Below are 72,089 nucleotides of genomic sequence, written 5' to 3' on the forward strand. Positions count from 1 at the left end.
GTTCTACATGTTCACTCTATGCCTAAGGTATGTGTAGCTAAAACTAAACCTTAATGAAGTACAGTTCCCTCCATATCTTAATATTTTCTTTATTATGCTAAAGGGAGAAGGCTATAATAAATAAGTTTCTGTTCTTGACAATCAACAGAAAAGTGATGTCAAATAATATTCATAAAACTGGTTTTAACTATTTTATATTCTATGGAAAATCCACAGTGATTCATTAAAATGTGGACTGAATTTTAGGTTCTCTACTTTATGGAACAGAAAACGTCTTTCTTGATTCTGTGCTCCAAGAGGAGATTCCTTTTGTAGCCTGGGTAATTTTGGATTCAGGAGATTAAGAGTGACCTCTGGTGGCAATGGTATTTCTCCTTTACCTTTACTCAAAGAAGGGGAAAGTGCTTCTTCCACATCCTAAGAATGATAAGAGTTAAAGAGGATTGATTATGATCAGTCATGTGCAAATTAAAACAAGAATCTTTTGGAGGCTAGTCGGGTTGGGCAGTAGACACAGATTTGATGCCTAGTGTTGCTATATATCTTTGGTTTAAATGCCAGTCGTGGTCTGTCTCAAGCTATGACTGAAACCTTGCTGAGTACAGCGTGGAGAGAAGATGCTTACAGTCAGTTCTAGCCAGCTGGTGGGATCTGGCTTCAGTATACCACTGGTTGAAACCCTTTCTTGGGTTTTCCATACCTTCCCCCAAAACACTTTCTGGGTTGGTCCGGCACTGAGAGCAGTATTTTATGCTGTCATTGTGAGAATGATGCCTCCAGGACAAAGGTTGCCAGATAAACATAGGATGCCCAGTTAAATTAGAACTTCAACAACCCCAAATATATATATATTTTTATTATGAGTGTGTCACAATTATTGCATGGAACATATTTACACTAAAATATATACATTGTTCATAAAACTTAAATTTAACTGAATACCTTATATTTTTATTTGCTAAATGTGGCACTCTTAGAAGGGCCACAGAATTAAAAGTTTATTTAAGAGAAGATAACATATATGTGACAGTAGGAAACTTGCAAATCCTCGCAGCCATCCCTTCACAATCAGTGGAGCATCCCAACCAGGGCCTTTGAATGGCTTAAAGGGGAGACAAGACATGGATTCCCAGGGTGCTTGGGGCACTGGGCAAGGCTGCACAGAAACTCAAGCCCGAGAGCAACATCACTGTGGGGCTTAGTCTATATGTCCTGTGGTCCTGTTTTATGATCCCTGCGATGTCACCATGTTAGGAAGCTTGGGAGGCTCTCTTGCACGGTTCTTGCTCTTTCTTTCACACCTATACCAAGATGGGATTGTTGGGCACTAGTGTGATTCTAGGAAGAATGTCCACAGAACTCTCTGGGCTGGCAACATAATGGGTCTCAGCTCTGGCCTCTGAGGCCATGGAGAGTCAGCTGATGGCTGTGATGCTCTGTAGTGGCAGCAGCTCCAAGAGACCTTAGACCAGCCCCAGACCTGTGCATATTACTGTAGTAGAGGATACTAGCTTTAGTAATCGTAGGATTCCATAATCATTAGACATGTACACATTTAGAGATAAAGAACTGGTCACTGGAGTGGCTGTCTTTCTGAAGGAAAGAGAGTATATCTTTGAGATCATTATAAAGAGGAATTTGCAGGAATTAAATTAACTTTAATGGAAGTCAAAATGGAGAACACTTTAATAGAAATACAAAAGTTGGAGGCCATTAAAAAGAATATAGAATCTCTCTTTCCATAAGTTTTCTTTTTTTTTTTTACATTAAATATGTACATGTTTTTAATATATCAATTACACCTCCATGAAGTTGGGGGAGAGGGGAAAGGAATAGCAATAGCACCATTTCACCGGATGGAAAAAAGCCTAATATATTTTAATACCCCCATGTTCTTCTACAGGAAAAGTGAAGACCACAAAGAAATAAACATAGTCCTTCTCAACTTCACTCCTTACATTTTTCATTCTTTTGCAAAACTTAAAAAATTAAATAGAGTTATTTATCTTTGCATTTTTTTTAAGCTTTCCAGATGATACATGAATATCCCTCTGGCTCCCGGGTACTGCGTTATGTTCTTGGGATACTTTCATCACATTTTAAAAGTCTCTGTCTGAGTTTGTTATGCCAAAGCACACTGATTTCCAAAAGTAAAACAAGTTGTAACCAGCTAGATGCTGCTCAGTCAGCCATGCTGATAACCTCTGAGGTCATCAAAATCCTTTGTATCTCTTTGAGTGAGTGAGTGAAGTCGCTCAGTCATGTCCGACTCTTTGGGACCCCATGGATGGTAACTTACCAGGCTCCTCCGTCCATGGGATTCTCCAGCAAGAATACTGGAGTGGGTTGCCATTTCCTTCTCCATCCATAAGTTTTCATTATCTTTAAATGATAAATGGTACATAAAAACACTGAAAATTTCAAGTAGCTGCAACTCAAACCACCTTCATTATACTTCAGGGTTAAAAAAAAAAAAAAGAAGCACAACTTTAGACAACATTTAAAAATAAAACAACCATACAACCCAGCAGTTCCACTATCGGGCATATACCTTGAGGAAACCAGAATTGAAAAAGACCCATATACCTCAATGTTCAATGCAGCATTATTTACAATAGCTATAACTTGGAAGGAACCTAGATGTCCATCAGCAAATGAATGGATAAAGAAGTTGTGGTACACATATACAATGGAATATTACTCAGCTATAGAAGGGAATGCATTTGACTCAGTTCTCATGAGCTAGATGAACCTAGTACTTATTATACAGAGTGAAGTCAGAAAGAGAAATATAAATATCATATACTAACACATATACATGGAATCTAGAAAGATGGTACTGATAATCCTACAGGCAGGGCAGCAGAGGAGCTGCTGCTGCTGCTAAGTTGCATCAGTCGTGTCTGACTCTGTGCGACCCCATGGACGACAGCCCACCAGGCAGAGGAGACACAGATATAAAGAACAGACTTTTGGACTCAGTCAGAGAAGGAAAGGGTATGATGAGTTGAGAGAATAGCCTTGAAACATATTCATTAACATATGTAAAATAGATAGCCAGTGGGAGTTTGATGTATGATTCAGAGCACCCAAAGCCTCTGTGACAACCTGGAGGGATAGGGTGGGAGGTACATGGGAGAGGCATTCAGGAGGGAGGGGACACATGTATGCCTGTGGCCATTCATATTGATGTATGGCAAAAATAATATAAAGTAATTATCTTCCAATTAAAATAAATAAGTTTAATAAAATAAAATAAAAGTGTTGTGAATGAAAATTCCAAACTTAAGAAGAGCATAAAATTGCCTTCACAGGTAGAAGGATGAAAAAGAAGAGTAATTGAACATTAAACATACAATGCTACAAAACTCTAAAGTGCCATGTATGTGGCAAGTTATTATAAAGTAAAAAGTCATATTACTGGGTGAATTTCTCTAAGGCTGTGTGTGATCCTCTTCTTAGAAAAGACAGCATGGATTGTGGAAACTGGGAATCCCATAAAACAAATATATCAGAAAATGGAAACCTCTTAGTAGAATTTTAGAAGAAACCAATTGATGTGGCTAAATAAAACTCTGTAATAGATTGCCCCTCCCAAAGATATTCATGTTATAATCCCCAGAAACTTACCAGGCAAAAGAGACTTGATAGATTTGATTAAGGATCTTGAGATGGGCAGTGTTTCCTGGATGATCTGGGTAGGTCCACTGCAATCACAAGGGTCTCTTATAAGAGGGAGGCAGAAGGATCAGAGTCAGAAAGGAAAACAATGTGATAGAAGCAGATGTTGAAGTGATGTGGCCATGAGCCAAGGAATGCAGGAAGCTATGAAGCACCAGAAATGTATTTCCCTTGGCCTCTAGAGGAAACACCACCCTGCTGATACCTTGAATTTAGCCCTGTGAAACTAATTTCAGCCTTCTGTGGTCAGATAATAAGTTTGTGCTGTTTTTAAGCCACTCTGTTCAGTTCAGTTGCTTAGTCATGTCCGACTCTTTGCAGCACAACAGGATTCCCTGTCCATCACCAACTCCTAGAGGTTGCTCAAACTCATGTCCATCAAGTCAGTGATGCCATCCAACCATTTCATCCTCTATTGTCCCCTTCTTTTCCTGCCTTCAGTCTTTCCCAGAATTAGGGTCTTTTCTAATGAGTCAGTTTTTTGCATCAGGTGGCCAAAGTATTGGAGCTTCAGCTTCAGCATCAGTCCTTCCAATGAATATTCAGGATTGATTTCCTTTAGGATTGACTGCAGTCTCCTTGCAGTCCAAAGGACTCTCAAGAGTCTTCTCCAACACCATAGTTAAAAAGCATCAATTCTTCAGTGCTCAGCTTTCTTTATGGTCTAACTCTCACATCCATACATGACTACTAGAAAAACTACAACTTTAAGTATATAGACCTTTGTCAGCCCTAAGACACTAAGTTTGTTTTAATCTTTTATAGCAGCCATAGGAAATTAGTGTCCTTCAAAAACTTTTGAATAAAAAAGAAACCAAATGCACACTAAGTTAGCTGAAGAAAACAGGATAATTAATGCATTTAAAGATCATAATAAAAGTATCCAAACTGAGCGGTTTTGCTGCAATCAGAAAACCTGTTAGAAACTAAAAAGCAAAGACTTCAGTAGAGACTTTGTGTCCTTTCTGAACTTCATTAAGGATAAAATAAAATTCATCTCCATGAAATACTAAATTTAGAGTGAAAAAAGGAGAATCTTTCCAAAGCAGTAGATCAGCCATGCATGTGAAGAGCTGAACACATATGAAATAGAATTCAAAATCTTTCAGAAAAGTTGGAAATACTCACCGGTAAGTATCAGTATCAGAGTATATTTCCCATGACGGAAAAGCCCATGATTACAGGTAGGAAATATTGATGATTAAGAATAACTTTGATGGATTAAGGAGAAAAAATAAAAACTTCAGACAAATATTTGAGTTAGAATTTAATTTGAACATTTTAAAAAGTATTTTTATGTCCCTGATGTTCTAAATTGGGCAGTTGGCATAGGCCCTAGAAGACAACTAGGGAATTCTCTGTTTGACAGATCTTGAAGAAAGAGGTATAAGATGCTGTGACGGGGCCAGGACTGATGGTCTCATGACTAGTAGGGGGATGCCATCCCTATGACCTTAGAAAAAGATACAACAGCTCCTCCACAAGACAAAGAAAGAGCTTGTCTTGATGCTCTTACAAGGCAGAAACTCAAGACCTTTCTTGGATCTAACCCTCCAAATCTGAATGGACATTCTGGTCCTGCACCCTACTCTCCTATCAGAAGCCACATGTTACCGAAAGGGCCAAGGGTAAATTTCTGAGAAGAGGGATTGTTGGCCTGCCCCTCTCCTAGAAAGCAAGAACAAGCCTCTCCAGAAATCTCCTTCAAGAGATATCCATGACCTACAGCATCCTCCAAGGACAATAATGTTTCTGCACCAGGGCTGAATTGATTCTTCCCCACAATTCAACCTGAAAACAGAAGTATTTCTGCTTATGAGTTGATTCTGTCTTCCAATAAGCCTAGTTCTGAAGATCCAGAACCTCAGTTTAAGACATGTTCTTCTGTCTCTGCTGAAGTTATTTTGATTTTTCTCTCTCATTTTTATTGTTATTAGTTAAGTGACTATGCACTGAATCAAATGAAAGCTTGATAGAATCATAAATCTTTAAGATAATGCTGAATTATGTAAGTTAATTGCTTCATTTTACTCTACTTGCAAATACTACAATTATAATATTTTTGGTATTGTCAACAACTCTACTAAACTAATCCAGAAAAACAACAGGGTTTTTTTTTTGTCTTCTAAAAATAATTTTGACCTTTTTCTGTTTCAACATCAGTTCAATTTAGTCACTGAGTCATGTACGACTCTTTGAGAACTCATGGACTGCAGCATGCCAGGCTTCCCTGTCCATCACCAACTCCTGGAGCTTGCTCAAACTCATGTCCATTGATTGGCAATGCCATCCAACCATCTCATCCTCTGTTGTCCCCTTCTCCTCCTGCCTTCAATCTTTCCCAGCATCAGGGTCTTTTCCAAAGAGTCAGTTTTTCACATCAGGCTGCCAAAGTATTGAAACTTCAGCTTCTGCATCAGTCCTTCCAGTGAATATTCAGGACTGATTTCCTTTAGGATGGACTGGTTGGATCTCCTTGCAGTGCAAGGGACTCTCAAGAGTTTTCTCCAACACCACAGTTCAAAAGCATCAATTCTTCAGTGCTCAGCTTTCTTTATAGTCCAACTCTCATATCCATACATGACTACTGGAAAAACCATAGCTTTGACTAGATGGAGCTTTGTCGGCAAAGTAATGTCTCTGCTTTTTAATATGCTGTTTAGGTTGGTCATAACTTTTCTTCCAAGGAGCAAGTGTCTTTTAGTTTCATGGCTGCAGTCATCATCTGCAGTGATTTTGGAGCCCAAGAAAATAAAGTCTGTCACTGTTTCCATTGTTTCCCCCTCTATTTGCCATGAAGTGATGGGCCCAGATTCCATGATCTTTGCTTTCTGAATGTTGAGTTTTAAGTCAGCTTTTTGACTCTCCTCTTTTACTTTCATCAAGAGGCTTTTTAGTTCCTCTTCACTTTCTGCTATAAGGGTGGTGTCATCTGCATATCTGAGGTTATTAATATTTCTCCCAGAAATCTTGATTCCAGCTTGTGCTTCATCCAGCCTGGCATTTCTAAATTTCGACTTTACTGATATTATTTAAGTGATTATATAACAATTCAAATGGAAATTTCATAGATTATAATTCTTTCAATAGTGATTTATAAATGTATTATAAATGTATATTTATAAATGAGAATCTTATGAGTCAATGTTTCTATTTTACTTGATTTTTTAGATAGTACTATTACAGGATTTTTGCTGTTGCCGTTTAGCAAGGCTCTTCTGTTGAGCCAGAAACATAGCAATTTTTTGTCTCTTCTAAAGGAGGAATTTTTCTCTTGCTTAGTTTCACTATTATAGTTAAGTGATAAGTCCACAAATGAAAAAATATAATTTTCAAAGATTACAATTAAATTTTCAAAAATTAAAACATAAAATTATAATTCTTAGGATAATATTTCATAGCTGTCATTTATTTAAAAGTGAATTTCATGAGTAAATTCTTTCCTTTTCTCCTTTTTCTAGATAGGATATGGGCTGTACTCTAATGGAATTTTGAAAGTCTCCTCTAATACAGACTCTGGCAAGAGTTTTACAGGAACATTTCACATCTGGAGACATTCAAAATTTCAAGTTTGTGTATACTGAAGGCTGAATTTATTCTAGTTATGAGACTAATATGTTTACATAAATAAATATAAGTTTAAAGGAATACTAGTTCACGAGTTGCTCTGCGTTTAGTATAAAAGCCATTAAACCCCTCCTTTGGCTCCAGCTAGTGCCTTAAGAATCCCAAAGTCCTGCATCTCTTTTGTTCACTCTGTTCCTATAGACAAAAATGCTTACTTTATTTTTTGTTTGTTTGTTTGTTTTCTCTGACTCTTCATGTTTTAAATAAGAAGTACTTGAAGAAACTTTCACTGATTTCCCAGTTGAAATTAACTCCTCCTGTATCTCTTTATTTTCACACCCTATGCTGTTCCATTTTTTCTTGGCTAACACATGTGACAATGTGTAGTTATATATGTATGTGATTGTTTGCTGACTGTACATATCACATATGTCCATGTCTTCAGAGAGAAGATCCATTTTTCATCACTTACTATTTCCAGTGCTTTTAGGACAGGAGTTGGAGGGTATTTAGATGGATCAGTTCTTCCCTGTGTATATGGGTATATTAGGCAGGTTTTTCTGCAATAACAATGCTGCATAATATACATAATGAACAACCTTCAAATCCCTGTAGCTTATGACCATAAGCATTTACTTCTTCAATTTTAGTTCTTTTGATTAGTACCCTAGACACAGCTGGGCTTGAGTTTCAAGTCTGCTCCATTCAGATCTGTTTCTTATGCAAAGATCCACAACTAAAGAACTATATAGACTTCTTCTAGTGGGGGATGTTCCAAGCGCAATAGGGTAAGCAGAGCACAGCACACTTTTTTTTTAAATTGAAGTAGAGTTAATTTATACCTTTGTGTCAGTTTCAAGTATATAGCAGTGATTCAGTAACACAGTTTTTCAGATTATTTTTCATTACATTATCACAAGATACTGAATATAGTTTCCTGTGTTATAAAGTAAATCCACATTGCTTGTCTATTTTATGTATACTAGTTTATATCTATTAATTCCATATCCCTAATTTATACTTTTTCCTCCCCCTTTAGTAACCATTAGCTTGCTTTATATACCTGTGAGTCTGTTTCTCATTTGTATACAGATTCATTTGTATTATTTTTTAGATTCACATACAACTGATATAACATTTAGCTTTTTCTGTCTGACTTCACTTAGTATGATATTCTCTAGGCCTATCCATGTTGCTATACGTGGCAATATCACATCCCTTTTTATGGGTGAGTAATATGTGTGTGTGTGTGTGTGTATAACATCTTAAACCAATCATCTGTTGATGGCCATTTGGGTTATTTCCATGTCTTGGCTATCATAATGCTATGAACACTGGGGTTCATGTATCTTTTTGAATTACAGTTTTTATCTTTTCTAGATATATGCCCAAGAGAGGTATTGCTGGATCATATGGCAACTCTGTTTTTAATTTTTTAAGGCACCCTCACAATGGTTTCCAAGATGGATGTACCAATTTACAGTGCCACCAATAGTATAGAAAGGTTGCCTTTGCACCACATCCTCTTCAGCATTTGTTATTTGCAGACCTTATGATGATCACCATTCTAAGAGGTATGAGCATTACTATGGCTTTGATTTATATTTCTCTAATAACTAGCAATATTGGTTATCTTTTCATGCAAAGCACACTTATTAAATCCTCAGTGTGACTTGAAGTACAGTATTCTCATGAAGTACAGTACGACTAGACCATTCAGGTATGACCTAAATCAAATCCCTTATGATTTTATAGTGGAAGTGACAAATCGATTCAAGGGATTAGGTCTGATAGAGTGCCTGAAGAACTATGGACAGAGGTTTGTACATTGTATAGGAGGCAGGGATGAAGCCCATCCCCAAGAAAAAGAAATGCAAAAAGATTGTTTGAAGAGTCCTTAAAAATAGCTGAAAAAGAAGAGAAGCTAAAGGCAAAGGAGAAAAGGAAAGATACACCCATTTGAATGTAGAGTTCCAAAGAATAGCAAGGAGAGATAAGAAAGCCTTCCTCAGTGATCAATGGAAAGAAATAGAGGAAAATAAAAGAATGGGAAAGACAAGAGATCTCTTCAAGAAAATTAGAGATACCAAGGGAACATTTCATGCAAAGATGGGCACAATAAAGGGCAGAAATGGTATGGACCTAACAGAAGCAAAAGATATTAAAAAGAGGTGGCAAGAATACACAGAAGAACTATACAAAAAAGATTTTTATGACTCAGATAGTCTCCATGGTGTGATCACTACCTACAGCCAGACATCCTGGAATGTGAAGTCAAGTGGGCCTTAGGAAGCATCACTATGAACAAAGCTAGTGATGTGATGGAATTCCAGTTAAGCTATTTCAAATCCTAAAAGATGATGCTGTGAAAGTGCTGCACTCAATATGCCAGCAAATTTGGAAAGCTCAGTAGTGGCCACAGGACTGGAAAAGGTCAGTTTTCACTCCAATCCCAAAGAAAGGCAATGCTAAAGAATGCTCAAACTACCACACAATTGCACTCATCTCACATGCTAGCAAAGTAATGCTCAAAATTCTCCAAGCCAGGCTTCAACAGTACGAGAACAGTGAATTTCCAGATGTTCAAGCTGGATTTAGAAAAGGCTGAGGAACCAGAGATCAAATTGACAACATGCACTGGATCATTGAAAAAGATAAAGAGTTCCAGAAAAATATCTACTTCTGCTTTATTGATTATGACAAAGCTTTTGACTGTGTGGATCACAACAAACTGTGGAAAATTAATCTGAAAGAGATGGGAATATCAGACCACCTGACCTGCCTCCTGACAAATCTATATGTAGGTCAAGAAGCAACTGTTAGAACTGGACATGGAACAACAGACTGGTTCCAAATAGGAAAAGGAATATGTCAAGGCTATATATTGTCACCCTGCTGGTTTTAACTTACATGCAAAGTACATCATGCGGAATGCCAGGCTGGATAAATCACAAATTGGAATCAAGATTGCTGGGAGGAATATCAATAACCTCAGATATGCAGATGACACCACCCTTATGGCAGAAAGCGAAGAACTAAAGAGCCACTTGATGAAAGTGAAAGAGGAGAGTGAAAAAGTTGGCTTAAAACTCAACATTCAGAAAACAAAGATCATGGCATCCAGTCCCATCACTTCATGGCAAATAGAATGGGAAGCAATGGAAAGAGTGAAAGACTTTATTTTGGGGGCTCCAAAATCACTGCAGATGGTGACTAAAGCCATGAAATTAAAAGACACTTGCTCCTTGGAAAAGTTATGACCAACCTAGACAGCATATTAAAAAGCAGAGACATTACTTTGCCAACAAAGGTCTATCTAGTCAAAACTATGGTTTTTCCAATAGTCATGTGTGGATGTGAGAATTGGACTATAAAAAAGCTGAGCACTGAAGAATTGATGCTTTTAAACTGTGGTGTTGGAGAAGACTCTTGAGAGTCCCTTGGACTGCAAGGAGATCCAACCAGTCCATCCAAAAGAAATCAGCCTTCAATATTCATTAGAAGGACTGATGCTGAAGCTGAAACTCCAATACTTTGGCAATCTGATGTGAAGAACTGACTCATTTGAAAAGACCCTGATGCGGGGAAAGGTTGAAGGCAGGAGGAGAAGGGGACAACAGAGGATGTGATAGTTGGATGGCACTACCGACTCCATAGACATGAGTTTGAGTAGACTCCAGTAGTTGGTGATGGACAGAGAAGGCTGGCGTGCTGCAGTTTATGGGGTTGCAAACAGTCAACATGACTGAGCAACTGAACTGAACTTTCTTGCTCCATCCCTATAAAGATACATTACTTTATAGGGTTCTATAAAGAAACCTTATCAGCCTGGCAAGCTGAACACTAAGCAGCCTAGGGGGAGGCGGGGAATGGTTGGATGTTCCAAGACCAGCAGGTTCTCTGACCCTTGCTGTCCATCCTGCCCAGCCCCTGTAGAGCCCATAAGGCTTGCCAGGGAGACCCTAGGGGTCAAAAGCAGGACTCTGGTCAGACTTTGTCTGTCTCAAGGCAGGACATGACAGAAGGGACAGCCATTCTGAGCAGTAGATTTCCCTCCAGGGGAATCTTCCCAACCCAGGGGTCAAACCCAGGTCTCCCACATTGCATATACATTGCATTACATATACAGCTACTTAAAAAGATGAAAGTGAAAATAAACAATGTTGCTTGAAATAAAATATTAATTGATGTAAAGACTATTATTATTAATGACATATATTACTGTATGCTTCTGTGTCATGTAGAAATACTCTGTAAAAGCAATTTGTATCATTGCAGCTCATGATCTTCTAATTAGAGTTTAATATACATTACTATGCATCAGTAGTCTGTGTACCAAAATGCAGTTTTCCGTCCAAATCACTGCACTGAGATAAGTTGCCTTCATGTTCTTTGTAAAACTGTCATCAAGATATATTCTTCTAACAAAGCTGCTTTGAAAAGTTAACTCCTGCCCAGAAGAAAACGATTGATGTGTTCATAGGGGAAAAAAAAAAAAAAACAACCCTACTCTGCATTCAAGAGCTATTGATATTAAAGGATTTAATAAGTAGATTTATGTTATTGTCTTTTTAGCAAACTAATCCATATATCCCAGAGACTAGCATATACATACATGTTACAACTGGTATTTCCTTTGTCAATCATTCACTTGTTGTACTCAAGAGGACAGGAAAAAAATTTTTTTTCCCGTAGAAATTTACTTCCTTTGTCTCCATTTGATATTGAGTTTATTATATAGCCAAATTTTCTGAAAAAAATTCTAAAATTTTCAACTTTGCAATGTATATGTTTTCTTAAATAATTTACTGAATATAAACATAGAACTTCTATCCATAAAGTACAACATGGACTGAAAACACCCACTGAGTCTCTGGTAATAGAAATAAATTTCTTCCCTACTTTGTCAATTCCACATTTTAAATATTGTATAGTTATGAATTTCTCATGAGTAAGGATATCTATGTGTTCATCTTAAATCCCTACACTTTGGAAGTTCTCTGGTCCCAGAGACTAATACTTCTTGCTTCTACTCCAGGGAATGATCTCCTCCAGGAGTAGAGATCTACTCCTAATCTCTGGTCCCAGGAACTAAGATCTCCCCCATGCCTGAGGCATGGAACAATTAAGTCCTTAAAGCCCTTTTGAATTGCAGGTTATTTACATAATTTGCATATGTACACACATGCAGAAATACTATCAAAGAAGTGAGAAACTCAAAAACTCAGCTGCCTTTTTATTCATTCACTCATTAAGCGTATATTTCCTAAATACCTTTTAAGTGCAGGTGTCACTCGTGGTAAAGAATCCACCTGCCAATGCAGAAGACAGAAGAGATGTGAATTCTATCCCTGGGTCTGGAAGATCCCTTGGGGATGGCATGGCAACCCCCTCCAGTGTTCTTGCCTGGAGAATCCCTTGGACAGAGGAGCCTGGTGGCTGTAGCCCACAAGGTCACAAAGAGTCAGACATGACTGAGCAACTCAGCATTCATGCATAGTAAGTGCCCAACATTCCACAAGATACTTAATTCAGCCAAATATTTACCACACTACCTCATTTTTGTTCAGTACTCTAATGCACTGATTTTTTAAGTTTCATTAAATAGAACCAAAGTGGTTATCATTCTCTTAATAAGTGCTTCCAATACCATATATTTCAAATATTTTAATATTGTTTTATTTCCCTTAACATAGAATAATTATGCTATAGGAGGACAGCATTGTTTATCTCTCTTCCTCCAGTTTTACTTTTAGTCATCTTTCAAAATGAGCACGTAAAGTCAAATTTTATTCTAAAGACTGATTTGTTGAACTGGCCTTTGCTTTAGCTTGGATATTTTCTTATCCCAGGAAGATGAATATATTTAATATACTTTAAATTGCAACATATTTTATAAGCTCTCAAGGGATCCACTGTTACACGAACCAAGCATTATAATTATTGCTTCAAATATTGCAAATGATTATGACTACTTAAATATGCATATAATACATTTATCAGTGAAAGCATCGCAATGACTTAATTTATAGTCTCTCTTGAAAGTGCCTGTTTCCTCTGAAGAAGTTTTAAGAAAGATCAACAATCACAGCAATTGAGAACATGATTTAGCATTAATGTTTCATAGTGCAGTTGAGGGACATGCCAGCATCCCCCAACCCTCCAAGTGAGTGGGGCTGTTGGTTACAATAAGAAGGCGATGTATAAGTTTCCATGGGAGGTGTTCTTCTGTCTTTGTATGTATATCCTGTTGTGGTAAAATGTTATTTTATTATTAATTTAGAATAGTTTCATAAAGAGACCATAATTTTTAAAAGAAGAATTTAAGCTGCCACTCCTCTCCTCATGAAAGCCACAATCTATTAACAAATTCTAAATTTTAATTCATTAGATTTCCATAAGTTTAATTCTAATTGAACCAGTAATCTTAGTTCTTTGGCCACTTTACCAAGGGAAAAATTCCCAGTTATGTTATTCTTGAACCATGATTTGAAATTGTGAGGTAGTTAGAATAGGAAAAAGCAGTCCAGAATAGCGGTGGCTAAAAGACAAAGAAGGGGAAAGCCCTCAAAAATAGAACAAAGGAAGGTCCAAGGATCCGGAGTCAGGATCTCAGGTGAAACAAATAGCCCTCCTGGTTAGTACAATTTACATAGGGTAAGCTCAAGGGGGAGGAAGAAAAACCTATAAAAAGAGAAGCCAAAACTGAGCTTTGGACTTTTTTTCTCTTTATGTCTTTTGGGTTGTCCCACCTTCACATGTAGAGGATGTATTTTCCTTTACTTTTTAAATAAAACTGAGCTGTGGTTTTGGAGAAGACTCTTGCGAGTCCCTTGGACTGCAAGGAGATCCAACCAGTCCATTCTGAAGGAGATCAGCCCCGGAATTTCTTTGGAAGGAATGATGCTAAAGCTGAAACTCCAGTACTTTGGCCACCTCATGCAAAGAGTTGACTCATTGGAAAAGACTCTGATGCTGGAAGGGATTGGGGGCAGGAGGAGAAGGGGATGACAGAGGATGAGATGGCTGGATGGCATCACTGACTCGATGGACGTGAGTCTGAGTGAACTCCGGGAGTTGGTGATGGACAGGGAGGCCTGGAGTGCTGCAATTCAAGGGGTCACAAAGAGTCAGACAAGACTGAGCAACTGAACTGAACTGACTGAACACAAAAACAAACACACACATGAAAAAGACAAAGAGAAAATTTACGTCACTTCCATGGTCTGAGAATGAGAGCAGTTTACTGACAGCTGAGAGATCCTATACTAGTCTGTCAGTTCAGTCACTCAGTCGTGTCCGACTCTTTGCGACCCCATGAATCGCAGCACGCCAGGCCTCCCTGTCCATCACCAACTCCTGGAGTTCACTCAGACTCACGTCCATCGAGTCAGTGATGCCAATCAGCCATCTCATCCTCTGTCGTCCCCTTCTCCTCTTGCCCCCAATCCCTCCCAGCATCAGAGTCTTTTCCAATGAGTCAACTCTTCGCATGAGGTGGCAAAACTACTGGAGTTTCAGCTTTAGCATCATTCCTTCCAAAGAAATCCCAGGGCTGATCTTCAGAATGGACTGGTTGGATCTCCTTGCAGTCCAAGGGACTCTCAAGAGTCTTCTCCAACACCACAGTTCAAAAGCATCAATTCTTCGGCGCTCAGCCTTCTTCACAGTCCAACTCTCACATCCATACATGATCACAGGAAAAACCATAGCCTTGACTAGATGGACCTTTGTTGGTAAAGTAATGTCTCTGCTTTTGAATATGTTATCTTGGTTGGTCATAACTTTCCTTCCAAGGAGTAAGCGTCTTTTAATTTCATGGCTGCAGTCACCATCTGCAGTGATTTTGGAGCCCCAAAAAATAAAGTCTGACACTGTTTCCACTGTTTCCCCATCTATTTCCCATGAAGTGATGGGACCGGATGCCATGATCTTCGTTTTCTAAATGTTGAGCTTTAAGCCAACTTTTTCACTCTCCACTTTCACTTTCATCAAGAGGCTCTTTAGTTCCTCTTCACTTTCTGCCATAAGGGTGGTGTCATCTGCATATCTGAGGTTATTGATATTTCTCCTGGCAATCTTGATTCCAGCTTGTGCTTCTTCCAGTCCAGCGTTTCTGATTGCATAGAAGTTAAATAAGCAGGGTGACAATATACAGCCTTGACGTACTCCTTTTGATATTTGGAACCAGTCTGTTGTTCCATGTCCAGTTCTAACTGTTGCTCCCTGACCTGCATACAGGTTTCTCAAGAGGCAGGTCAGGTGGTCTGGTATCCCCATCTCTTTCAGAATTTTCCACAGTTGATTGTGATCCACACAGTCAAAGGCTTTGGCATAGTCAATAAAGCAGAAATAGATATTTTTCTGGAACTCTCTTGCTTTTTCCATGATCCAGAGGATGTTGGCAATCTGTAGTACTGAATGTATCCAGGCTTAAAATCCTACCATACATGCATATTCAGTTACTTAGTTGTGTCCGATTCTTTGTGACACTTTGGCCTGTAGCCTGCCAGGCTCCTCTGTCCTTGGGATTCTCCAGGCAAGAATACTGGAGTGGGTTGCCATCCCCTCCTCTAGGGTATCTTCCCCACCCAAGGATCAAATCCATATCTCCTGTGTCTACTGCATTGCCAGTGGATTCTTTACCCACTAAGCAAGTGCTAACAATTCCCACCAAATAAAATATAACTCTCAATTTCTAGGTTCTGACTATTTGTTTAGTCAACATGTGTCATGTTAGAGATTTTCCCTATTTACATTTCTGTGTTAACATGCTATTTCTTTTTAGGATGATAGTAATCACAGAGTCATTTCTTTATAGAAATAATAGTGATAATAACTGATTTATTTGAAGCATGTATTTTGGTTAAATTAGTAGTTTACACCATGTCTTTTTTTTTTTTTTTGCTTTGTTATTTATTCATCTTTGAAATACAAAGGCCCAAGGACCATTGGTTGTGTTGGAGGCAAGTACATTGTCCCTCACAAATCTTTTAACAAAGACTTCTCAGCAGGATGGACCTTGCATTCTCACCTCATAAAAGATGAATTTAGCATCCAAAGCACATTAGGATATCTTTGCCATAGGTGATGACTTTGTGATGTTCCTGTAGCTTTACAGAATTTGCAAAGTATTGTTAATTAGTTTTCCTTCAAAGTATTCCTGCAGGGAAAGGGGGAGCAACAAATTTCTCTGCTTTCTTGAGAGTAATTTATGCATCAATCTCATGCAAAACAAAGCCTGTTGTTAAACTTGCTTTTGTGTTTACAAGTACAAGAACCTCTGAGTTCCTGATGGTCTAAAATGTTTGGATGATTCAAACTTCTTTGAGTTTGGCTCCTTTCAATAATTCTTTTTAGAAATTTATAGAAGCCAGTGCCTAACGCAAAGGCTTTGTAACATATTGATGTCTACAATTTAAAAATAATTTCCTATCATTTCCAGACAACTGCCCACAAATAACAAGCTATTCTGGGAAAACAAAGCAAAATGGAAAAGCAATAGAAATATAAGAAATGCCTTAAACATGGTAATAGCATTAGGAGCTTTCAAATGTCTTGCTTTATTTTTCTTTCTTTAGAGGTCAGGGAAGTCTATTCCCTCACCTTTTATGTTACATTTCCATATTCCCTCTGTATGTTTGTTTTCTTCACTTAAAAAGATGTAACAAGGAAATCCAGATCTAGCTGTTATTGAAAGAATTAAGCAACCATTCTTACCTTAACTGGGTACTACCTACATAACTTAGGAATCCATACAGGACTAGAAGTGGTATTAGGATGTTTATGGATCAAACTGTTAAAAGCCAATAAAATATTCTGCTAAAAATTAACAACTTCTATATTCCTTTAAACAGTCAAAATTACACAAGTGAAAATACCAAATACTTTTTATGCTTTTTTGTAAGTATCCTTTTCAGCCTTTGAGAATCATGACCCTTGGAGTTGTAGTGATCCCAGAATCTGCCCAGCAATGAAATGGCCACTTTAAGCCCCACTCAGGGAGCTCCACTGACAGCTTGTGACAGGCAGCACCTACCCATAATGAACTAGAAAAGTTCCATCCAAATGGGTCTGAACATTGCTGGCATCTGGTACAAAGATAGGCTTGGATCTTTACACCTCTTCCCTTCTCAATGTCTGACATCAATGCCAAGGCCAAAACAAAAAGTTTACAAAGTTTGCACATCAAAAGGAAAAAGGAAAAAAAAAATAGAGATCATTGGTAATAGAGTACCCTGTTTATTACCAGATGGCCTTGACTTCACATAAGAAATTGCCAAATATTGGAGCGTAATCACAGTACTGTTGAAATAAATTTCTAAGTCCAGGATGGATATGTTCCTGCCTGGGGTTTCATGACAATACACCAAAACTCAGATAACACTTGTATCACTATGAATGCTCTGTTTGACAATACATGTAATACATCCAATAGCCAATTCTGGAATGCCAAGCCAACTCTGTACTTGTTTTCTTGTTCATTCCCATGCCAAGAAAGTTTTAACTATATGGCCCTAGCCAATCACATATTTCCTATATTTCCTTTGTTGATTATTTTTTATCCTATAAACATTTCCTGTCTTCTGCCCCATTTTGCAGTTCTCCAAACAGAGAAAGCAATGGCCACCTACTGAGTACTCTTGTGTGGAAAATCCCATGGACAGAGGAGCCTGGTAGGCTACAGTCCATGGCGTCTCAAAGAGTCAAGACACAACTGAACGCCTTCACTTTCACTTTTCACTTTCATGCATTGGAGAAGGAAATGGCAACCCACTCCAATAATCTTGCCTGGAGAATCCCAGGGATAGAGGAGCCTGGTGGGCTGCCGTCTATGTGGTTGTACAGAGTCAGACATGACTGAAGCGGCTTAGCAGCAGCAGCAAATAAAGACCATCCACTTCATGAAATGTTAAATAAACCTTGTTTGTATTTTCTAAATTGTCTTCTTAAATAATTTTTTTTAACAGTGCCCAGTCTAGACAAGGAAAGTACCAGTATTACCTAGGAGCCATTAGAAAAGCAGGATTTCAGGTCCCACCCCAAATATATTGAATCACAATCTGCCTTTTAGCGAGATTCTCTAGGTATTCTAGACTGAATGTTTATGTTCTCCCAAAAAAATATGTGTTGAAACTGTTGGGGGAGTGTGTAATTTCCTCTGTTCTGTCTCACCGCAGCAAAAATTTGAAGCAACTGACAGACCAGTGTCATAGCTCAGTTTTATCAGGAAAAACAAAAGATACTACACCCTCAAGGAGTGAGGGTAGGACAACGATGACCCAAAAGACAAAGAGAGGCCTCAGTCCTTCTAGGCTTCCTCTTTTTATACACTTGTCTCCTCCCCTTGAGCCTGCTCTAAGTAAACTGGGCTATCTTGGAGGGCTGTTTTTTTTATCTGAGGTCCTCACTCCGGTCCTCAGACCTTCCTTTGTTCTATTTTTGAGGGCTTTTCCCTTCTTTGTCTTTTAGCTGCCATTTTGGACCCCTTTTTCCTATTCTAACTACCTAACAAAACCATAATCCATCTCCAAAAGTGATGGCAATTAGAGATGGAGACTTTTGAAAGGTATTTAGGTCATGAGAGTGGAATCCATGAATGGGACTGCTGTCATTATAAATGAGACTCTAGAGAGCTCTCTGGCCATGTGAGGACACAATAAGCCTAAGGGCAATGAGCCAAGAAGAGGTTCTCAATAGAAACCTATTATATCAGTGCCTTGATTTTGGATTTCCCAGCCTTCAGAACCATAATAAGTAAATGTGTGTTGCTTAAGCCATCCAGTCTATGGTATTTTTGTTAGAGCTGCCCAGATTGACTAAAAAACTAGGTAATCAGTACATACAGTAAATTTTGAGATGAAAAGATAGAGGACTACAGGAGATTTGACCTGAGATTCTCCCCTTTCTAGATGAAATACTTTGCACAACTAGTTTCAAATTAATGTTATTTACTTGAGTTTCCTTTATCTAAGGGAGTTGATAAATTGTGAGAAAAAATTAATATTGTAGTTCATCAACTTTAATGTGTGGACTTGTGGGCTGTGCTTAGTCACTTAGTCATGTCCCACCAGGCTCCTCTGTCCATGGGGATTCCCCAGGCAAGAATACTGTAGTGGGTTGCCATGCCCTCCTCTAGGGGATCTACCCAGGAACTGAACCCAGGTCTCCTGAATTGCAGGCAGATTCTTTCCCATCTGACCAACAGGGAACCCCAAGAATACTGGCATGAGTAGCCTATCTCTTCAGGGTAATTTCACAATCCAGGAATCAAAGTTGCATCTCCTGCATTGCAGGTGGATTCTTTACCAGCTGGGCTACCAGGCCAAGCCCTAAATAAAGCCATATTATGTTATCACCAATTGATGTGGTAATGCAATCCATTGGCTTCATCTCCTTTGTATTGTTTGAATGTTTTACAAAACAACAATAACAACAACAACAAAAATAAACAAGTGCATTTGCATTGAAATAACAAATTATATTTTACTGTGAAAATTTTGAAACCAACATTAAAACTAATTAAATTAAAATTTGAATATTTCAAAATCACTCAGAGGTGACATCCTATATAATAAAGATTCTTATGCACCTTTAAAAAATAAACCAAACATATTAAAAACCATTTTAAAATAAATATATGCCAGATATTTACAGGAAAAAATAAGATTTTAACCACCCTACCACCACACACACACAGATGCATAGTCCACATGCCCATGAAACTTGTTTCAAAATAACTGTTCCATCTTTAGTGGATGAAGAGAAATAAGAACATTGAGCAATTTTCTATTGTGTGTTCAAGTATAAAATCAAGATATTACCAAGGAACATTATTATAATTAGCCATAAACCCACAAACATATTATTTTCTAGGAATGCTTGGTATGATGATTCTAATGGATTCCTTTTACGTGATCCACTTCTTTGCTTTTGCCAAAAGAAACAGTCCTAAGAGGAGCTATTTTCAGTTAAATTTGATTAATAGCCTTTGCTTCTTTGTAAAACTGGAATTATAAGAGCACAGGTGAATACTTAAAGATAAAAAAGGGAAAGACAATGTGGTTTATACAAGAAATTCTCAACAGAATTATCTAGACAATGGAGTCTATGGAAGAAAATAGGCAAAACAAAAATCCTCCAGTGTATGCATATGCCATCCTACAGAGAATAAATCACCAAACTCCTAAGATGATAGATAATGCAGAATGTTTTAAAGAATTACACAGAAAAAAGGCACCCAGGAATATCTTGGGACCTGAATTATATGCAAAAATTTATGTAATAATTTGTTACAAGTAACTGATTTTAAGAAAGAAAAGATAACTAAGCATAAGCTTTTTGTTAATTAGCACTCAAAGTTTTGATTGAACTCTTTCATGATTCTCTTCTCTGTCAGTTAAAATACATTCATAATGTAGAGTTCCCACTGAGTTGGTTAAACTCTACAAATCTGGTTTATGTAGACGTTCTCTGCAGGAAAGCAAAGAGAAAACTTACCCAACATATGTAAAAGGCACATTAACGCCATATATTCTACATCTAGACATTCACAATTAAAAGGAAAAATCTGTTCAAAGCTCCACAAAATTTATAGGTCACCAATGTCAATAACTCATGCTGAATGAACTGTCATATCTTTAAAATGTATATTCAAATGAATTAGAGAAATACTGCAAAAGAAAAAAAATCAGATTACCTACTAATTGTTTTCTGTATTTCAGTTACTTTAGTAAATGCTTTACACTCATAATCTCATATAATATATACAAAACTTCTTTGGGTTTACACTCATAATCTCATACAATATTTACAAAACTTTTTTGGGTTAGCTACTATTTTTATCTCCATTTTATGAATCAGAAAAACAAAGCATTGAAAGATTACATCAGTAAACCAAATTCACATACTTCAATCTGGAAGAACAAGTTCAAATGAAACAAGATATCATGAACACAAATGCCTTTCACATATAAATATACCCAGTTAAATTTTATGTGGATGCTAAATTCTGAGCATTTCTGCATTTTTTATCCACATGAATTTTTCTATAAAACTTTTTTTTTCAGAAAGCATAAGATTCTGTTTCCAAAAATATTAACTTTACTCTTTCTCTGTAACTATAATGATTGATTTCTCTGTGATATTTTCATTATCTAGAGAGAAGTGGTGGGCAAAAGTGTCATCTAAAAATGAACATAAAGAGGCCATCAAAATGATTATTTAAGATCATTTTTAAAATGATAATGAAAGCAGAGTTTGAGTTGCATAAATACTATAAAGTTGTATAAAGTACTACAAAGTTGTACTATACTTTGGCAGAAAGTATAGTACATTTTTCAAGAAGCCTAGTGGCAATGAGAGAGAGGCAGTGACTTAGAGAGGAGTCATAAGTTATTTCTATATTCAATATAAAGATTTTAACATTAAAAGAAAGAATGGACCATGCAAAATATTTTGGAACTATCAAAAAGAATGTAATGGAAGGAGCATAAGAGAGAGAGCATAAATAGAGGAATACAGATGATGAACATAGGTACTGATTTTAGGCTTAGCAAATAGAAAGGGTAGTTCTTTTGAGCTTGTATTTTTTAAAAAGCAGTAATGGGAGAAAATATCAGAATAAACTGCCCTTTAGAGATTAATCTTCAGAAAATATTGTTGATGAGACAAATTTTTTATATCTGAAGAACTCTGAAAACTTATAAAAGCAAACAAACCAGTTTGAAAGTAGGCTAAAGACTTGAAAAGATACTTCATCAGAGTGGATATAGGATGGACAATGAGCATATGAAAAATGCTCAATATTGTTAGCTATTAGGGAAATATAAAATAAAAGCATGATGAGATACCACTATATACTTAACTGCTGCTGCTGCTGCTGCTGCTAAGTCACTTCAGTCATGTCCAACTCTGTGCGACCGGCAGCCCACCAGGCTCCCCTGTCCCTGGGATTCTCCAGGCAAGAACACTGGAGTGGGTTGCCATTTCCTTCTCCAATGCATGAAAGTGAAAAGTGAAAGTGAAGTGGCTCAGTCGTATCCGACTCTTCGCGACCCCATGGACTGCAGCCTACCAGGCTCCTCTGTCCATGGGATTTTCCAGGCAAGAGTACTACTGGAGTGGGGTGCCATTGCCTTCTCCGATATACCTACTAGAATAGCTAAAAATTATCTGACAATACAAGTGTGATTGATGCTATAGAATAACTGAAACTTTCATACATTACAGGCAGGAATGCAAAAAAAAAAAAAAAATGATACACCTACTTTGGATAAGTTTGGCAGGTTTTTGTTTTAAGTTAAACATGCACTTACCGTATGTCCTACCTGTTCCAATACTGGATATTTTCCTCAGAGGAATTAAAACAAAACAAAACAAAACTCATGCTTATTCAGAAATCTCTATGCAGAATTTTACAGCAGTCCTATTTATAATCACCTAAACCAGAAACAACTCAAAAATTCTTTAGCATATGAGACATAAGCAGTGGTACGTCCACACAATGGAACATTATTCAGCAATAAAAAGGCTGAAGTGATTACTACATCCAATAACTTGGATGAATTTCAAGGCATTGTGCTGAATGAAAGAAAACACCCTCAAAAGGTTACATAATCTATGATTCCATTTATGTGATATTCTCAAAAAGCTATGGTGATAAAGAATTGATGAAAGGTTGTCAAGGCTTAGGGATGGGGGAGGGCTTTCTATAAGGCATAGAACAAGTGAATTTTGAGTGATGGAACTGCTCTATAATCTGATTAGTGAATATGTATTAAAGATCTTAAGACAGTAGAGTAAAAATGCAATTTTACTGAATAATAATTTGAAATATATGTTCCAGTGTTGGTCTGATGAAAGACCATAAAACAAAATGAGAGATAATTTGCTTTGTAAAATGAAATAATAGGGATTATGCAGTTGCCTTATGGTCGCATAAGTTAAACATTGGGAAAACTGAAAACTCCCTTCCCAAGAACAAGAAAGGACTGGCAAAAAACCCCAGTAATGTGAGCAAGCTAGAGAAAATTCCCTGCTACAAGAGCAACAAACAGGAAAATAGCAGTTTTTATGTTTTCCTCTTTTGTTGGGGATATATTTCCTCTGTTACTTCTAAATTTTCAGTAAAAGTTCTGTTCAGCACAGAAGTTTCATGTTAGATTTACTTTGGTGAATACAGAAGAAATGGTCTCTGCCGGTTTAAGGCAGTAGAAGGAGCCACAACAAAGAACAGCAGCTGAAGGAAACGAGAAGGCAGGAGAGAACTGAAGATCCAAAGTAGTAGAGAAACCACAGAAAAACACTCCTTCTGTTAAGCAATCATCCACAGTACTGTGATGGCTGTTGCATCTTCCATGAAAAGAGATTTATGTCTGATCATGGGAAAGGCTCAGGGGTTGGGAGACATTTAGGCTACACACATATAACTAGGAAATAGAAGGTTGAGGTACCCTCTGAATAATGCCAATGGGAACTTCACAAACATAATCTCATTATTTCAGTTATCTGATGTCTCCTTTATAAGAAGAAATTTTCATATGAAGTCAAATATACCTTATTGAGATAGCATATTATTAGATCTGATTCTAGCAATCATATTACCTACTTTTGCACAGCTTTGCAACTATCACACTCACTATATTATCGTGTTGTATTAATTTAATAAAAATCCACTCAGGCATCTGATAAGACATTGAAGACAGCCCTGTTCCAAGTAACATCATGAACTGACCATGTATCTACTGCCTTTGGATGGATTGTGACCTCTCAGGCACAGGCCTTCTCTAAACCAGTAACAGCCGCACAATGTATTATGAGCTTTGATGCCTTCTTTATGCTGTTCATTGCAGCATCTCAAAGTCCACTATCAATAAGGATGGTGTCATACATAGGTCGTTAAAAGACAACACGGAAGTATGCTGGATTCTGAGAAGCTCTGTGACACGTGACTACTACAGTCCTTTGATTCTACTGCATATTCGAATGAAAACAGACAGTGATCTATAGCATTTTGTTCTTATGATTATCCTTGCAAGAATATAGCTTTTTTGGCATTTACTGTATAGATATAAAAAGCCTCTTGATGAAAGTGAAAGACGAGAGTGTAAAAGTTGGCTTAAAGCTCAACATTTAGAAAACTAAGATCATGGCATCTGGTCCCATCACTTCATGGGAAATAGATGGGGAAACAGTGGAAACAGTGTCAGACTTTATTTTGGGGGGCTCCAAAATCACTGCAGATGGTGACTGCAGCCATGAAATTAAAAGACGCTTACTCCTTGGAAGGAAAGTTATGACCAACCTAGATAGCATATTCAAAAGCAGAGACATTACCTTGCCAACAAAGGTTAGTCTAGTCAAGGTTATGGTTTTTCCAGTGGTCATGTATGGATGTGAGAGCTGGACTGTGAAGAAAGCTGAGCACCGAATAATTGATGCTTTTGAACTGTGGTGTTGGAGAAGACTCTTGAGAGTCCCTTGGACTGAAAGGAGGTCCAACCAGTCCATCCTAAAGGAGATCAGTCCTGGGTGTTCATTGGAAGGACTGATGCTGAAGCTGAAACTCCAATACTTTGGCCACCTCATGTGCAGAGTTGACTCATTGGAAAAGACTCTGATGCTGGGAGGGATTGGGGGCAGGAGGAGAAGGGGAAGACAGAGGATGAGATGGCTGGATGGCATCACTGACTCGATGGACATGAGTTTGAGTAGACTCCAGGAGTTGGTGATAACAGGGAGGCCTGGCGTGCTGTGATTCATGGGGTCGCAAAGAGTCGGACACGATTAAGTGACTGAACTGAACTAAACTGTACTTTTATTCACTTATTTTGAATTATATGGGATTTCCTTGGTGGCTCAGTGGTAAAGCTTCTGCCTGTCAATGCAACACATGTGGGTTCAATCCTTGGGTCAGGAAGATCCCCTGGAGAAGGAAATGGCAACCCACTCCAGTGTTCTTGCCTGGGAAATCCCATGGACAAAGGAGCCTGGCGGGCTCCATGGAGTCACAAGAGTCTGACACGACTGAGCAACTAAACAACAAACTATTTCTTTTTAAGTTAGGAAAACTGTCCTTGCTCTCCTATAGACTAATTTCCTTAGAGCTCACTGTATTACTCTGCTAGGGCTGTCATAACAAAATACCACAGACTAGGATGACTTAAACCACAGAAATTAATCTTCTCACAGTTTGGATGTCAGAAGTGCAAGCAAGATCAGGGTTGGTTTTTGAAGAAAGTGCTTTTCTTGGCATGCAGCTGCCCCTTCTGGGTCCTCGCATAGCTTCTTCCCTTGGCTCTTAAGGGGAAAAGGCACAAGTTGTGGTATCTCTTTCTCTTCTGCTAAGGACATCAGTTCTGTGGGATCAGGATCCACCTCATCTAGCCTTACTTATCTCTCTAAGGACCTGGTCTCCAAATACACTGAGGGGAAAGGCTTCAACACATGCCTTTTAGGGGTACACATTCTATCCATAACACTTGTATTGCTGAATCCTTTTTTTCCAAGAAACTGGTTATTCCCCTCCCCCCACACCCTTAATTCTTAAAGTTAAGGAGCACGTTAAAACCACTAGGGGTTGTTCTCAGCCATTCAGTGGCCTGAGCAGTGGGAGCTGCTCATGAGCCTTTGGTGGTGGGCTGAGTACCACCATCTGTGTGTGTGTGTGAGCCACTCAGTTGTGCCTGACTTTTTGACCCCACGGACTGTAGCTCACCAGGCTCCTCTGTCCATGGGGATCCTCCAGGCAAGAATACTTACGTGGGTTGCCATTTCCTTCTCCAGGGGATCTTCTTGACCCAGGGATAGAACCCAGTCTCCTGCACTACAGGCAGATTCTCTACCATTTGGGCCACTAGGGAAGCCCCACCACCATCTTTAGTAGAAAACTGTTGAATAGACACAGAGGACTCCTTTGTGTCTTTAGTCTGTGATCTCAGATTGAGTAGTAGTAAACTCAGAAGCTGGACTGGTCCATTTGCCCTGACCTTCCTCCTTGGTCACAGCCTTTTTAGAAATCTCTTTACTATCCCTGCAAAAGCAGATATCAGGCAAGACCTCTTAAGGTTGCTTAGGGGGACACAGTGCCATGTGTGTGCAGAACTTCCTAAGCCAGCATCCTGCACATCAGACCCACTGAGTGAGTTCTCTTGCTATTGCTCAGATAACAATGTCCACATAACAAAGAGGAGAGTCTGTGTTACACAGAGCAATAGCTGTCTGGATCCAGCTTAGTAAAGCTTCCATGAGTGAAGCAGTCACCAGTAGGAGTGGCTCCAGAAGCAGTAGCCAACTTCAGTACAACTCGCTAGCCAATATTCCTGGAGGGTAAGACTCTGATTATCAGTTGTTTTCAATGGCAACAATGACACAGCTGCTGGAAGAAGTTTCTCCCAGGTTCTCTTCAGATTTATGATGTGCTTGCTGTTCAGTCACCCTGTCGTGTCTGACTCTTTGCGATCCTAGGGACTGCAGCACAGTGGCTTCCCTGTCCTTCACCACCTCCCAGAGTTTGCTCAGACTCATGTCCATTGAGCCAACGATGCCATCCAGCCATCTCATCCTCTCACTACCTTCTTCTCCTGCCCTCAGTCTTTCCCAGCATCAGGGTCTTTGCAAATAAGTTGGCTCTTTGCATCAGGTGGCCAAAGTATTGGAGCTTCAGCTTCAGCATTCAGTCTTTCCAATCAATATTCAGGGCTGATTTCCTTTAAGATTAATTAGTTTGATCTCCTTGCTCACCAAGGGACTCTTAAGAGTCTTCTCCAGCACCACAGCTCAAAAACATAAGTTCTTTGGCACTCAGATTTCTTTATGGTCCAACTCTCACATGGGTACATGGACTACTGGAAAAAAAACATAGCTTTGATTATATGGATCTTTGTCAGCAAAGTGATGTCTCTTCTTTTTAATACACTGTCTAGGTTTGTCATAGCTTTTCCAAAGAGCAAGTATCTTTTAATTTTATGGCTGCAGTCACTGTCCACAGTGATTTTGGAGCCCATGGAAATAAAGTCTGTAACTGTTTCTATTTTTACCCCATCTATGAAGTGTTGGTACTAGATGGCATGATCTTAGGTTTTGGGAACTAAGCTTTTATGATGTGGATGCCATCACTTTTCCTTTTGTAGATGTACTGTTCAATTTGGAAGTCCAGATTGGTGCCACCTGATGGGTTCCTGCTACAAGGAATTTGAGGACATATTCTTCCTTCATTTGTAATATATCAAGGATTCTAGACACTGCAAAAATTTCCCTTTGAGTTAAGCTGGGATCCCAAAACAGTGCTGTATGGAACCCTCTCTCAGTAGCACTGAATGGCTTTTTTTTTTTTTTTTTAATGCATCATTCCTTGATTTCAAAGAGAAATTTGCAACATGGCAAAAATACACATTCTGAAGGATTCACTTCTTCCTCTATGTGACAGTTTCTTTTACTGAAGATGTGTCTCCGTTTCCTTGCTTCAGTGTAGTAACTATGTCCCAAAGGACTCTTGAATTGTCTCCCACTGATTTAGGAAATTGCGTGATCTGGTAGTCAAATGTAGCTCTCTGAGTTCCTGGATTGTAGATTTGCTCTTTAATGGCTCTGATTAAGAATCAATAAAATGGCAAAATAAATATGCACTATTCATCTCCTTTACATGAAGAGGGATGTGAGAAAAGATGTATTTTAGGGATGTGATTTGAGTGTTTTGGCAGCACAAAAAACACTGAGACATTCACACTGTTAGAGACAGGTGAAACATATACTATAAAGGCAAAAGAAAGAAGAAAGAAATCCCAATATATGTGTTACTTAATTAGTTGAAAATACTGTAACAGATCATTGGGCAATTTTGTAATCAGATGAGCCCAAGGGACGAATATGATCAAGTTTAAAACAGTTCATTTTCTTTGAATGCAGCTGTATACAATGCCCCAGGAGATACTAGAAGCGATGAAACTACAGCTACTCTTTTAATAACATATTCAATCCCCAAAATCCATGAACAGAAACACATATTGTTATGCTTTGAAGGGTAATCATAGACCCTATGGAGCCCCTTCCAGAGCAAAAAGCAAAGAAGCTGGAAACCTCCCACTAATGACCATCTTAATTGTGTGGCCTTCTTTAGGATGGTCTTTTGAAAGTATTTTTCATTTTTTCTTTGTATCTAAGTTCGTAGGGTTAAACTAATGCTGTGATTGCCATAATTGTTATTTCTCCCCCAGTGATTTTATGGCCAACAAGGGAACATTTAGCACCCACTGATTCTTTGTGGAAAATAATCTATTTAGGGATACTTGCTTCAGTTAAATCTTTTTTTTTTTTTTTAATGCTTCCTTCTTTTATTTTATTATGGAGAAATCTGCACCAAGGCAGAACTGGAGCTTCTGAAGAATTCACTTGCCTCCCTATTTATTCTTTTCTGGAAGTAATAGGCCTCTGTTGATAGCAGCCCAGATGGGTGCTAAGAAAGCAATTATGATTAAAAACATGATGGGAATTCAGAGAGCTGCAGGATGTCTGCAAGTATCAAGGACTCTTGTTAAGGGCTTAATCCCACATTCATTATATGGCTTCTTTTTAGGGATTGTCTATCAGTAATTTCTTGGTTATTAAAAACTTATATTTAACGCACCCTTTGTACAATACACAGACATAATGTGAGTCAGCTCTTTAAACAATATTTGATACATTTTGGTTAGACATAGAAAGATCTGACATTAACAATCTCCCTTTAATGGAAGGAAATTTACTTTGAAAGAACATGGTAAACAAATGAAGTAGGATGATTTTCCTCAGCAGTGTCTGGCATACACATTAAAAACAAATTTCTTTCTCTTCCAGTCCTTCTTGCTAAAGCCAAGTATATTTCCCATAGAGAGGGGAGAAAAACCTGTGTAACTGTAATAGAACTAATTTTTTTTTCAATTATACTTATATATATCTGTTTCTCTCCATATTTTTGAAAGGTAGAGATAAACAGTATCTTAAAGTAAAATTCAGAATTTAAAGTGTAATCTTTACCTCAGAAAATATAGTCCCATAGGGGCCTGCTGCTGCTGCTGCTGCTAAGTCGTGGCAGTTGTGTCCGACTCTGTGCGACCCCATAGACGGCAGCCCACCAGGCTCCTCTGTCCCTGAGATTCTCCAGGCAAGAACACTGGAGTGGGTTGCCATTTCCTTCTCCAATGCATGAAAGTGAAAAGTGAAAGTGAAGTCGCTCAGTCGTGTCCGACTCCCAGCGACCTCACGGACTGCAGCCTACCAGGCTCCTCCGTCCATGGGATTCTCCAGGCAAGAGTCCTGGAGTGGGGTGCCATTGCCTTCTCCTATGTGGCTTTGTTTTATATTGTTTTCATTTCATGAGAAGTTGATGATAATTGTATCTTATTGATGTCAGGAGGTATAGTTAGCAAAATTAACAATTTTCTCAGCCTAGAGAATCTTTAGGACAACTAAAAGACACAACTGGAGAAGGCAATGGCACCCCCACTCCAGTACTCTTGCCCGGAAAATCCCATGGACGGAGGAGCCTGGTAGGCTGCAGTCCGTGGGGTCGCTAGGAGTCAGACACGACTGAGAGACTTCACTTTCACTTTTCACTTTCATGCATTGGAGAAGGAAATGGCAACCCACTCCAGTGTTCTTGCCTGGAGAATCCCAGAGACTGAGAAGCCTGGTGGGCTGCTGTCTATGGGGTCGCACAGAGTTGGACACGACTGAAGCGACTTAGCAGCAGCAGGAGCAGCAAAAGACACAACAGGGAGCTGAGATCAGTGTTGGCCAATGAATTAATATGTTACTGGATTTTGGAGCATCAAAGAGGACCCTCCCTCCTGGGTGTTAGTTCTTGGTAAGGATACAAAGAAGAATTTGAAGTCCTACCTATGAGAAAAACAAGTTTACTAAGGAAAGAATACCTCAGCGAGAGGTGGGCCAAGCCAAGAAAGGTACTGGTGCTGGAATGATGAGGTACAGTGTTTTCAAGATATGGCTTTTACATATTCATCTAAGGCACTTGGACTGACTATTTTGATTTGACAGTTGCAAGTTACCTAACAACAGGCTCTATTGAGCATGTCTTTCCCATAATTCAGTCTGTTATAATCAGATGTATGTGTGTATTGAGTGTTTATGAGCCCTTAATGGGCTCCCAGCTGCCTAAGGTCATTTGGGGACACAGCTGTGTATCAAGGATTCACATACTGGAGTTGGAGAAGCCGCTATGGTTAGTTTGTATCCAGTGTGTACCTAGGATGCAGGTGACAGAGTTGGAAAAGTCTCTGTGGTTATTTTGTAGAACGGCAACCCGCTCCAGTATTCATGCCTGGAAAATCCCACTGACCGAGGAGCCTGGTGGGCTACAATCCATGGGGTCACAGAGTCAGACACTACTGAGCGACTTCTGTGTGTGTGTGTGAGTTCTCCTGGGCCCTGTTGGCCCCTGACTGGGGTGGGGTTTAGAGATCAGCTTGCATCCTTTTCTGCTAGGCTCAGGCCTAACTTTCTACCTAATAAATAGAGATCAGAAAATATACACTTGTACAGAGATCAATTAAGGATATATGAGGAAATGTAAAAGGACAAAGGAAGTAGCCTGTTGAGGGAAAGTTGAGCCTCTATAAATATTGTAGCTTCTAACTTTTCAAGACTAGAAGTACCTCAAAGCCCCAACTCTAATTCAGAGCAATGCTGGGTTATTAGCAAGGCATGACCACCTAACAAGAGTTATTTATTGTAGGTAAGGTATAAAATCACATGTAAGTTCTGTTTTAGGAAAGATTAAATGTATACACAAACAAGAATAATTATAAAGTTTGGTGACTGCTTAAAGTGAGGTAAAAAGTTCTATCAGGATTCAGAAGAATAAACCATATAGCTTGAGCAATTGAAAGTTTAAACCAAGAGCTGAACTCTGTGATCAGCACCAATTGCATTGCAAGAGTCAATTTGGGACATGTTCTCTTTTATTTGCTAGACATATTTATATACTGAAGGTGAATTTACAGGATGTGAAGAATTATATGATTCTTTATAGATCAGAAGGACAAAAAAAGAACATTAGCAAAATACACCAGATGAAGGAAACTATATTGTAATTAAGGACAAATTCTTTTTAAGAACAGAATGAAAACCTGTTACAGATAGAGTGTTTTGTGGGTGCAATTACATAGAATAACTTAGAAGAAGTCATCTACTTCAGAGAGCCAGTACTGATCCAAGATAAAGAGGTATTCTGGAATGGGCTTTACCACTCATATGCAGTAGACAACATATTTATCTAGGATACAGGATCTTGGGCTTCCATTATTTTTGCCACTAACTAGGTGAGTGGCCTTTAGTAAGATATTTTCCCTCTCTTGTTCTCATATTTTCTCTGTTAAATGGTAGTTTGGGCTAGATGTATTCATTTTACAATTAATTCCTATTTTGTTCTAGGCCCCAAACTTACCCCTACATACTGGTGAATAAAACAAAATTCCTGAAATTTTTTACTTATAGAATGCTAAGATTTTAAACACAAAAAATAATGATATATCAGAAATACTGCAGTCTAGTCAGACCTTGGTGAGGACTTCAGAGCTCCCTCTTAAGCTATTTGTGTTAACTTCATCAAGCTTCTTAACTTTTGTTTCCTTTTGTAATCTGTCTATTGAGAATAATGGTGATAACTGCCAAGTAATGTTTGAGATCCCTCTATATTCACATATGCAACATGCCTACTTCAGTGGCTGGTAGATAATGCTTACTAAATAGTTGCTGGTGACTTTTTCACTTTCTAACTTTTACCCCTCCCTCTGATTATGTATTTCAGACTCTCAGGCATAGTCCTCTCAGTATCAGATCATCCATTTAATTAAGGATAATTCCCTGATTGCCCCAGGGCATTTCTGAGTACTATTTAGAGAGCCTGTACAAAGCAATTTTTTTTGACACAAAATTTAAACTTAGGTCAATTGTTCCTTGCTTCTTTAAAAGATGTGACAGAAGTTTGGAGTTCCTTTTCTCTTAACATAATGATTCTTACATTCTTTATATATATACATATATATATATAGTTTACATATGCTCTTGAGAATGTAACAGAGGTATAGAAGTTAAGAGCCCGCTTCATAGAAAAATGTGCATATGCATGGAACAGCACACAATCTCAACTTGGTTCCAGGCCCCTTGGTCCCCTGAAGTCTTTCCATGTACCCCAGATGGAGAAGATATGATTTTTTTTTTTTACTATATAAAACTCAAATTTTAATTTGAAATTCATGGTTATGGAGCTTGAATATCATCCTTTACCATTACTAATACCACAAAGGGTAAACTTTGAATCAAGTAGATTTCACAGGGCAAGTGTGAATATTGATTTCAACCCTGCCACATAGCCTTCTGCACACTGAGTGAAGAGACTATTCTGCCCACATTTCAAGGTGAGGTTAATCTACCCCAGTGATAAATACTGAAAACAAGGCACATGGGATCCAGCTGTCCCAAACCACATCCTAGGCTGCTCCTATAAGTGTCCAGGAGAGGAGTTAAATAATATTGATACTTCAGCATGTGGTGATGATTCCCTTGTTGCCACAGAATTGAAACTAGAAGTTATTTGAAGTGTTCAAATCTATGTCAAAAGGCAGATGATTCTGAAAGCCCTACAATCTTGAGTCTTTATAAGTGAAAATCCTTAAAAGTTTAGATCTAAGTGATAGTTTATTTTGTGTAAGTATAAAATACATAAAAAGTCTAAGCTTTATTAAAGTGAAAGTGTCATATTTTTTCTTTTTATGTAATGTATGAGCTCTACATCAGATTTTTATTTATTTAACATATTTATGGAATATCTTATTCAAATTGGTTTGTGTTCAATTGCCTATCACAGACTATTCCCACTAAATATAGTGCTTAATCTCTTTTAGATTCATTTTCAGAAGATATTCTTATATTGTGGACATCATTTCCTAATCCAGCCTGAATGTACTTAGAAAATATCTAAAAATTTATTTTTAAATATAATAAGAAAATGTTTTAAGATATTATTATGTCATGTTTTGACTAATTTTTAATGAGATATTATTCCACTTCAAAGATGTATTGTTTTAGTGATCTTATATTTCAAAACATATTAAAAATTGACATATTAGTTAAAATTTCTGTGAGAATTTAAAGTTTTGATTCGTTACATAAGAAGAAAACATAAAAATTGTCTTCCACATCACCCTCTATGGTAATTACTAAGAAATATTTCTAGGAATGGATATATAATTTCTTTTAAGTTCTATTGAAAAATCCATGTAAAACCTCAAAAAAAGTTACTTTTTTAGTCTAGGTATAATATTTAATGTCACTGATGTTAGCAATCTTAAACTGTGCGTTAAAAACATTGCTTCATGTAACACAGACAAATAATTCAATTTTTACTTTTGGTGAGCATCAGTTTGAATCTTCTAAACTCAAGTTCAAAATTACAATTATTATATTGCACCAGAATTAAGTATATGTACTACTGACTTCCAAAATTAAATAAAAAAGGAAATGATTTCTTAATGTTTATCTTCTAATTCAGAAATATAAGCCTCAGAAATTATTTGATGCTCAAATGTCACTCTGCTTAAATGAAGATAAATGGTTCACCCAATATATTCTCTGTAGACATTTGATCTTTGCTTTGAAAAAAGGAACAGTTCACTGAAAGCACACGAGCAATTAGGTAAATGCATTACACGTATAGGTTTAATCCTGAAAACAACACTATGTGGGAAAAGATGTTGCCATTTTAAAAGTCTTCTGTAAATGTGTTATCATAACATTAAATATATTTTAAATATAATTTATACTATATTAAAAATACCCATATCCATAATTTAAAAAATAAAAAAGAAAGAGAAAAAAATATGAAGACAGTGAGACTCACTTCACCTTTTTGGGAAGGTAAATACTTCCTAAGACTGGCAGAATGGAGAAGTGAAGCTATGGTCTCTTGACTCCAAATTCTGATCTCTTGTCCACATCCATTATAAACATCATATTAAAGGTCTTCTCTAGTCCCACAACTTTTGAATGTTGCAAAAACATTAAAACATCTTACTACAAAAAGGCATCATACCACTCTAGTGACAAGTATGGCTGTGGAACAAGACTGCCTTGATTAGATTCCTGACCCCACACTCAGTGGCTTAAATTAACCTCTCAGTTCTTCAGTTCCTAAACCTGCAAAATCAGCATCGTCATAATGCTAGTTTCATAGACATATTACAGGAATGAAATGAAATTAGATCAATGGACAATACATGGAAATTATTAATAAGGGCCTTGACATTCTCAATCATAAAGTAGGATCCAACTCTTTGCAACCCTATGAACCCAGAGCCCACCAAGTTCCTCTGTCCATGGGAGTTTCCAGGCAAGAATACTAGAGTGAGTTGCCATTTCCTTCTCCAAGGGCCCTGGCAGATAATTGATATTCAGTATATGTTAACTGTTAATATGATTAACTATTATTATTGAATATCTTTCCTTCACATGTCATGTTGACCTATAGAGAATGCAAGTTTTTTGTCAGATAAAAATCATTTTATGTTTTTCCATAACTCTCTAATACCCCTGAATCTTGTTATAGAAACTAAATATATAGGTTTCCTTCCATCACCCTCCAAGGCAACAAACTACATAATTTTTATCTGGACATGAGTATTTAATATTGAAAAATATTCTATTCTTTGAAAACCCAGCCAAAGTCTAACACCTCTACAGAAAGAAAGAAAGGAAAAAGAAAAAAACTAAAGAAAAGAAACAAAGCCCTTGAAGCTGGACATTTACATCACCTCTAAGAGTGCAAATAATAATGCCTCCTTCACAGATTCCCTGCCAACACCTTTTCCTTTATACTGGGCGTACCAAGCTGTTTACCATATGGGTGTTATTTAGCCATTTCAATTGCCCAAGACCAAACTGAATGGCACCCACACAGACACAAATGTCCACACATTTTGTAATTTGAAATATTGAATAATAGTTAATACTATTCCGGATGAAAGACAAATGCTTTACCTTTTCATTTAATATTCTAATAGTATTTGCCAAAATACTTCTAAAGACTTTTTCTTAAACTATTCAAAATCTTTGGCTTTTCATTTTACCAGATTTTTTTTAGTTTTCAAGAAACAAATTTTCATCCATTCTGAGATTTTTCCTCATAATGAATGGCTTCACATTTTAAGTTAATATTGCTCCTTGCTTTGTTATTTGTGTTATTGCAAAACACTGCTATAGATGACTAGCAGAATGATCTAAAGTCAATTTCCTAAGGAATAAGATTTGTTGTTTTAATGATATATGATCATGCCACTGGCTGCACCCCCCTCTGTAATAGAGAAACTGTCTTACCTATATAGCCCATCAATTCATGTTTAGTAAACAATAAATTTATTTAATAAATATTAATTTACTGTAAACAACAGTAAACAATAATTTATACTCTAAACTGTCAACAAGGTAATAATAGTATAAAGTAAAAAAGTAATAGGAATAAAATAATGAAAGAAAATATGGTTATTTCAAATGAATTAGTTTTGACTGGAGAGGAGTCAGAGGGTTTCAACTCATTAGCCAACATTTTATCAAATTTTAAAGTAGAACATCTTTAAAAATCCATGGACTGTTAGACTAGGATAGGACCATATAATGCTTATATTTAATATCTCTCCCAATGCCCAAAATTATCTTTTTATATCTTCTGTTTATTCTATACTTTGTTCAACTGAATAGAAAAAAAAAAAAACCTATGAACAAACAGCAATAGAAATCCCTGTGTGATTTAGTCAAATCATTTTACCTGTTTGATCTTTGTTTGCACTTTTATAAAAATAAAATAATTGAACTAGTAATCTCTGAGTACCTTCAAATTATTAGGTTTATGCCTTTCTACTTCTAACAGTGAAAAACTCACTATATTTTTTGATAATCCAAAGGAAAAAGCTCAAATTTTAAGAATATTCTTGACTCCCTATATATTTTGTCCATTGGTTCACTATATGACAGTGACCCAAGGAGCCACAGTTATTCACATGTCCTCAGGCCTGCTGGTATGCCATCCTCCCACCATATTTCTCTTTTCCAAGATAAATAGAAATAAAATGTAACACATTGATTTTAAAGATAACACATGAACTGTATTCAGTGAAATCTTGAGTTTTAGATGTTGAAAGTTTTGGCTTTAACATTCATCAGGGCTGTATTCTGGTCCCCTAAGTGACCATTTATTTATTTAAGCATTTCATGATCTTCAAATATTTCACAGGGTCTTGTTACTCAATAACACACAACTGACCAGTGGTCTTCATTATGATTCCTTTTTATATTTTTCAGTGGCTTTGGAGAAAATCCAAAATTTCTAATATTCACTGGGGAATGGATAACCTGACTTCAGCTCACTGGTTTTACTATTTCTCACCTCACAAGTTTTGGTCAAGCACAAAATTGACTCTGTCTCTGAAACCAGAAGCTGCTGTTTCTTACTTTACTGCTTGAAGTTATTGCTTCTTCACCATCTGGTTTGTCATCATTCTTTTAAGCCAGCCTCCCAGAAAGCCTCCTTTTGCCTTTCTTAATGCCATAGGATGAGTTTGGGGTCCCTTCTGTGACCCCATATCTTTCAATGTAAATATTGTATCATTAAACTTACCACAGTGATTTATAAATACTGCTTCTATGATTCTTATTTCTCTTCTAGATTCTAAGCTATTGAGAGTAAGAACTCTTGTTTTCCTCATCTCTATATCCCTCAGGCTTAGAACAATGTTTGGCACATAGCAAACTCTGTTAAGTATAGGATGCACATCTGAATCAGTAGTAAATATCTATCAAATAGGGCAAATTGCCAGCATATGATAGATATTTGATCCATCTGTGTAAGAAATATCATTGATCTGTGCAGGATCTGTAACAGAGGCATTAAAACAATAAAAAATAGGCACTTATTTATATTGCCAGATAATCTGACACTTAACTTGAAGAAACATTGTGACACATGGCGGATGTTTATCATCATCATGTAGACTGTTCCAGTTTCAAAGAGCATTACAAGTGATGCAACTTGAAAGTGGGAGGAAAGCTGCACATCTTTGAAGCCCCCCCTGGGCTCTGTTCTTGGAAGGGGATGGAAAATGAAGGAGAAACTGTATAGAGGGCTGTGCACACTTGCCAGGGTAGCTATGCTCAGCCACTCTCTAGTCCTGCCAAAGTGGAGGTGGTACATGGAGCATGGTCTGCAAAACAGCAGATGAGGTTGGTTTGGTCCCCATGGAAACCAGATCTCCCATTGAGAAGTAAACATATTTGGTACTTTTGTAATCAGTACCAATCAAAAGTGAAAAACAATCCATTTTTATTGTACTCATATTGTCTTAAGAGAATAGATATTTGAAGTCAGATTCACCAGTGTATACTTCCGTTTCTAACACAGACTTTATCAAGTTTTGGCTCTGACATGAGATTTTAAAAGTTTCTCACAAACTCTGTGATTTAGCTTTATATAGAACTATTGGGAAGGAAATATAGTTAAATGACCAAATAGCTAAAATGTGTATTTAAGTATACAGTTGTCCACTCCAGAACTTCACTTATAGACAAACACGTCTCAGTATCACAAGTCTTCTGCAATGAAAATAATGATAAGTGAATCTAAATAAGGAGGATCCTTGTCATAGGACACATGACATCACTTCAGTGAACCTTTAAAATGTGTGTTAAACTTCCAAGAATAGTGGAAAGTACTGTGTTTAATCCTAATATATTTATTAGACAGTCTTTGTGTTGTGTTAGTTGCTCAGTCGTGTCCAACTCTCTGTGATCCCCTGGACTGTAGCCTGCCAGGCTCCTCTGTCCATGGGATTCTCCAGGCAAGAGTATTGGAGTGGATTGCCATTCCCTTCTCCAAGACAGTCTTTAAGAACCGTTGAAGAAAATATTCAATCCTGTTCCTTGAAAGTTTCCCTCTGAACATTACATTTTCAGGTGAAATAATACTCTTTCTATTCTCATTAGTCAGAAGGCTTGGTTGGTGTAAAGATGAGATACATGTCAGTGAATAGTAGATATCTAGAAAATTCTAATGTCCTGCCACAATAGGAATTTTATAATTTCTTATGTAATACATAAAAAACCTCATATATACACTCTAATTTTGGAAAACTAAAACTTTGCTTTCTTGATTATGTATTTATGAAGCTATAGCACTGAGGTACAAAATGAAAGGTTAGTTCACTAACTAAACATTAGAGTCTAAATGAAACTAAACACTTGGATATTCTAAATAATGGGATATTTGGCATATTATAAACAAAGAATACAGATATAGTCTCCCTCACTTTTAATATGCAACTTTCAGCATTGTTTAAGTAAAAGCAAAATAATAGGACAATTCCCATAAATATGAATCCACCCTAATACATTTATATGTGAAGTCTACAAAATGCTATGTCTAAAACTTGGCAGATTTGTCTAATTAATCCCAACACACTTGCCAATCTTATATAAGATTGTTCTTTTTACATCATTTATAGAAATTGGCATGCATGTGTTTATAATATCTCATAAACACTAAGAATTCTTGCTGCTGTCTATTTACTAGGTTTGGATAAATTTTAAAGGGACATATTCCAAATGTGCTGTTGTCATGGCTGATGATGATATTGTAGAAAATTTTCTAATATTTTTGTTGGAAATGTCAATAGAATTTCATATCATGTTCCAATATAACATAAAGTTCAAATTTATTGCAACTATCTTAGCAAACTTAAAAAAAAGAAAAAACCAAGATTGAAAAAGCAACCGTCTCACAGATAAGCACTTTCCATGTGTACATGCTGTTCTGGAACAGAGCATTTCAAAGATGGCCTATGAAAGCTGAGACAAGGACAAACCTCAGCTGCAGGGGTTTCTGACCTTGCTTATTACTAGGATTGAAGGGTCCAGAGATAGGAGGGATTTTTTTTTTTTTCAGCCTATTTGCCCAAGTTCTTTACAATTAGTTTCTTAATACACCGCCCTGCTCCAGTACCCGACCACCTACGCAGGCTTCGGTCAAGTACAATGTTCCAATGTCCTCCTCTAACTCTGACCTTACTCCCTGTCATAGTACATTCAGGCTGCTTTGGCAAATTACCATAGACTGAGTGGCTTATAAACAACAGAAATGTATACAACAAGGTACTACTGTAGAGCACAGGGAGCTATATTCAATATCCTAAGACAAACCATAATGGAAAAGAACATAATAAAGATTGTATATATGTGTATGACTAAGTCACTTTGCTGTACAGCAGAAGTTAACACAACAGTATAAATCAACTATAGTTCAATAAATATATATATTTATAAAGAAATTTATTTCTCACAGTTCTGAAGGCTGCGAAGTCAGAGTTCAAGGTGCTGGCAGATTCAACATTTGGTGAGAATCCACTTTCTGGTTCAAAGATGACTTTCTTTTTACTTTGTCATCACTTGGTAGAAGGTTTGAGTGAGCTCCCTGGGTTCTCTTTCATGAGTGCACTAATCCCACTCATGAGGGCTGCACTCTCAAGACCTAATAACCTCCCAAAAGCACCATCTACCAATGCCATCCTATCAGGGATTAAGTTCAACCTATGAATTATGTGGGGACATAAACATTCAGTTTATGCACTCCTTTACCTTACTTCCTTTTGCATGTTCTACATATTTCAAGAAACACTTATTTTGCTGGAAAAGGGCATAATAAAATTAATATATAAATACCATTATCATAGAACCCTAATAATTAATTTGCCATTTAATTCAATGACCTTTCCAATTACAGGCGGTCACCATACAACAATATCGAATAAATGGTTCCCCAATACAGGTGTTTTCTGCATTTGGCAAAAAATTAAAATTCATTTCCAAAATGAGGTCAGACCTGAAAAGTTATTTCTTCTCAACTAGCCAAAAATTTGGTTGCTGTGAGTCTTAGAATCGAATTCAATTACATATACTCTATGACTTAAATAGTTTGGGGATTTTTGTTGTTGTTATTTAACCACTTCACAGTCCCTATCTTCTATCATTTATTATATTGGTTAATGTCCAGAGAGGAGACAGAAAACTCAACAGTTATTCTAACACAGATAATATAAAAAATTGTTAATGGATTTAAAGTTGATTAAGATACAAAGGCAAAAGTGGAGCACTAGGTTATTGCAGTGGGAGCAACTGGAGGAAACAGCAACCACATGTAGGGCTGGAAAACAAACAGAAGACAGTGAAATTATTAAAACTGAGATGCTTTGATGACGGACCTCTGAGCTGGTGCTGGTTCTTAGCCCAGAAAAGGGACTTGAAGCGGCTGGAATTCAGACCTCTGTGGAGGGGGACTAGCCCACAAGTTTTGGTGTTTCTAAAGAGGTGCAGAGGAGGCTGCTTCTAAAAGTATTCAAAAAAACTGCAAACTGAATTCAGCTGGTGTGATTGGAACCAACTATCACCTTAGTAAGGACTTCCCTGGTGGCTCAGATGGTAAAGAATCTGCCTGCAGTACAGGAGACCTGGGATTGATCCCTGGCTCGGGAAGATCCGCTGGAGAAGAGAACAGCAACCCACTCCAGTATTCTTGCCTGGAGAATCCCATGGACAGAAGAGCCTGGCAGGTTACAGTGCATGGAATTACAAAGAGACAGGACTGACCGACGAACACTAGAGTGAAGTAATAAAGCTGGAAAGATGCTGACTACAGTAGAAAGCCAGTGGAAACAGGAGGAAACAGCAAGTCCCTTTTTCTTTTTCTAAGTTTTTTGCCTTCCTTTAGCATCCCACTCTGGAGAAGGCAATGGCAACCCATTCCAGTACTCTTGCCTGGGAAATCCCATGGACAGAGGAGCCTGGTAGGCTACAGTTCATGCGGTTGCGAAGAGTCAGACACAACTGAGCGACTTGACTTTCACTTTTCACTTTCATGCATTGGAGAAGGAAATGGCAACCCACTCCAGTGTTCTTGCCTGGAGAATCCCAGGGACAGAGGAGCCTGGTGGGCTGCCATCTATAGGGTCGCACAGAGTTGGACACGACTGACGTGACTTAGCAGCAGCAGCAACAGCAGCAGCAGCAGCCCACTCAGAGGTTAAGAGGAAGCCAGCTACCCATCCAAAAGTGTGGTTTGTGGTGTCCCAGCCCAAACGTTAATGACGATGTATATGGCGGTGGGTGTTGAAACTGGGAGACAATCACTAAACAACTGACACACTTATTTCACTGAACTTTAAGTTATTTGTGTGGATAACTGTCTCTTCAGCCTAAATATTCCTCCTTGAAAGCAGGAAATGTATTTGCATCCATCCCATTATCTGGCATAGTATTTGATATAATGTTGTTGCTGTTGTTATTGTGCAGTCACTAAGTCTTGTCTTGAATCTTTGTGACCTCATGGACTGTAGCCTATGAGGCTCCTCCATCCTCTACTATCTCCCAGAATTTGCTCAAATAGTTGATGTTAAAAAAGTATATGGTTAATGAATAATGGCCTATGTTTATCTATATTTAATATTATTCTGTTAGAAACAACAGTTATTCTAGTTTTAGAATTTTAATTCAATCTCCCTCCCTCCATAATGATGGATCTATTAGTTATCATTGCCAGCTTAGTGGTAATCAGCAGATTTAATATGTATTACCTATTTGCATAATAAATTGATGGGAAATATACTGTCAGTCCTCTCACTTAAGAGGACATAAAGATCACCTGGATTAAAAGATCAGCTAGTTAAACAAGTTTACCACAGAGATTCTGATAGAGCAGGCCCTGTGTAGGACTTGAGAATTTGTGTTTCTAACAAATTCACAGCTATGCTGATGCTCATCCATGGACCACATTTTAATTTTATACTGCTTTAATACAAGGTTAGAATGCGGCAGCCTTTAAAAACTGCTTTACACTTTAGTTCGATAAAATATTTATTGAACACATTGTATGTATAAATTACCCTGTTGGGAACTGCAAAAAATCCAGCAACAATTAAGATATGTTCTCTCAAGGAATTTATAATTTAATAACTTCGTATAATACATAAAAACTTTAAATAGGGACTAAAAAAATGTAATTAAAGTTCTTTGGGACACACAGAGGAAAAAATAATAATGGATTTTTTTCGTTTAATTTTTTTGTTTGTTTAAAATACTGCAGTTGACATTGGGAAGTTGATTATAAGTCATGCTTTACTCATTTTTATCTGTTCATAGTAGATGGATGATATGATCAGAATTTCCCACTACTTATCAGTATTATCTGGCTTTAAGTATTTCTTATGTACATCAATAATATCATCTTCTTATAGAGAGTTTAACTGATCTGTTTACCAAAAAGATGTTATTTTAAGACCAATAATTAGGGATGTATTATTGGTATATTTTTGAAAAAATTGAAAAAAAATTAATTTTTTAAAATATAACATTATTCACATGTTTTGTTTATCATGATTTTTATTTTTCTTATCAAGAAAGAAACAAATAGCTTTAAGATTAACTTAAATAGAAAGATATTTGGATGAATAATGCGGCATGTTGAAAAAAGTTTACAAAAATTTAAAAGAATATAATATGGTACAAGCACTGTTTTATCTCAGTTTGAAATAATATGTAAAATGCTAGCAATCTGTACATCATAGAACAAGCATTCATTTTCTTGTTTTTGGTATGTGTGCTCAGTCACTCAATCATGTCCAACTCTTTGTGACCCCACTGACTGTAGCCCACCAGGCTCCTCTGTCCATGGAATTTTCCAAGCAAGAGTACTGGAGCAGGTTGCCATTTACCTCTCCAGATGATCCTCCCAACCCAGGGACCGAACCCGAGTCTCTTGAATCTCCTGCACTGGCAGGTGGATTCTTTATCACTGTGTCGATATATTGAACCCTTAATCTTTTATTGCCTATTATTTGTTAAAATATTAAAGAGCATTGAACAGGCTAATATTATAATGTAAAGTCTTCCCATCTGAGAATTAATTGTGGTTGAAATATGGCAAAAATGGTTCTAGTACTTAACAATGCAGATATGGTAATTCTAAGGTAGCAAGTTTATCATCATCTAGATTCAGTCCAGATTATCATACAGTAAGTTAAACTTAAGTGTCCCCCTTAAAAATGACTCTGCATATTTGATGGTTATTTGGCAAAGCTATCTCCTTGACTCCTTCACCAAAAAAGAATTACCTCACCAATAACAAAGTCTTGGACATACTGTCTTTACGGACTGATCCTATACTCTGGTTCTCATTGTATGTCTGTGGTGAAAGGTCACTTAAAACAGATACATGTACTATGTGTGTCTGTACATGCATGTGTATGTTTCCCCGTCCTGGTATCGTGCTTCTCCTAGATATGCAGGTACACTTACACAATGGGATGTTCGCTATTCTTTTCATTACTTGGTACTTAAATGTAAATTGCAGTGGGTGACTTTTAACCTTGGGGTAAAAGGAGGCAGGTCCTGAGTCTGTTATGATCCATCTAAGTCAGTATTTCTCAAGCTTGATAAAACACTGAAATTTCCTGGGAAACAGAGGGTCTCAATTTTTTTGGTAATAATCTTCCCAGATGATTATAAAGCATAGTCAAGTTTTCAGCTTGTTATTTTAAAATTAAAAACGAGGTGTTTTTGTTTTATCACCACATTCTTGCCACTTTCCCATCCGAATCTGTTTACTTGAATCCAATCTTTGATTAAGACAGGCATTGAGTTCTTTAGTGATGGCAAAAAGAGCTTATCCTTCATTCTATAACAGTGAGCATATTTGGGGGATGTTTTAATTCAGAAGAATAAATAATTGTTTGTGCCAACTCTATGTAAGACATTGTGCTAGTTACCACTAGAAATACAAAGATGAATTTGATGGGGCATTTGCAATCAAGGAGCTTGAAATTTGTGGAAAGAGAAACATGCACAAAGATTTTTCATATTAGAAAAATTTTAAGGCAGTTTTCACAACAATGGCTACATATTTGAATCACCTGGTAAGTTAAAAAAAAAAAATACTGATGACTAGTCCCACCCCTAGAAATGCTGATATTAAATCTGAACTGCATCAGAAGTCTTTAAGTGTTTCTCCAGTCAGTAATTCTCCAGGGTTCACAGCAAGATAACAAAGTGCTACAACAATGGGGAAAGGAAAGTTCTTTGAGGAAGTTCAGTTCAGTTCAGTTGCTCAGTCATGTCCGACTCTTTGCGACCCCATGAGTCGCAGCACGCCAGGCCTCCCTGTCCATCACCAACTCCTGGAGTTCACTCAGACTCACGTCCATCAAGTCAGTGATGCCATCCAGCCATCTCATCCTCTGTCGTCCCCTTCTCCTCCTGCCCCCAATCCCTCCCAGCATCAGAGTCTTTTCCAATGAGTCAACTCTTCGCATGAGGTGGCCAAAGTACTGGAGTTTCAGCTTCAGCATTATTCCCTCCAAAGAAATCCCAGGGCTGATCTCCTTCAGAATGGACTGGTTGGATCTCCTTGCAGTCCAAGGGACTCTCAAGAGTCTTCTCCAACACCACAGTTCAAAAGCATCAATTCTTCGGCACTCGGCCTTCTTCACAGTCCAACTCTCACATCCGTACATGACCACAGCAAAAACCATAGCCTTGACTAGACGAACCTTTGTTGGCAAAGTAATGTCTCTGCTTTTTAATATGCTATCTAGGTTGGTCATAACTTTCCTTCCAAGGACTAAGCATCTTTTAATTTCTTGGCTGCAGTCACCATCTTTGAGGAAGAGGTAGCATTTAATATTAATAGAAACTAATCATCATGAGCTTACTATATACTCAAATCTTTACATGATTTAACTTAGCCATCACAATGACCCTTAAAACTGGGTCATAGAAAACAAGGAAAATGGAATCTTAGAAAACTTGAATAACTTACCCAAAGCCAGCCATCTGGTGGAGCCCAAACTGGAACCCAGAGATTCTGACTTCAGGACTTCTTCTTTCAAATGCTGTGTTATTCTTCCTAAAGAATGGAAATTTAGGAAGTAAATGAATGAAAAAACCCTTCAGGAAAATAGCTTGGAGTAACATTAACAGGCAAGGGCCCTGGAGCCAGCCTTCTTTTCCTTTGCATCTTGGCTCTCCCACAGCTTCCTTGGTGGCTCAGATGGTGAAGAGTCCACCAAAATTTCAGGAGACCCAGGTTCAATCCCTGGGTAGGGGAGATCCCCTGGAGAAGGGAACAGCAACCCATTCCAGCATTCTTGCCTGGAGAATTTCATGGAAAGAGGAGCCTGGTGGGCTACAGTCCTCTGGGTCACAAAGAATCAGACATGACAGAAACTTTTACTTTCACACACTTTCACATTCTCCAGGCTTTATTGGTGACTAGTCACTTCCCTAGATTCTCTGTGCCTCAGTTTCCTCTTATATACAAGGGATAATAAGATCAATTGCTTGAGTTGTTGTGAGGACACAATGAGTTACTACATTAATATTAGCAATCATAATTATTGTTTTGAGGAAAAGAAAAACTACTGGAAAACTGAAATGCCTGGCTGTCGGATGATTGAAGATCTGGTGTTTTAAATCATGAGGAGTAGAGTGGCCTATAGTTAGCATGAATATAATTCTAGGTTTGTATCTATTTTCTTATAATACTGATAGTGCCTGTTTTTTCTTAAATGTGGGGCAATAAGGAGAAGATCTATCATAATGAAAACATACAGGCATACCTCTTTTTATTGAGCTTTAGAGTTATTGCAGTTTTTACACAAATAGGAGGTTTGTGGCAATCCTGCATTATCAGATGATAGCATTTTTTAGCAATAAAGCATTTCAAAAATTAAGGTATGTTCATTGTTTTATTAAACATAATGCTACTGTACACAATTGACTACAGTATAGTATGCTGCTGCTGCTAAGTCACTTCAGTTGTGTTCGACTCTGTGCGACTCCATAGATGGCAGCCCACCAGGTTCCCCCATCCCTGGGATTCTCCAGGCAAGAACACTGGAGTGGGTTGCCATTTCCTTCTCCAATGCAGGAAAGTGAAAAGTGAAAGTGAAGTCACTCAGTTGTGTCCGACTCTTCGCAACCCCATGAACTGTAGCCTACCAGGCTCCTCCATCCATGGGATTTTCCAGGCAAGGGTACTGGAGTGGGGTGCCATTGCCTTCTCCGACAGTACTTAGTATAAATACAACTTTACATGCACTGGGAAAGCATAATGTTTGTACAACTCACTTTATTGCCCTATTCACTTTATCGAAGTGGTCTGGAACAGTACCCACAATATTTCTGAGGTACACCTGTGTCATGCTGTAACAGACCAAGTGAAGGGTTTAGAGGGAGAACCATTCAGTTGGACTTTGAGTTAAGAAGGGCCATAAACAGAAAAAAATAAGATCTGTGCTTTATAAAGATAACTCCAGCCACAGTGTGTTGGATGGATTGCAAATTGTAAAATTTGACAATTTCAAAATGCAAAGTGGTGTAAACACATGCTTTGAGAAATATAGTGGGCACTTGGGTACATAAATCAAGGGGAAAAGATTGAGAATGGGATATATCCTAGGAAAACTGGACCTTTAATCTTTGAAGTCAGGGATCAAGCCAGGAATTGTTTCATTATTAAGGCCATGTGTATCCTGAAACACTCAAAAAGACCCAGCCTCAATATGTTTGGCCAAATTGCCAGTGGTGTGTGGGTTTGGATTTTTCTCACTCCAGGAAATTATAACAATTCAGACCAGACTAGAAAACACAGGGTCATATCTCATCATTTATGGCACATGGCCTGGGAATGGGGACTAAGTGGTCAAGCTCAACTGTGTAATAGTGGAAAGGAGAAAAGAGATAGTGTGAATGGAGAAAGGAGACCAGAAAGAGAGGTGATTGCCATCAGATCCTATAAAAAATAACTGCCATTCATTTAAATGAACAGGGAGAGTGGCTCGTAGGGAACAGTAAGTCCCATTGTTTTCCTTACTTTGGTGATTTTCACATGGATAAGATACGTCAGCCCAAGATTCTTTAAAAAGAACATATCACCTCTCACATAACATTCCAGAAACATGGCAAATAACAAGTGTGACTGCAGAGTGAACCTATGACTGGAAATTGAAGCCAGAATTTCTGCATTCCTTGCAAGTACCCATAGTTCCTTTAATTACACTCAGGGTTTGTAAACAGGAAAGTGCTTCATAGATGTAGAGAATCCAAGAGGTAATCCAAAAAATAAAATAAAATAAATATATGGTCTGGCACCACCAAACCAGATTAAAGCAACATTATTTACTAAGGAAGAGAAATATTTTGGAAAAATAGTAGTAATGATGGAATCACAAGCAAAATGCTACTTATTTGTGACTGAGGGAGAGATTGTCAATTTTGATAAATGTAACAAAGATGAAGGAAATAAAATGAGGGAAATGACTTACATTTTAAAATTACACTTTTAAGAGAAAAAAATATTTATCTACCTATCATCACATTGAGAAGAGTGAAAAAGTTGGCTTAAAGCTCAACATTCAGAAAACTAAAATCATGGCATCTGGTCCCATCACTTCATGGGAAATAGATGGGGAAAGAGTGGAAACAGTGTCAGACTTTATTTTGGGGGGCTCCAAAATCACTGCAGATGGTGATTGCAGCCATGAAATTAAAAGACACTTACTCCTTGGAAGGAAAGTTATGACCAAACTAGATAGCATATTGAAAAGCAGAGACATTACTTTGCCAAAAAAGGTCTGTCTAGTCAAGGCTATGGTTTTGCCAGTAGTCATGTATGGATGTGAGAGTTGGACTGTGAAGAAAGCTGAGCACCGAAGAATTGATGCTTTTGACCTGTGGTGTTGGAAAAGACTCTTGAGAGTCCCTTGGACTGCAAGGAGATCCAACTAGTCCACTCTAAAGGAGATCAGTCCTGGCTGTTCATTGGAAGGACTGATGTTGAAGCTGAAATTCCAGTACTTCAGCCACCTCATGCGAGGAGTTGACTCATAGGAGAAGACTCTGATGCTGGGAGGGATTGGGGCAGGAGGAGAAGGGGACGACAAAGGATGAGATGGCTGGATGGTATCACTGACTCAGTGGATGTGAGTCTGAGTGAACTCCAGGAGTTGGTGATGGACAGGGAGGCCTGGCCTGCTGTGATTCATTGTCACAAAGAGTCAGACACGACTGAGCAACTGAACTGAACTGATCATCACATTTCCAAACTTTCCTTTGAGAGAGAGAGAAAAAACATCCTAGAGTCCATTATTTTGATGATTATTGAAAATATTTTTTTACATTTCTCTTCCATCTATTTCTACTATTAAATATCTCCATCTTGTTTTACTAATTCATGTTTGTCTAAATTTTTAGGTTTTACAGGCTCATTAGAATTGTTTTGTCTCTTATCCAGATTTCCATCTATGTAACTTTAAGAAATCTCTGATGCCAATATGAAACTCATAAAATTTGGTAGTGAATCAGACCAACAATTTAGGAGGTAGTTTCAGGGAAAGTTCAGTTGTATTTAAAAACATCTGCAAAGTACTTTTTCCCTGGAGCATCCAGAAGGCACACATGAAGTTGATTGAGACTATTAGACATGAAGTATTTCAATCAAAGTTATCATTCCACCACAAGTAATCATTTGTTCCACTTATTAGCAATTAACATGTGGCTTATCACATGATTCATTAGCACACTTCTGCTGGTATCCAATTTGCTTTCCCAGAATTCCTCTCACACTCCCTGGCAGGAAGTCACCATGGTGACATCTGTTTCTTGTAGAGCTATCAAGAACGATAAGCCACTTCTTGTGTTGCTTAAGTCATAGATTCTTTCCCCTTTTCTCCAACAGCTAATACGTTCTTTTTCTGCCATATGGAAAAGATAAATACCAGAACTTAAAATATCAGAATAAAAGAGAAATGAGAATGAAACTCTTTGAACATTGACTATGAAGGAAATACTTATGGAGTGTGTTCAAAGGTGTTGGACTCTTTGTGTTATTTTTATTAAATTAGTGACCACATCAAAAGTATGTTGGCTAGCAAAAATTTTCCTTTAGTCAGTCTATTCAAATATTCAAATGGACACAAACTGTTAAAACCATACACTTTTTTTAATTTATTGCTACGTGATAAACACCCAAAACTTAGTATCTTGAAATTTCATTGTTATTATCCTAATGAATCTGGGGCTTGACTGAGCTCACAGGGTGGTCTCAGATGAAGTCTTCTGTACCCTTGCAGTGAGATATCAGCAGGAGATATACTCATCTGAAGACTCGACAGGACTATATAGCCATAAGGGTTCACTCATGTGCCTGACAGTTGAAGTTTGTTGGCTCTAAGTTTAGCTGGTGTTATAAACTTTAACATCTTAAACCTACCTCTCCATGTGCCATGGGCTTCCCACGGCATGGTAGCTTGGTTTCAAGATGGAGTGTCCAAAGAGCAAGTGTCCCACAATACCTAGGCAATAAGACACAAGTTTCTCGTGATCCAGATTCAGGAGTCATATGGCATCTCTTCTGTTATATTCTAGTTTTCAAAAGTAAGTTACAGTGTCAACTTAAGTTCAAGAGGAAGGGACCACCCAAGGGCCTAGATACATCAGGAGTCATGCCTCACTGGGGAGCCATCTTTGAAGATCAGTTACCAGACCTCAAATTAAGACTTTATATAAAAATCCAGAGAGAACCTCTATGTAAAAAGAAAAAATTGAACTTATTCATTTAATGTCTTAGATTACTCTACACAATACCGAAAGATCAATATATTGAGTTTCATCTTTATGACAGTATGTTAGCAAAAACATGTCTCATAATTCAGGTTTCAGACTACTCCCATTACTGAAATATTCATATTTTAGGTAAAAAGTTTCCTTCTTTTTGAGTATTGATCATTTTAAATAATGATTGCTACCATTTATTTAGCATTAACAATGTTCCAAAGAGCTGTTACTTTCATAAAAACCTATAAAAGAAGTATGATTATTTTCCCACTTTATGGATATATCAGTAGAGAGAGGCTCAGAGATTAAGAATTTACTAAGAACCACATAGCTAGTGAATGACAGAGCTACAATTTGACTTTAGGGAATATGGATCCAAAGTGCATGCTCTTAAATATAAGATCTGCTGTGAAGACCTGTACTAAGACACAGCATCACAGTTACTAGTAATGTGGTTGTGTTATCCTACAGTATAGAATCTAAATCTAGGGCAGGGTTTTGGCTAGTATTAATTTCCTACAGCCAAGGACTGCTAGAAAATACCTGGAGTTGAATAAGTTGGGTTTGTTTTGCACCATAGCATGGAAAAACACACATCTTGGAAAGCTGTGGTATCTGCAAAAGAGTTTTAGAAATAGCTATTTTCAATTTGAACTTTGGTTGGCTGACTTTCGGGAGGGGTTAAGGAAGGGAGGATTTACCCAAGTCTAGATGCTGTCAGAATCCACTAGGGCTTCCTTTGTGGCTCAGCTGGTAAAGAATCTGCCTGCAATGCAGGAGACAGGTTTGATCCCTGGGTTGGGAAGATCCCCTGGAGAAAGGAAAAGCTACCTACTCCAGTATTCTGACCTGGAGAATTCCAATGGGGTTACAAAGAGTCAGACACAACTGAGTGACTTTCGCTTTCCTTCACTTACAGATGCTGTCAGAAAGTGAGTGCAAATCTATGATTGGCTATCTCAAAAAATTCTACCTATAAAAAGAAGAAAAGGCTAGGGTGAGGATCAAGTTGTAACTAGTGAAGAATCAGCAGTCACTCAAGTTAGTCATGAGAAGATGATTCGTATTTTGTGGTTTACACAATGACCTTGCTTTCTTTTGGCACCTAGACAAAATTGTGCAATGGTCTTGATTTTGTCTCATTTTATCATGGTCTCAGAGTGACCTCATCTGATCTTGGTATTCTTTGAGATTGTGTCCAGAAGAACAGAATGGCCTAGCTCTAACGGCCAGGCCAGCTTTTAAGACACTGGGGCCTTGTTGCTCATGTCAGGCCAGTTTCTGGATATCAGGGACTGCTTTTAATATTTCTTAGTGGGTTGAATTTTTCAAGTGAATATAGTATGTCTTATTTCTTTTAGCACATTATTATTTTCTTTTAATACTTAAGATGCTGAATTAAATATCTAATAGACACTTTATATTTGCAACTTCTAATTTCTTGGTAATATTAATAAAATATTTTATTAAAGATCATTTTATTTTTAATTATCAATATGCATCATATTTTAAATGTGTTATTATTATATTTGGGGGAATTTTTTTCCCAAAAAAAGCAAATCTCTAATGTTTTAATAGACTTAAAGGGGGAAAGCTTGATATACTGACAGACTGATTTTATATTAATTATGTCTTAATATTTATGTTAAGCTGCTACTTTTACATTAGAATTGATCCTTGAATAACATGGGTTTGAACTCCATGGGTCCATTTATATAAGGGTATTTTTCAGTAGTAAATACCACAGTACTATAGTGGTCCATGGTTAGTTAAATCTGTGACTATGGAACTGTGGATACTAAGGAACAGTGTGTAAGGTGGGTCAATTATAAATTATACTCAGATTTTCAACTGATTGGAGGGTTGGAAATCTGCATTTCAGTTGAAAATCTGCATTGTTTGAGGGTCAACCATAATTGCTTTTAGCATCATTTTCTATACTATTTGTATTATAAAAAAAAAAAAACAGGTATTTTGAATACAGATAAACTGAGAAGTCACTGGGATATATAAGATTCATAGGAATCCGAAGTTAAATGTTCATAATATACTGCAATTAAATTGACTATTTTTGTTGTTTTTAACACACTCAGCCATCTTGGATGACAGGGTTAAGTGTCCTTAAGCTTTAAGGCAGAGTTCAAGAAAACAGATCTGATACCATTCAGCAGTTGCTAAAATTCAGAATTCAGATTAAGGAGTGCTACAAGGTATTTCAGGAAAGTTATGACCATCCTAGACAGCATATTGAAAAGCAGAGACATTACTTTGCCAACAAAGGTTCGTTTAGTCAAGCTATGATTTTTCCAGTGGACATGTATGGATGCGAGAGTTGGACTGTGAAGAAAGCTGAGTGCCAAAGAATTGATGCTTTTGAACTGTGGTGGTGGAGAAGACTCTTGAGAGTCCCTTGGACTGCAAGGAGATCCAACCAGTCCATTCTATGGGAGATCAGTCCTGGGTGTTCTTTGGAAGGAATGATGCTAAAGCTGAAACTCCAGTACTTTGGCCACCTCATGAGAAGAGTTGACTCATTGGAAAAGACTCTGATGCTGGGAGGGATTGGGGGCGGGAGGAAAAGGGGAGGACAGAGGATGAGATGGCTGGATAGCATCACCAACTCGATGCACGTGAGTTTGAGTGAACTCCAGGAGATGGTGATGGATAGGGAGGCCTGGCGTGCTGCGATTCATAGGGTCGCAAAGAGTCAGACACGACTGAGCGACTGAACTGAACTGAACAAGGTATTTCAGTAGAAAAAAAAATTATTCTGAGTTCCTGGAGTACTAAATTCCATTTCTCTGACTACACAATACTATTTATCCATCAAGATTCAGTTCTGTCTGCCACTCCTTTGCTTGAGATAGAAACTCATCCTTAGTGGCTCCTAATATATCCTGTTCATAATTTTGTCATAATTTTTGTCTCCTCCACTAGACTGTAGACACCTTAAGAAAGGAGCCATTCATCCCCTCACCTTAGTGTCGAACACAATACTTGCCCTCTAATCGATACCCACAAAATGCCTATTTAATGAATAAATGAAAAAATGGATGAATATTTATTTTTTTATTTTTATTTTTCAGTTTGAATACACTGGCTTAAAAACAAATTTCTTTCTCAAAATGAACAAAGTTATAATACTATGACAAATGAAATTACAATCTAACTCCATGACAGCATGCAGTAAAACAGTTTATTTTAAAAATAATTTTCTAACATATATGATCTAACAATACTTCATGTGAAGTTGCTTTTTTTTTTTCTGTTCCCAGAAGACAAAATGTTTTCTAAAGGCTGTTTTATTGTTTTGTTCTTGGAATTTGTTTCAGAAAATACAAAACAGGTGTGGATCATCTGTAGTCATTTAAAGAAACTAATGAAATTAATAAATTTTTAGTGTCTATTTCAAAAAACATATACATATTCATTTCCTGTGCAAATGAAACAGTATTGATATTTATAAATGCCATATTAAAAGTCTTTAAAATTAATATAACTTCAAAAAATGAACTTCAATGTCTAGAGTGCTAACAGAGGAACTAATAAACTTGTTAATTTATTGTTAATAAAATTAAGTTAACTTAATTATTAATTATTATTGTTAATTATTGTTTAACTTAATTACTAGTTATTATTGTTAATTATTGCTAAGTTAATAAAATTTCTAGATATTTATAGCTAGATATATCTCATTAAATAATGTTGCTATATACTATTATTCAGGAAAAATTTATAATTTTCTTTTGAAGTCAGACTTTACAAAAAAGTTTTCTCCATAAATTAGTAGGTGACAATTATGGAATTTATCTTGTTGTATTGATTCTTCCCATTGTTAAACTTAACTGGAAGACAACAGCAACAAATACTGCCAACCAATCAATAATAATACCATAAATTGTTATTCTAAATGGACTAATTTTTGCATCCCTTACAATCTCATGAGAGCTTGTATGTAAAGAAGATCTTATTGGACTCCCTAAATAGCTGAAGATAAATATAAGGAGAAGATATCCAGGAAAGAGTTATTTTCTTTTGTTAAAAGAGAAACTTAGAAATATTTTATTCATGCTTCCTGATAAATGTGTTGGATTGTTTCCATTCTGATATAATTAATTAATTAAACCAACCATAGCAAACTCGATGAAATACAATCTAATTCCTTATTAAATTTAGAAATAGTTCAACAAATTTGTCACTTAAAATTAATTTATATAATAATACTAATTTAAATATTTTAGTGATTAATAATTAACTACATTGGGTTAATTAAGTAACAATAATTAACTGCAGTGGGTAGCAAATGGACACCCAATCCAATTTTTTCTGTCTGGAAAATCCCAGGGACAGAGGACCCTGGCAGGCTACAGTCCATGGGATCACAAAGAGCTGGACATGACTGAAGCACACATGTATCACATATCTTCATAGACCTTTATTCTGAGGGGAAACAAAGTCCTAAAATGAAGATTAGAAATACGTGTTTTTGACTTTGTCCATGTAGCTCTTTAGAGTCTCAATTAGAAAAACAGGTACTGTAGTAAATGCATCTTTTTTTTACTATAAATACATATGAGACACATGGCAAATCATTTGGAAATATTTTATGCCATTATAAAAAAAAATTCACTGTTAATGGAGATCTAACAAAATTGGGACAAAATGGACACTCAAATCCGGAATATTAAAAATAATATTTCTTAAAGTACATCCTTTTGTTAAAATTTTCCATTGCTAAGCATTATAAATATTTGAAGAATTTTATCCTATTTGTAAGGACAGGGAAGCCTGGCGTGCTGCAGTCCATGGGGTCGCAAAGAGTCAGACATGACTGAGCAACTGAACAACAGCAAAGAAATACCCTATACATTATTAATATAGTGATTGACAGTTCATAGCCCAAACCCTAAGGATAATTGACTAAATACTGACTAAATCATCATTTATAATCTGTAACTGACCTCTAGGCCTGGCATACTAGTAATTCATCTTTATTAAATAATTTCTATGAGCTAAATAGATAGATACTTCATGATAACTCAAATTCAGAGAAGTTAAGTAACTTGCACAACTAGTAAGTGGCAAAGTCAGAATTCAAATCCAGGCACATTGGCTTTTATAACCACACCTGAACCTCTGTACTATCCCTGCATAGAGCCTATGATAGTTCTCCTTTTATAAATAAGGAAACCACAAGTCCACTAGGTAAAATAAGTTGTAGAAACCCACATGGTAAATCTTTGTTGAGCCCAGAACAAAGCCCAGATAGTTTACTCCAAGTCTCAGACACTATTCTATGACAAAATGCTCCTCACTTGCCCCACAGCCCCAGTTTCTCTTAAAACTGTAAATTTTTACTTCTTTTGTCCTACTCACCCCCTTCTCAGAACTGTGACTCTTTCCAGGGCCCAGCCTATCTGCTCCATCTGTGGTTCGGCTTCCTACACCATTCTAGAACTTTGGTTTAGGCCATTTGGCCAAACTGAAAGACCCTGAATTAGGTCAACATGATAAGACAGCCACCTGCATTTTCAGACAAGATCGGGCACATTCAGGGTGGTATGGCAATAGACGGAGGCAGGTCCCTGCCTGCATTTTCAGACTGACAAAGGGATCTGAAAAGAGCAAGGTAAATAATGAGGAGTGAGAAGTATTGAAAATGTGCAAAACAAACAAAAGAGAATGGGAAATTAATCTGCAAAACAGAAAATACTTGGAAGAGAAATTTTGTGGTTCTGAATATTTTTAGGGCAATGTGCTGGCCATCTTCTAGTAACCCCTCCAGATCCATTCTCCACTTGGATTCACCATGTGTGTGTGATGACAACTTCTATGCATGCTTAGTCGTTCAGTCATGTCTGACTCTTGTAGCCTCATGAACTATAGCCTGCCAGGTTCTTCTGTCCATGAGATTTCCCAGGCAAGTATATGTAGTGGGTTGCTATTTCCTCCTCCCAGGGATATTCCTGACCCAGGGATAAAACCTGTGTCTCTTGCATTGACAGGCAGATTCTTTACCCCTGAGCCACTTGGAAGCCTGACAACCTCAACGTCTCTATAGATTCCACCAACAGGTTCTCCTTCCTCTGGCAGTGGAAGTCACCTGCAGACTTTGAAGAGAAGGAGAGTGAGGTCAGATATTTATTCCCTAATTGGGCTTCTGTGATGGTTCAGATGGTGAAGACTCTGCCTACAATGTAGGAGACATGGGTTCAATCCCTAGGTTGGGAAGAGTCCCTGGAGAAGAGAAAGGCACCCCACTCCAGTATTCTTGCCCGGAGAATTCCATGGACAGAGGAGCCTGGAAGGCTTCAGTCCATAGGGTTGCAAAGAATCAGACATGACTGAGCAAGGTCACTGTGGTTTGGCCATGAAATTCCTCCAAAGATCTCCTCCAATCAGGCAGCTTTCTCCTTATACTGTCCTCCCTGAATTCCAAGAGCCACCTATCCCCTTTGTCCTTCAGACCTACCAGTGATTATGATTTTTTCAAATTCAGTTCAGTTCAGATCAGTCTCTCAGTAGCACCTGACTTTTTGTGACCCCATGGACTGCAGCACGTCAGTCCTCCCTGTCCATCACCAACTCCTGGAATTTACTCAAGCTCATGTCCATTGAGTTGTGATTTCATCCAACCATCTCATCCTCTGTTGCCCCCTTCTCCTCCCACTGTAAATCTTTCCCAGCATCAGGGTCTTTTTCAATGAGTCAGTTCTTCACATCAGGTGGTCAAAATATTGGAGTTTCACCTTCAGCTTCAGTCCTTCCAATGAATATTCAGGACTGATTTCCTTTAGGATGAACTGGTTGGATCTCCTTGCTGTCCAAGCGACTCTCAAGAGTCTTCTCCAACACCAAAGTTCAAAAGCATCAATTCTTTGGTGCTCAGCCTTCTTTATAGTCCAACTTTCAACATACATACATGACTACTGGAAAAACATAGCTTTGACTAGACAGACCTTTGTTGGTAAAGTAAATTGTGAACCCCAAATTACAGCAGCTCTCTCAGTAGTATCCCCAAACCCCTGACTGATACAGGAGGTATGGAAGATAAGAGAATTCATCATAAAAAAACCTCATTGGCAGGTGAGAATACAGAGAACTGTGTTTCATCTGAACATTATTGAGATGGATATTCTAAATTATTTCAATGTGGTATGTTGTTTAAGAAAACAGTCATCTTTATCATTTGAAGATAAAAGTTAGGCCATTAAGACTATTCAGTAAGGTGAAGACTTCTGAAAGGAAGCCCCAAACTCACAAGAAATCAAGTCAAGAATAAATTTAGAGTTGTTTTCAGCATAATGTACTAAGTGCTTTAGAGAGCATTACTCTTTAATAGCCATCCATTTAATAAAGCAGTTTTATTCTAATTTAGACTCAGCCATTGTATATTATGTTTAAAAAAGAAATATCAAATATGAAAGACAAATAAGCTATTATTAAATAGCTAAAAGTCATGTCTGACTCTTTGCAACCTCATCGACTGCAAAACACCAGGTTTCCCTGTCCTTCACCATCTCTCGGAGTCCACCCAAATTTATGTCCATTATGGTCATATGTCCATTATGACCATTGAATCAATGGCCCCATCCAACCATCTCATCTTCTGTCACTCCCTTTTCCTCCTCCCCTCACTCTTTCCCAGAATCAGGGTCTTTTCAAATGAGTCAGCTCTTTGCATCAGGTGGCCAAAGTATTGGAGCTTCAGCTTCAGCATCAGTCCAATGAATATGCCTTCCAATGTATATTCAGGGTTGATTTGTTTTAGGATTGTCTGACTTGATCTCTTTGCTGTACAAAGGACTCTTAAGAGTCTTCTCCAGTATCATGATTTGAGAACATCAATTATTTGGTGCTCAGCCCTCTTAACAGTCCAACTCTCAACATTTCTGCTTTTTAATATGCTATCCAGGTTTGTCATAGCTTTTTTCCCAAGGAGCAAGCAAGCCACATTGCATTGTGGCTGTAATCATCATACATAATATTTTATGATTACTATATACTAGGAGGAGAAGGAAATGACAACCCACTCCAGGATTCTTGCCTGGGACATTTCATGGATAGAGGAGCCTTGTGGGCTACATCCCACGGGGTCACAAACAGTCGGACGCAACTGTGCACATACACACATATGTTAGGAACTTTGCTAAATATTCTTTAAACATTTTTTGGTACAATGCTTGTTTGAGGTTTAATCTATGTTGAGTAATATTCAACCTGTTTGGATGAAAAGTTCTGAGTTTTGACAAATGCATATAGTCATGCAACACCACTAAAATTATAGAATTGTTCATTCACACAAAATAATTCATTTGTCCCCATTTGTAATCAATTATCTCTCCAAAACCCTACCTCTAGACACTAGATAGCAGTGACCATCTGATTTCCATACCAGTTGATTTATCATTTTTCAGAATTTCATATAAATGGAGTTGCAACTTATATATCATTAACCTTGTGTCTGAATTCTTTGCTTTAGCATAATGACTCTGAGAGTAATCCATATTGTTGCATGTATTAATATTTTGTTCCTTTTGTTGATGAGAAATATTCTATAATACCACAGGTTTCCCATTTACCTATTGATTTACTTTAGGGTTACTTTGCTTTTATAATTATGAATAAAGCATTTGATTCAGGTAAGATCTTTGTGATAATATGTTTTCATTTCTCTTTGATAAATAAAATGGAACCATTGGGTCATATGATAAGTGCATGTTAGGCAATTACCAAACTGTTTTCCTTGTGCTAAGTGGTTTTAAGTATTGTCTCATTTAATCTCTAGAATACTAAATTCTTATTATCTCATTTAAACCTTAGGAAAGAAGAACTTTGGTTTATTTCCATTTCACAGATGAAAAAACTGAGGCTTAGAGAGATGAAGTGACTTAGCTGATGACTGTTATTAGCCTGGGAATACTCATACCACTTAGGAAACAGACTCCCTGCTTCTAAATCTGACAAATTTAGTTGGGTTACATAACCACACTAAGGCATAGTTTCTTCATTTGTAAAATTAGGATAGTCATTTTTAAGTGGATTAAATGAGTTAGCATTCTATGGCATTTAGAACAGTATCTGGCACATAGTAAGCGCTCAATAAATGTTAGTTAATAACATTATCTGGGACATACTGTCAATTCCAGTCCAAATCCCAAGTTGGCCTCTTGCCTGAAATTCTTTTAAGTTCAGTAAGATCTGTATCTCTGAATGTGTTTATTTATTTTCTTCCTTGTTCCAGCAGAGTTTAAAACGACATCTGTCAGTATTACGGAGCTGAAGCTTACCTGAAGATAACAAATAATGAAATTTGGATTTTCAACTTTGGAGTTTTTAGATTCAGCTTCATAGCGGTAGCATAATCAACAGACACTTCAGGTATAATAGTATAGCCAGTAAAAAATATATCCCATCTGTATTTGTCAGCCCTTGCATTCACTCAATCAGTTGTGTCCGGTTCTTTGTGACCCCATGGACTGTAGCCTGCCAGGCTCCTCTGTCCATGGAATTTTCCAGGCAAGAATATTGGAGCTGGTTGCCATTTCCTTCTCCAGAGGATATTCCCAACCAGTGATGGAACCAGTGTCTCCTGCACTGGCAGGTTAATTCTTCACCACAGTACCATCTGGAAAATCACTGAATCTTCTCCTTTTCTTTAGTTCTTATTTACAAAATAGTAAAGTAAGGCTTGGGAAGTTAGAACAAGTCAATAGCAAGCTTGGTGCTAAAGACAGAATCAGAATGAAATATTATTGGTTATTTGTTTCCTTTTTACTTGCCAAACCAAATCAACCATACATACACACACATGAACCTATACCTATGTATATAATATGTATGTGTATATAGGTGTGTGTATATGTATATATGTGCATATGTGTGTGTGAGGTTGGTTTGACATGTAACAATTACATGTGTGTGTAAATCACATATATATGCATACATATATATATAATAACATACTTGCATTCGGAGAAAGAATTCCATATTTAAATTAATTTTATTTTCCGGCTTTAGAGTTATGGACTCCTAATAACTCCTAAAGTGTTACAAAACAACTACATTAAATTCTCTTCGTTTTTCTCTTATTATTAATATATATCAAGGACAGTCCTTAATATATATCAAGGACTGTCCTTAATATATATCAAGGACTCTAAATTTACTCTAGAAAAGTAAAATTTAAAGGACAAAGGCCACAAATTTTAAATTTTATATTCTTCCTTATACTTAATTTTATATACTATAGAAATCATTTTGGTCAGTTTGAGACAATTTTTGATAGTTTATCCTGAATATTTATACAGTGTAAGATAAATCCATTTTGTCAAGGCATGCACACACAAAAACCCTACTGTATTTAAAAGAATTCAATAAGCCACCTGAATGAAACCATTACAAATGTGAATTATGCATGTGAAAATAGGCTCAGATTTTTTTTTTTTCAGTGAATTTCTCATCATTTGGATTCACCTGCTGTTCAAGCCTATATTGTCTTGAAGAAAATCCAGCTTGGAGTGAAATTTAGAAAGGCAGAACGAAGCAAGCAAAGCCAAGTGATGAGAGCTGCCACTAGATCTGCCATGGGATAAAATTGGCAGGTTTTGCTTGGCTATGGCCACAGGTGGAACATAACTTTGATGGCTTTATCTACAATACTCTTGAGCCTTTTTTCCACATCATGGAAATCTGATTCAACTCAGTCTGACAGATGGCTATCTGATTTGTAGAAATGTGGGGGCCCCTGTGTCTCAGGTCTGAAAGAGACAGGGCCACCAGACTTTCTGAAAACAAAGAGAGTCAGCAAATTGTGACACAAGGATACTGTGGCTTGGTTTCCTCTTTCTACCCCCAGGCATGCACTGTACAATCCGTCATATGTGCATTGCCCCCTGCAGTTAATCCTGTTATCCTGGTTCAGCTTAAATAAGGATGGAAGAGCCAGATGAGCTGTAGTAACAAATTTTGGAATTACTTAATTGCATTTTAAATCATTCTGTAACATATGTGGAGGGACACAGTTCTGCAGCTTCACAGTCACTGCACTGAGTTGTAAGGGAGACCTGGCTCTGTCCTCCAGGCTCAACTGGAAGAGTTGATATTCATGAAATGTTAGTTGAAAGTTACTTTTGAGATACTATTCAGAATTTGAAACTGCAAACATTCAATTATGAATATCACAAAATGCTATCATTTTCCTTCTTTCCTGTGGCTCCATTTTCTTATAAATGATGCTATCCCTTCATATGTTTAGAAATGGAAGACCTACAAAAACTGATTAGAGAGATATGGCATCATGGGTAATGACTTATCTTTTAAGGAAGTTAATTTTTAAAACAAATGTGGCTGTAATTTTAAGACTGGAGATCTAAACACATGTGTGAGTACAAGGTTTCTTACAGGTTTTTCTCTTATCACCTACATGGCCGTACATGATCCTACAGAAGAAAACCAACTGTGTGCTGAGCCGTTACTGAAGGGCTGGTAGTGCTTTTGCAGTGATGTGCTCTCTGCTTGGGATGTTCTTTTTCTGCAGATCCCAAGTTTTGGTCCAGGTTTCTGTTCAAAAATCACTTTATCAGACTTGCTTGCTACATCCGCTGCTGCTGCCTCACTTTCCATCCACCCTCTGCTTGAATATTAGGCACATTTTAATATTGAAAGAATCATATAGGTAGAAATAAGAAGCTCAGGTCTGGGGGTTGGACCAGTACAGAAAGCATACACGCATGTGCATCCTTGGCATCCTAAATGCATTCTGTAAGGTAAAATTGGGATTTTGTTTTGCTGTTGTTTTTAAACAACCTATTTTTTATTCTCAGAGTAGTTCTATCATTCAGTTTAACCTTTAAGTAAAAATTTCTTTCTGCTGAACTCTTTGTACATAAACTCAGCATTATTAATTGACTTTGCTGTGTCATTTAATAGATTTTGCTATAATACATTACCATATTTTCCCCCAGCCACCTGTTCTATAAGTTCTGGAATTGTTTCCTTTCCTCAGCTTTAGACGTAAGTCAAACTCTCATTTATTTAGGTGAACTTAAATGATGAAGTTTGATCAAAGACACTTCTTTTTACATATTTGGTTAAATATAATGTGAGGAGAGGGCACAACAGCATTAATTGTTTCATAAATCTTTTATAAGCAATGGCTTATGAAATCAAGGAGACCTCTAATCAAAATACAAAAATATTTCACTTCAGAAAGAAGTACAATCATTTCTGAGTAATCAGAGAGCAAAAAGTCTTCTCCAAAAAGTCAAGTAAAATAGTAAGCTAACAAAAAAGCCACAGCAGTACGGTATGGGGGTTGGGGGGGGGGGGTGGGCAGTGGAAAGAACAGAAAGAACTAGTCATCAATGAGAACTAGAAAGCTTGGTTCAGTTCAGTTCAGTCGCTCTGCTGCTACTGCTGCTAAGTCACTTTAGTCGCGTCCAAATCTGTGCGACCCCATATATGGCAGCCCACCAGGCTCCTCCATCCCTGGGATTCTCCAGGCAAGAATATTAGAGTGGGTTGCCATTTCCTCCTCCAATGCATGAACGTGAAAAGTGAAAGTGAAGTCATGTCAGTCGCTTCGAGACCCCATGGACTGTAGCCTACCAGGCTCCTCTGTCCATGGGATTTTCCTGGCAAGAGTACTGGAGTGGGTTGCCTGGGTTGCCATTTCCCTCTCTGTCGGTCGCTCAGTCGTGTCCAACTCTTTCTGACCCCCATGGACTGCAGCATGCTAGGCTTCCCTGTCCATCACCAATTCTCAGAGCCTACTCAAACCCATGTCCATCACATCGGTGATGCCATCCAACCGTCTTATCTTTTGTCGTCCCCTTCTCCTCCCACCTTCAATCTTTCCCAGCATCAGGGTCTTTTCGAAAGAGTCAGTTCTTTGCATCAGGTGGCCAAAGTACTAGAATTTCAACTTCAGCATCAGTCCTTCCAGTGAATATTTGAGACTGATTTCCTTTGGGAATGACTGGTTGGATTTCTTTGAAAGCTTGGGTAACTTACCTTTATTGAACTGCTAACCCTGACCTTCCTCTAACCAGGTGGCCTGCAGGTATGATGCTAGGAGCTACCCAGGCTTTAGTAAACACATCTGAGCATCTACCAAGTCCAAGAAGAATTAGAGCTGTAAACTTTTTATTTTTAATTAGAGGAAACTGGAGGAAAGGAAAAATTTTAAAATGAGGGTCAAGAAACTGAAACCAGTGATTAGCTTAGTACATGAAATACATATAATAAGATCCAGTGAATTTGATCTAGATGGGCCACAATTTTGCCTCTAAAATCTCTCTAGAAGCCACACAAATGGGAAACATAATCAATTATATGATTTAATGGTCCACAAGGTAAAAGCAAACTAGTTGTCAGTACTTTTTCAGGTATGAAGAAAAATGTTCCCCATAAATAGGACTTGGTGATATCACAGATAATATTCTCTCAAAAACAGACTTCGTAATAAATATGTTTTAAAGGAATATTTCTTTTACTGTGCTAATGATGTGATGAATCATTATAATGAAATCTGCAATAATCAAAACAAGTGTCTTCCCTGGACAATTTAATACCATGAGATGAATGTACTAGAATAGTATTTTGTTCACAGAGCTTTCAGTAACATTGAGCAGTTCCACCTCAAAGTACATCCCTTGAGAAGTTTCAGATATTCCAGACTGCTTGTTATGTGCACACCTTTATTATTTCACATTCAGTCACACTGAAACCAAATCCAACAATTACTTTTTAATGCCAAGGATACTAGTGAGGAAACATGCCTTATTAAACATACTTTTTGTAAAGTATTTTATTTGAATTTATAAAACAAACAGGATTTGCTTAAAAGGGACAAAACTAAAGATAAACCATTAACTGATTTTAATGAATAGTTAAAATTAACCTGACATATAATTATAAGCATATCAGACGAGTATGAGTTTAGCTTTGAATAGTAAGCCTGCTTCACAAAAAGAGTCCATAAATATGGTCCAGCCAAAGATGACTCCATCAGCACAACATTCCTGCTCCTGAAAAACTATCTTCTATTCTGCTTTTCTCTTGTATCTGTGTATGTGTCCGCAGAGAATTGAGAACCACTGTATTTACTCAGTATCCAGGTGGGGTCCTACAAGGGTCCTGTGGTTTGTGAGGTGAATCCAGATAAGCTGTCTTTCCTCTTTCTACACTTTCATTCTCTTCTCTCCTCTTTGCTTTTACACTCTCTTTTCTGTGGCTGCACGTTCTGGACAGGGTGGTACATTTCTTCTGAGACTGCTTCTCTCTTTGAGCTCCTCTTTCCACATATTTGGTCTGTCACACTGTTGTTGCTTGTCCTTGTCCTCCCGCGGACACCTGCCCTGCATCCATGCCTCACACTTTGTGTGCTGGTGCCCCAAGGGGCAAGTTTCAAGGTATTGCTCCCTCAGGGACTACCCAGCTCCCATAGATTCCAACTTCCACATTCAGACTTCCTCATGCTTTGCATCATACTGCTAAGTCGCTTCAGTTGTGTCGGACTCTGTGCAACCCCATAGACGGCAGCCCACCAGGCTCCCCAGTCCCTGGGATTCTCCAGGTAAGAACACTGGAGTGGGTTGCCATTTCCTTCTCCAGTGCATGTAAGGAGGTTCTCAAACATGAGAATCTCAGTGTTGGTGGAAATAAACCTCTGAATGCTTAATGAAAGTCACCGAGAAGACAACTGCCCTCTCCCTGGGAATCCAAACAGGCTGATACATGATACTTTGCTTCTCCATTCATTCAAAGTGCTCTTATCACAGCTATGACAGGAAAGCAAAGTGGCTTTCTATCCCTGGAGCTGTGCAGACATCAGGAAAAATCTGATACTTAACATCAATTCAATGTGTGTTTCACCTGCATCTTTTTAGTTTCAAGATGTGAATTCTCAAAAGCAGAAGGGGGCGGGGGGAACGCTTTCTAGGAAATTTTCTCAAGGCAGCATAGACTTATCACCCACCAGCCTAGAGAATGAATTAACATCAGTAACAGTATTCACAGGACATTCACGCTCTTGGTCACCTGAGGATATTTATCCACCCAAATGGCCATGACGACAAATTTTATGATCTCAGAAACTTCTAACAATATAGGTATAATAGTTTTTAAGAATTAGGCAGTCTTTGAAATAAATTTTCTCCAGTAGACAACATGGAAAAAAGTGCATTAATATGATATTCTCTCTTATATATAGGAAAATATTGTTCTGTTGTTATACTAGCATTCATCATGTATATTGGCATCCACTGCACAGAACATTTTATTGCTATATGCTGTCAGAAAGGCAAAAAGATTAGATCATTCTCTCCCATTATTTCAATTTTGAGCAGAGCTCTCATAAGGAATGTTACTTCTTTGAGAGTCAGTCAGGTATGTTGAGATAGTTCTTTCACATGTTTGGATCACATGAGCACTAATTAGTTTACTAAAAGCAATTCTATGAATGGAATTACTCTGATTTGGATGATTAATTGAAGCTCCCACAAGTAATTGACTCCTGGTGAACAGCTCACATGCTTGGAAGAACTGGATCCTCTATTCAGGATAAGGATTATAAAACAATCCAGAGACATACAGCACTATACACCATCAAAAAGTTGAGACCAATGCAAAAGTACAATTTAACCCATAATTTTCTTTGATAAACCATATTCACTATTGATAAAGTAAAAAAGCACAGGTAAAGGATGAACTTTACCAAATATATATATATATATGATCAACAATTCTAAGACACCTGATCTTTTTCTTGTAAACTGCTTTACATATACATATTTAATCCTTACAAACTCCTAAGATGCACCATTATTAGCCCTAATTTAAAGATGGGGCTCAGTCATGTCCAACTCTTTGTGACCCTTTGGACTGTAGCCCACCAGGCTCTTCTGTCCGTGGGATTTTTCAGGCAAGGATACTAGAGTGAGCTGCCATTTCATCTTTGAGAGGATCTTCCCAACCAAGGGATCAAACCAGCATCTCCTGCATTGCAGGCAGATTCTTTACCGTTGAGCCATCAGGGAAGCCTCTTTTAAAGATGAGGTGAGCAAAACAGAAGGGCTGAGTGAACTGTCTACTAAATCATCCAAAGATACATTGCTAGTGAATGATAAAGGAAGATATGAATTTGGCAGTCTGGATCTAGAATGTGTGCTCTTACTTACTATACTTTCTTTTTTTTAATTAATTAATTTATTTATTTATTATTTTATTTTTTAACTTTACATATTGTATTGGTTTTGCCATATATCAACATGAATCCACCACAGGTATACATGTGTTCCCCTTCCTGAACCCTCCTCCCTCCTCCCTCCCCGTACCATCCCTCTGGGTCGTCCCAGTGCACCAGCCCCAAGCATCCAGTATCGTGCATCAAACCTGGACTGGCGACTCATTTCATACATGATATTTTACATGTTTCAATGCCATTCTCCCAAATCATCCCACCCTATCCCTCTCCCACAGAGTCCAAAAGACTGTTCTACACATCAGTGTCTCTTTTGCTGTCTCATATACACGGTTATTGTTACCATCTTTCTAAATTCCATATATATGCATTAGTATACTGTATTGGTGTTTTTCTTTCTGGCTTACTTCACTCTGTATAATAGGCTCCAGTTTCATCCACCTCATTAGAACTGATTCAAATGTATTCTTTTTAATGGCTGAGTAATACTCCATTGTGTATATGTACCACAGCTTTCTTATCCATTCGTCTGCTGATGGACATCTAGATTGCTTCCATGTCCTGGCTATTATAAACAGTGCTGCGATGAACATTGGGGTACACATGTCTCTTTCCCTTCTGGTTTCCTCAGTGTGTATGCCCAGCAGTGGGATTGCTGGGTCATAAGGCAGTTCTATTTCCAGTTTTTAAAGGAATCTCCACACTAAAAAGAGAAACCCATGCCACTCTTTTAACTCATTCTACCCTCTCTTTCCACAAGTCAGTCCACATCAGTCCATAAGTCAGTTCTCTATATCTGCATCTCTATTCCTTCCCTGCAAATACACTACTGTGTGTAAAATAGCTAATGAGAAGTCAATGTATACAGCACAGGGAGCTCAGTTCAGTGCTGTGATGACCTAGAGGGGTGAGATGATGGAGGGTTGGGAGGAGGCTCAAGAAGGAGAGGATATATGTTTACTTATAGCTGATTCACACTGTTGTACAGCAGAAATCAATACAACATTGTTAAGCAATTATCCTCAAATTAAAAAAAAACAAAAAAAAAACAAAAACAGAAAACCAAAAATACAACCTAATGGGCATTAACTGCACCTGATCCTGAACAAACAGTGGTTCTAATGTATTTTGATGTTCACAAAATTAGAGGTATCAGTCAGCAATAGCAGAAATACTTCAGTTTACTGAGCACTCACTATGAGTCAAGCATTTTGCCTATATCACTTCTCATAATAATCTTTCAAAGCAATTAGTTAATCCACACATATATACAAATAGAGAACTTAGAGAAGACAAGTAACTTAAGTTTTTACAGTCAGTAAGTGGTGTCATTTGGATTTAAAGCCAGGTCTTTCTGGGTCCAAAGACTGCATACATTCTATGCTTGAATTCTGTCACTTGAGTGATAAAAAAAAGTATTTGCCACTCTTAGGCTGGTGGTAAAGAATCTTCCTGCCAGTGCAGGAGATGCAAAAGCCACAGGTTTGATCCCTGGGTTGGGAAGATCCCTGGAGTAGGGCATGGCAACCCACTCCAGTATACTTGCCTGCAAAAATTTCATGGACAGAGGAGCCTTGCAGGCTACAGTTCATGGGGCCACAAAGAATGGGACATGACTGAGCAGCTAAGCAAATAGCCCATGTAAGTCTTAGCAGAGTGCCACCAATATATGTTTGTCAAACACATTTGGAAATAAGCATGATGGAACAAGAAGGAAGAGAATGAAAAACAGGATGAAAATTTTAGTTTAAATTGCATTAACCTTTCATCAGCATGGACCAATGAATGGATAAATAGAAACTGACCCACCACTCTAATTTTAGCTAATGCCATATTTCTTTAAGAATAACTTCCAGATGCTGGCTTGGGTGTCCATTTTGTTATTTCTGGCAAAGAAAATTCTTTTGGATATTGCCAGCCTAAGAGAGCAGAATCTATTAATCAGTGCCAGCCATGATTTGTTCTTCCAGCATAAAAGCACAGGCCTTTTCTTTGGAATGCTTTGAGTTATAACCATCTTTTTCTCCATTTCTGCCTGCAAGGATGCACATTCATATTCCTACCGTGAACTGTGGCAGGGTTTAGTGTTCATCTGTTAATTTAATGAATTAATTACCATGAATCAGTAAATGGCATACTCCTTAGGGAACATAATAGTCCTTGTACGGCAATGGTTCTCAAACTTTGGTATCTATTAGAATTACCTGGAGCATTAAAATGAAGCATACAGAGGTTAGGCTTATTGAAGTAACATAGGATCTGGGTCTTTGCACTTTTACTAAGTTAACAAGTGATTCTGGTACAAAACAGTTTGAGAACCACTGTGCTATGATTCACGTCAGCTTTGCCTTTTTCTTGTTCTTCAGGCTAAGCCAATGAAGCTTCCCAGATTCAGGTCTCCTTTAGCTACGCAGTTTCTGAACCGAAACAGTAGTGTAGCAGAAATTGCCTTTATAGAGGCAAACGGCTTCTAAGTTAGCTTCTGTGTCACAACTCCTTCCTGTCATGCGCCCATGTCCCAGGCCTAAACTTAGGTTCTTATTTCCCTAGTGTTCCTGCAGTCTTCTGGACACGGTGGCCCTTCTTCACAATGTCAGCTCTGTGACCAGAGTCACACATTGTTCTGGCCACTCCCCTTACCTGGGTCCTGAAATATATATCCACTGAAATCCACATCCAAATAATATCTCTAAAAGCTACTTACCCAATCTAATTGATTTTTTTTTCTCAACCAATCACTAGGTGGTGATAGCCTCCAATGATTCTTTCCTCCCCAACTAATACCATAATGTAACTCCTTCATGTAGAGTGAAGGATGGACTTATTGATTCACTTTTAGCGAATAGAAAATGGTAGAAGCAATGGAATGTCATTTCTGAGATGAAGTAATGAAAAGACAGGTGTTTCTCACCTGTCAATGTTCCTTTCCCATTTCTGTCTCTTGGATTGCTGAAACTGGAAGCATACAGCTGCCATGTCATGAGGAAGCCTATGAAAAGTCCCACCTGGCAAGGGACCAACTGCCATAAAACAAGTTGTTGGAAGCAATATTATAGGCCTTGTGTGAGCACAAAAGTCCCATTGCACGTTTTAAGTCAGGAGTCAGTGTGAACAGGCTCAGGGATGAAGGCTCACCCTTAGTTCTAGTTTTATGGACAGGCACGTCCAAAAGAACAAACCATAGGAAACATACAGAAACTTCCCACAAAACCAACTGTTGGAAGAAATAAGATAAACCTTATGTGAGCATAAAAATCTGTTGTATGTATCTGTTGAGGCCCCTTCTGGCTTATTCTAAAATATATATAGCCAACTTCCTGATTTTATACAAAGATCTTCATTAGTTAAGGGCAAGGAACAGAGAATAAGAAGAGGGAAACACTGTCTTAGGAGTTATTGAAGTTCATTTGGCACTCATGTGTCTTGGAACAAGACAGCAATGTTAAAACCGTGACCACACAGAAAAGGCTGTAGAATAAAAACAAAGTATAGTATATTGGGAATTATAATAATTGAGCCACAAATTTAACAGAGCAGAAAAAGAAGTTCCAACATTGTGATGATATTGCACAGAACCCAACTTGTGGTTATTTCTAAAAAAATATCCTAACATTTTTCATATGTAATCAGCTTTTTAATCAAGTAATCTCTAAACCCCCAAATCTTGCAATTTTTAGACTATTTTAAATGTAATTTTTTTTTTACTTCCTTATAGGGTTGTTTTATTTATAGAATATCCTTTCCTAGCTTTCAGATATTTAAAAACTAAGCTATCTTTTTTATATTAACAGCCAAAATTATATTTTTTCTACGTGTAAAAGCTAAATATTATAAACATGCAATTTCCCATTTTGTAATTGAATCCCTTGTGTCTTATAGAAAACAGAAAAAAATTAAGTTTTCTTCTAGGTTCTCCCCACTTATGAATATCAATGCTCTTCAAGCATTCACCTACTCCAATACTATGAATGTATCCAAAATGAAAATGGTAATAAAATCTTTCTGAGTCAGTGAACCACTTCAAGAAAACAAATGGTATGGTACTGAAAGCTGTTTTAACTTATTTAATCCTCAAAAGCATGTGTAGTCCCCACAATCTTACCACTCTTAAAATCTGGCTTATAGACTCATAGTTTCTTCTGTACTCATAAATTAGCTTTAACATACAAATGAGATAATATTATAAATACTGTTTTGTAATTTTCTTTTATCCTCTTTAAAATGTTTATCTCCCATTTTCCCATGTCATTAAATATATAGCACTTTTATTATCTGGATGTCTTATTATTTATTAAACCTATTTCTTACTATTGAATATTTAATTTGCAATTTTTCAATGCAATTAACTCCAGTAAAGAGTCGCAAAGTGTCAGACATGACTGAGCAACTGAACAAAAGCAACAATAATGGTTTTCCTAACTGGGATAAAGAAGATAATTTCATAGCATCCAAAATGGTGCAGTAGAAAGACGTGCACTCATTTTCTCCTGTGAGAACTCCAAAATTGCAACTAACTGCTGAACAACCATTGACAGGAGAACATTGGATCCCACCAAAAAAAGATACCCTGAGTCCAAGGGCTAAGGAGAAGCCCCAACAAGACAGCAGGAGGGGCCAAATTGCATTTAGAAGCAAATCTCATACCCTCCAGAGACACTTGGAGGGTGCAAACAAAACCTTGTGTGAACCGGGACCCAGGCACCCCACAAGAGACTGATAATCCTGTGTCTGCATGTCTCCTGCGGAGGCATGGGTCAGCAGTGGGCTGCTGTGGGCACAGGGGTTCTGGCGGCAGCAGACCTGGGGGGATGGCCCGTGGCATAAGTCCTCTTGGAGGAGGTCACCATCAGCCCCACCACAGAGCTGCTGAGCAAAGGACCCACAGACTACACAACATTTTGCCAGATCCCCAACCCAGGGATCCAGAAGAGCCTGACAATCCTCAGGGAACTTGACTTTGAAGGCTAGTGGGATTTGATTATAGAACTTCCACAGGACTGGGGAAACATACACCTGAAGGTCACAAACAAAATCTTGTACACACCAGGACCCAGGAGAAAGGAGGAGAGGAGTGACCCCATAAGAGACTGAGCCAGACTTGCCTGTGAATGCCCAGGAGTCTCTGGCAGAGGCGTTGCTCACCAGTGGCCTGCCATGGGGTCAGGGGCACTGAATACAACAGTCCTAGGAGTTGTAGCATGGTGGCATAAGTCCTTTTAAAGGAGGTTACTATCTAGTCAAGGCTATGATTTTTCCAGTGGTCCTGTATGGATGTGAGAGTTGGACTGTGAAGAAAGCTGAGTGCCAAAGAATTGATGCTTTTGAACTGTGGTGGTGGAGAAGACTCTTGAGAGTCCCTTGGACTGCAAGGAGATCCAACCAGTCCATTCTAAAGAAGATCAGTCCTGGGTGTTCTTTGGAAGGAATGATGCTAAAGCTGAAACTCCAGTACTTTGGCCACCTGATGCGAAGAGTTGACTCATTGGAAAAGACTCTGATCCTGGGAGAGATTGGGGGCAAGAGGAAAAGGGGACGACAGAGGATGAGATGGCTGGATGGTATCACCAACTCGATGGACATGAGTTTGAGTGAACTCCGGGAGATGGTGATGGACAGGGAGGCCTGGCGTGCTGCAATTTATGGGGTCGCAGAGAGTCCAACATGACTGAGCGACTGAACTGAACTGAACTGAACCATTACCCCTAGTATAGTTTGGCCTTAGGCCAAACTACAGGGAAGAAACACAGCCCCACCCATCAGCAGAAAACTGGATTAAAGATTTACTGAGCATAGCCCCACCCATCAGAGTAAGACTCAGTTTGCCCCACAGCCAGTACCTCCCATCAGGAAGCTTCCACAAGCCTCTTATCCTTAAGCATCAGAGGCCAAACAGAATGAAAGCCACAATAACAGAAAAAAAAACAAAACCAAAAAAACT

General features: G+C 37.7%; 1 pseudogene; it reads right to left on the reverse strand.

Moving 5' to 3' along the window:
- Window positions 1-26,172: 26,172 nt before the first annotated feature.
- Window positions 26,173-49,634, reverse strand: LOC129644440 (40S ribosomal protein SA-like; annotated as a pseudogene).
- Between the last annotated feature and the right edge of the window lie 22,455 nt (window positions 49,635-72,089).

Source organism: Bubalus kerabau, chromosome 2 (assembly GCF_029407905.1).
Source record: "Bubalus kerabau isolate K-KA32 ecotype Philippines breed swamp buffalo chromosome 2, PCC_UOA_SB_1v2, whole genome shotgun sequence".
Taxonomy (NCBI): Eukaryota; Metazoa; Chordata; class Mammalia; order Artiodactyla; family Bovidae; genus Bubalus; species Bubalus kerabau.